Genomic DNA, 72,089 nt, shown 5'->3' on the forward strand with positions numbered 1-72,089 from the left:
CCCGAGGACAACAGTGCCCTTTTATAGGTGTGGGGGAGAAGCTACCAACGGTTAGGAAAGAAACTCCATTTATAACGGCCATGATTGACGATTTGCTATGCGTGGGGTCCATGCGCTCCTGGAGATGGATTGCTGCTGCCCTGGCCCACTAGAAAAGCATATTTTTAGCCCTAGTGGGGCCCATCTCGCGATCATGGTTGAATGGGTTAACGAGGAAGAAAACCCGACCGCCCATGGTAGATCCTTATACAAGGTACTTTCGCATGATTTGGTTCGTTTGAGCGGACCGGATGGGGCCGCTGATCACTGCAGGGCCCACTTTTTGGACCTCTAACGTGAGTTTCAAAATATCTCACGAGATATTCCGATTCCCATCACTTTCTCATGAGATGGAGCACTTCTCTCAATTATTTCATACTGCCCTAAGGTGAGGGGGTAGGATTGCCCCACGTGGCCCAGGGAACTGTTGGGACCATGCCAACACCTATTTTCCAGAAGGGAAAGACTCCTTTTTACTTTTCTTGGTGCAGTTGTTGCTTGGCCATTTTCGGAAATGGGAGAGTGTGGCTCTCAGCTAGAAGATGGATGACTGGGATAACTCAATCAGACCGATCGTGGACTGCCCATACGGCCACAGGTTAGCCCACCATTCTGGATCCCAGCCGCACATGAACTCTTGATCGGCTCCATCCCAAAATCGTCGTTCCTTTACATGGGCTTGAAAGCATATAGGGTTTTGATCAGACGGGCCCCACGAATCTGATGAACAGATCGGATCATCTAGATAGTGGCCGCGGTGGGCCACTTTAAGGTCTGTCGTCCGTCCGTTTTCAAACAGAGTTTTGGCGGGAGAAATCCGATTTTTTATGGAAGGCCCGGTCAAAGCCAGTTTGACTTGCCTGGCTCGTCCAGTCCAGGGGGTGCACACGCACTTTGCGTGGGGTCCACTATGATGTTTGTGATAAATTCGCTCCGTCCAATGGTCTTGGGATCCCCACTTAGGGGTCCTGGCCCAGTTTGGGGCGGGACTGAGGCCCAAATGGGTCATATCACACATCCCAGGCCTCTTTACGGTCAATACAACTCGATCCAACGGCTGGATTGATTTGATGCTTGATTTCAACGGTCAATTATGAATTTGAGGGGCAGTGAATGCTCGGTTGGTTGTTCATTAGCCTTCGAAGGTCGATCATTAATGTGTTGTCCCAATACCCTTCGTCTAGATGATTCACACACTGCTTAACTTGAGGAGTTCAATCAAGCTTACCCTGATGGCCGTTGTAAGCTTCGACTCAACTCCCAAGGCCTCTGATGGATGGCTTCTCACGTTGTAATCAATGGTAACTTAAATGATTAAGTGTTCTACCGGTGATGATTAAACGATGGATTACTAGATTGGGGGTTGTGGGTTGTAGTTTTAGATCTGGGTGTTTAATCATGGATTCTTGTCAATCTAATGGCTAGGTTGCAGTCAAATCTTATCGTCAACGGTGCTCGACATCAGTAGTCCATTTTAAAATAAATTTGTTCAAGGTCTGATGTCGACAACGGATGGTTTGATTTGTCTAATTTGATAACCCACGATCAAATGGCATGGTCTATGGATGAAAATTACTCCAAATAATCAACTACATGTTAGAATAAAGGTGAGCGTTCTATTTAGTTAGATTTATGTTTATATTAATCTACTTCTTCATGGCAACACCCGAGTACTGAAAAGTACAGGGCGTTACACGCATTCCCAAGGTCCTGGTTATCTTAATACTCCGCTCTGATACCAATTTATAACGCTCCAAAAATCGGTACCCGAGTACAAAAACTCCGGTCCCGAGTTCCCAGGTGTGAATCAAACAAAAATGCACATGTGATCTCATTCAGATTCACATTCCTTTCACACACAAGCAATCAGAGTAGCACAATTCAAATTAGCGAATCCAAGGTGAGATAGAGATAACAAAAATAAATAAATAAATGGCTAATAGTAAAAGTACAATTAAAATATAGTGTCCGCTCAAATGGAGATTATACAAGCCACAATATACATACCAAAAATGATTAAAGTGTAAAATTTGATTTGGTCCAATCCTCTAAAACATAACATCGGTAGTACAAGCCAGTCTAAGCCTACCCGTCTGATATCTAAATTAAAACATGTATATGTTGTAGCCAGAAGGTTTCAGAGACAAATGCTCAGAACATCTGGTCTGCAAACTCGATAATTAGTTTATTTATTGGTTGAAACAAGCATCACGACAGTGGTACCTAAAGTTTCATGAATTTGTTTCCTCGTATGGTTTCATTGATAACACTGCAAATAAGTATATATATGTGAAAGTCAGTGGAAGTAAGTTTATTATTTGTCTTGTATGTTGACAACATTTTATTAGCCATTAGTGATATTGGACAATTACGTGAGATTAAGAAATTTGTCTCTCAAAACTTTGCTATGAAAGATCTTGGTGAAGCATCATTTGTCATCAGCATTCATATTAGCCGGGACAAATCACGTGAACTGCTTGGCCTATCACAGAATGCCTATATTGATAGGGTTCTCAAAAGAGTTAACATGCAAGGTTGCGCTCATAGCCAAGTACCTATTATAAAAGGTAACAGGTTTGTCCAATTTCAATGTCCTAAGAATGACCTAGAAAAGGATAAGATGAAAAATATTTTGCATGCGTTAGTAGTAGGAAACATCATGTATGCTCAGGTCTGTACACGTCCGAATATTGCTTTCGTGGTTAGAATATTGGGAAAGTACATTGGCAATCCATGTATGAACCATTGGATAATTGTTAAGAAAATGTTGCACTACTTGCAAAGGACAAATGACTTCACACTCACGTATAGGAGATCTGACCATTTGGAGTTTGTTGGATATACAGATACAAATTTTGTGGGCTGTCTTGACAGGAATAAGTCCACCTTTGGGCTACGTATTTATTATGGTTGGTGGAATCGTATATTTGAAAATCGTAAAACAGTCGATTATAGCATCTTCTACCATAGAAGCAGAGTATGTAGCTTGTCATGAAGCCACGAGTCAGGCGATTTGGCTTCAGAGTTTTTTCTCTAGTTTACGTGTTGCGCAAATAATTCAGAAACCATTGAAAATTTATTGTGATAGTTCAGCTACAGTTAACTTCTCCAAGAATAATAAGTGTTCCTCGATGTCAAAGCGTATTAACATTAAGTACCTTCTTGGGAATGAGAGAGTTTAGAACCATCAAGTGTCCATAAAATTGATCGGCACAAGGCAAATGATAGCAGATCCTCTCACTAAAGCTTTTCCTATCACGCTCTTTAAGCGTAGGTCATGTAAAAAGAATCGATCTGGATGATGATCAAATGCTAGTTAAATCAAGTAAATCTGAATTAATAAGTTGGCAAAATCATAGAAAATAATTTACCACCACCCAAATTCATATTATCATCTAACCAATGGTAGCAACTGCTTATTTTGAGGGTCCCACTTTCTTGGTGAGGCAACCATGTCAATAGACACCATACATGCACTCTTGGGTCCGCCATTAATGTTGGGGAATGTCCTCCCTGGACGCCACTGCATACTGACAATGTCAATAGCGAGGTGGTTATTGACAATGCTCTCGGCCCATCATAATGTATGTGTCCTATCCATGGCTTCCATCCATTTTTACAAATCATTATATAGCATGAGCCCAAAAAAGAGGCAGATCCAAATCTCATATAGTCAACACCACATGAAAGAGTAAAGCTGTACACGAGCAGACTTAGCTCGGTAACTCGCTCAACTCGACTCGACTAGGATCGAAACTCTGTTCGAACCGAGTCGAGCCATTTTTTGGGAGCTTGGAACGTTTCGAGTCGAGTCCGAACTGGACCAAGCTCGACTCAGTATTGATCTCGACTCGACTCAGCTCGGACTCGACTCCGATTGAGTTTTAAGTGAGTATATAAGAGTTTTATTAAAAAAAACTCTCATTCGTCCGACCCTACCCATTTTGCCCAACCCAGCAACCCTAACTCATTTCACCTAAATCACCCAACCCTAACCCATTTCTCCCTCCCTTTTGTCCAAATCAGTCGTCTGTTCACCCAATACTCTCGCCGTTCTCCACCGCCCAGGCGAAATTCCTTCTTCTAGCGTATGTTCGGACGATCTCCTCTCCCAAAGTGAGTCATCTCCTCCACTCTCTCCATTTTTTCTATCAAGTAGTGTCCGTCTGAGTAGCGGAATACATCCAAACTCGACTCGAAAACTCAGCTCGAACTCGGCTCAAGCTTGGCTCGAACTGGACCGAACTGTTGGCCGAGCCGAGCACGAGCTGTTGTTCCAAGCTTAAAAGCCGAGCACGAGCTACTGTTCCAAGCTTGAAGGTCGAGCCGAGCCGAGCACGAGCTGAGACTCAAGTTGTCCGAGTCGAGCACGAGCTGGGCAAAGCTTAGCTCGACTCGACTCGTGTACACCTCTATGAAAGAGTGGTGATTGAACACTCACCATTAACAACTTAGGAACAACAAAAGTTTTGGATTAAGCTGGCATTTGTGTTTTCTCTTCACCGAGACGTGCATGACCTAATCAATAGGTTGAATGACAAATACACATTACAATGAGGCCTAGGAAGCTTTTAATAGTGGGCATTCAATTGCCACTGCTTTCTTGCAGTGTGATCGACTCAAGATTTGGGTTTCTCTCATTTTGGGGCTAATGCTCTATAATGATTTGGACAAATAGATGGACAGCTTGGATAGAACACATATATATCATGCTGGGCCCACATAGCACTCCGTCTGTCTTCCCTGATGGCATCACCATCCACTTAGGTTGAGCCTCAAGTCCAATGGGCTGGGCATTGAAATCGTCTTCAGGACTAAGTAATAACAATGGGGAGAAATAAACCACACCATGACTTGCCCTGGCATCAATGGAAATCGGCCAAGAAGGGGCCCTCTAGGGCCCACCGTGATTTATGGATTTTATCCACTATTCATCCATTTTTCCAAATCATTTTAGGGCATGAGCACAAAAATGAGACAGATCCAAGCCTCAAGTGTACAACCCACAGAAAGCAGCGATGACAACAACACCCACCATTGAAACTTTCCAACGGGCCACCGTGATGTTTATTTGCCATCCAACCTGTTCATAAGGTTACATAGACCTAGATGAAGGGAAAACACAAATGTCAGCTTGATCCAAAACTTTTGTGGCCCCTAATAACTTTTAATGGTGAGTGTTCAATCAGCTACTATGGTCCACTTGAGCCTTGGATCTGCCTCATTTTTCTCGCTCATACCCTAAAATGATATGTAAAAATGGATGAACAGCATGGATAAAATCCATACATCACAGTGGGCTCCACAAAGGCCTTCCGGAACACATTCCACTTCCCCATTTATGACATGTTTTACTAATGAGAACCAGTTCCCACACGCCAGTGACTCAGCGGATCAACATTCATCATCATCTCATCCGCATCCATCTCCTAACTCATTTGGGCTTAAGCCAAGTCGGGCAGATCAATTTCGAGAGGCTCTGGTACGAATTAGGTGAGTCCAGGGTAACCGTGGTGCCCACCTTTTAAGTATGTGTTCCATCAGTTTTTCCAGCTCGTTTTAAGGAATGGTCTTAACCAAATAAAAAATAAAAAATAAAAAAGAGTGAGAGAAGGATATCCAAATCTCAGGTGGACCACACCACAGGAAACAGTGGTCATTGAACACCCACCATTTTAAAATTCCTAGGGCCCACTGATATTTATTTGCCACCCAACCTGTTGATAAGGTGCCAGACCAGGATGAAGGGAAAACACAAATAACAGCTTGATCGAATACTTGTGCAGCCCCAAGAAGTTTTTAACGGTGGCATTCAATCCCCAATGTATGGTCCACCTGAGATTTGGATCCTCTGCTCTTTTTTTTCGACCATACCCTAAAATGAGCTAGACAAACTGACGAACTGCATGGATATACAACACATACATTAAGGTGGGCCCCACTGTCGGGACTCATTCAACTGTGACTCCCGACAGACCAATGAATCGTTTTGCTTACCAAACCATGGTTTGTTGACGAAACTAGTCATATCATCTGGTGTGTACTGGTATCATCCATGAAAGATACAGATCTGTCAGTCTCTGAAACAACCCGCCCCAAATGGCAATACAACCCTTTATTGATGGTGACCATCGCAGTGCACCAAAGGTCCAAAACCTATTTGTAAATCATGTTCGCAGCCACTTGCGCAATCTGAAAAAACCTGGGTAGGCTTTTCAAGTCGTAAGCAGGTAAAAACAGGGAAAGACAAACTGAAATACCGGGTACTTCGATAGCCTGGCAGGGTGTGATAGATGATATGCCATCACCTGCCACCTCCAAATTGCATATTCACAAATACAACCCAAATTAAGCTGTCCAACTTTCAGGTAGAAGTTTAGATGCATCATGACCCAAAAAACCTATCAGATTGGTTGATATTTATTAGATTGTCGAAGATAGAAAATATCAAGTGGTCCCATTTCAAGAAACGAGTGCCCACAAAACAAGCTGAGCATTATTCAGCGAATCTGATCTCAGGACTTTTGACCTAGTGAATATTGAGTTCCAGAATTTAGTTGGTTTACTTTGAGTTAATATATGCCTAGTATCCAATTTAAGAGAGGCTGCGTATTAATCATCAGCCGCAGCCTGAGTGTAAAATAACTCTACAGGTGTCCTATGAAGTGACATGCACTGCACGTACAGGTGAATTTTTAGGATGGGCCAGAGCTGCGCCATGATTTTTTGGCCTATGACCCCATTCACATGGTCCTATCAACTTTCTCAGTCCACTTCACATTTTGGCATGCCCACCCACAAGGTGGGCCATCAAATCAGAGGCCCTGATCACCATACACAAGTGCCACATGAACAGTAGATATGTCATCCACAAATCGTGGGACAGGAATGGCAACATTCTTCGGAGGTGCCATGGAAGATTTTGATTGTTGATAATGAAATCAAACTCTCATTGATACTTAAAACTAAAACCCCATTATCTCAATGCTGGACTTGTACACCAATACAACACAAGGGCTAAAATGAAAAGGGGGGGGGAACACAGTAACTCCGATCACATGCATCTAAGAAGGAAAACGCAACAGAAAAGAAACTCACATAGAAAGGCGAGGACTTCTCCTTGCTAGTTTGTAAGCTCCATGATGGCAGAAACGATGTCGCCATCCGCCGCCCTAAGCGCCTTGACAGCCTTGGACCTGGAAACTCCAGCCTGTGTCGTCACTAATTCGATGTCCTTTGGCTCCACACCAGTCTCATCAACATCCTCATCATCCTGAGCCATGGCTGACGATTCGGGCTTGTTGGAGATCACATGGGTCAGATCAGGAGCCTTGAACTGCTCGGCAGCCTGTGTCTGCAGTTGTGAGCTCAAGTCCTCAATCTTCGCCTCCCCAAAAATGACATAGGTGTCTGAAGTTGGGCTCTTGAAAACATCTGGTTTCGATATCACGAACAATATCTGAATGGAGAAATCAATTAGTACACTACAAGCAATGAAATTTTGTATTTGTATCTCCCCATGCACACCAGTCCCGCGCAGAGATCCATGCTATTCATTCACACTGCACACAAAGTTGCAGGTTCAGTCATCAAGTGGACCACGTGTGTTCATCAAACATCAACCACAGGATAAAAGGTTGAGTAGCCACCTTTTCCATATGCAGGACTCAGACCAGTATGATTGACGCCACAACAGACACATGGTGGTGCACATCCTGAATCTTTCATGCAGAATGTGGGAGAGTTGGATTCAGAATCAGACTCCCACTAGCCGTTATCACTCTCCTAGAGTGGTTTGGATGCAAGGAAACCAAAATCTGTTGGAATTTTAATTCCATGATTTTTTTGTTCATGGAATGAGAATTCCAAGAAAAAATATTTGTGGTGTGGATGACACTAGAAAAAAAAAATCCATGGATTTGTAGAGTCACAGATAACAACTCCAAAGACTGTGATTTGTAACTACGGAGTCACGGGTAACAACTCACAAATCCTGAGGAACTTATGATGAATAATGGTTGCAAACTGTGCACACATGCACAGGATCCATGCGATGGATGGTGTAAGAGTCATCCACAACATGCGCCAATGCAATGATATAGCCCAATGTTGTCAAAATCGTTAGCATATCACAAATCGTAAAAGGTGTTGAATTGTATTGAATCGGAAATTGTATCATAAATTGTAAGATTTTCCTAAACATACAACATATGAAAAAATATAAATCATAAAAAAAATTAGAACTCATCAATCATCCATTTCCCATCACTATGTACCAAAAGATTAATACATATCATGATATTACCAATTGAGAAAATGTATATGGTATAAATATCACGAAAGTAAATGATTCTTCTCTTTTTCCTTTGTTTTCGTTTTTTGTATTTCAAAAAAAATACCTTAAAAAAATTCAGGAATCCTTTAATAATTTTATTCTTTTATACCATTCTCAACAAGATTCAAACTCCGGATGTTAAAGGAGGCTAGCTGTCTGAAGAAGAGTTTTCCACCAGAGCAAAGTATATTTCAGACTACGGTTCTCGTTTAATGGAAGAATAAATAGTGGCGATAGCGGTCCTGAGCAATTTAGCTCAAAGAGGGTGATCGCAATTCAAACTTTTTCAATGGGATAGCCAATGCCAAGGCGCATGCCAACTCTATTGCCTCTTTGATGGTTGACGGTGAAAGGGTGTCTGATAAGGATCACATTTGTGATTCCATCGTCACCTTTTGCTCAAGACTGCTTTTGGACGAGGGTACAAATCAGTCAAACATTGATGATCTTAATTTCAATTGGTCATCTCATGAGGAAACCGACTCTCTCGAACAGCCTATCCCCTTATGGGAAATCAAGTCTGCCGTTTGGGACCTTGTTTGGGACAAAGCTCCTGGACCAAATAGGTTCCCTTCAAATTTCTTTCAATCATTCTAGAATCCGGTTAGGTCAGATCTGCTTGATTTTGTGACGACCTTTATTCAGTCCAGTTGCCTTCTAGTAGAGAGATGAGCAGTACCTTCATTGCCCTCATTCCCAAACTCGAAGCTGCAGTGAATCTTAAAAGATTTTCGTCCAATTAGTTTGATAGGCAGTCCCAACAAGATCCTCACCAAGATTTTGAGTCAACAACTGAGATCTGTTCTTCCGAACCTCATATCACCATTTCAAAGCGCCTTCATGTTTGGTAGAGAGATTGTGGACGGCACACCAATTGCACATGAATGCTTGGTCTCTTAACGTAGATTAAGTCGTCCGGGGATGCCATGCAAAATCAATCTAGAAAAAGCTTATGACCATATCGACTGGTCCTTTTTAGACTGTATGATGACTAGGATGGGTTTCGGGGTCAAACGGAGAGCATGAATTTAGTCATGTGTCTTGTCTTGAAAAAGCTTATGACCATGATAGCTGGTCCTTTTTAGACTATATGTTGACCAGGATGGGTTTTGGGGTGAAATGGAAGGCGTGGATTCACTCTTGCATCTCATATGCGAGATTTTCAATCCTCGTTAATGGGTCTCCTTTCAGCTTCTTTAAAGCTGCTCAAGGCTTCGACAAGGCAACCCTCTCTGTTCTTGTCTGTCCTCGTGTCAGAAGCCCTCAATTGAATGCTCTCCAAAGGCCACAAGGTTGGCCTGTTCAAGGATATTAAGGTAAAAATTTACCCCCAACCCATTTGCCATCTCCAGTTTGTTGATGATACGCTAGTCTTTTATGAGGTAGAGGAGTCTATGGTTGAATTCTTGTGCATGATTATTTGTTGGTTTGAGGTGGTTTCAAGTTATAAAGGTCAACCTGCCTAAGAGTGAATTCTTGAGAATTAACCTCACAGTGGAGGAGACCTCCTGCTTGTCAAAATTGTATGGGTGTGGTGTAGGAACTCTTCCAACATCATACCTCGATCTCCCCATCTGTGTGGGAAAACTTGCCCTCTACCTTCGGGATAAAATCTTGGAACGTATGGAGAGGAAACTCTCCTCCTATAAAAGCAAAGTTCATTCACTGGGTGGCAGGATAACGTTAATTAAGGATTCTCTCCAACCTTCCCATTTATTATGTCTCCTTCCCATTGCCCTGAATCTGTCATCCTCCGAATCGATAAACATTGTAATGAGTTCCTTTGGCAGGAAGGATATCCTCACAGAAAATTGGAAAAAGTCTGTACTCCCTACTTGGATGGGGGAGCAAGCATCAAGAGATTGGAATTGGTTAACGAGGCAATGTTGGGGAAATGAGTCTGGAAGTGTAACAAAGAGGATCCAAAACATTGGAGATCGATCATTGGCTAAATATGGTGTAGATTCCAACGGCAGATGGACCAAATCCTCCTCTCTTTACCGCTCCTCCTCAGTCTGGAAAGGAATTGCTAGAGTTGCTCCTAAAGTCCTTACAGTTTAAGAGTTGTTTTGGGTAATGGGGAAGCAGTGAGATTCTGGGCTGACAATTGGCACGGGGATTCTTCCCTCATTTTGGACTTCCCTTCTTTGGCTGCTATTAGCCGTGACATCAATGTATCAGTGGCATATTGTTATTTGGGTGAGGGTGCGAATGAGGTTTGGATCCCACCATTTAGAAGAAATGTAATAGGCTGAAATAAAAGAGTTTTGACTACTCTCCTGTCTCAATTTCAGGATTATGCTCCTTCCCCCAGGATAGAGGATACTCTGATTTGGGGCTTAGCTAGTTCGGAAACATTTTTGGTGTGGTCTTTCTACAAGACTCTTATTTCTAACTCTCTCCCAGCTAGTTGAAATCCCTCTAGAGCAGTCTAGTTCTGTGGTGCCCCCCAAAAGTTGCAGCCTTCACTTGGTTGGTTGAAAAGAACCGCATCCTCACGGTGGGCAATCCCTGAAAAAGAGGAATGCCTATAACCAACATCTATCATCTATGCCTTCAAGGAGACAAATTGATGGATCACCTCTTCCTCCACTGCTCCTTTACCTGGGACATTTGGTCAGGGTTGCTGGTTCGTGCAGGCGTCCACTGGGTGATGCCCTCATCTATAAATGGTCTCTTTGACTCTTGGCAAGCAGATTATGGAGGTTCATTTGGAAGGAAGTCTTGAAGAATTGTCTCCTTGCGGTTCTTTGGGTTATTTGTACTGAGAGGAACAACCATTAATATTTGTATGGCTAGGAACCTCCAAGCTAGGAGATTCGAATGGATCATTAGATCATTAGGCATGGTGTGTGTGGGTCCCATAAGGGCTCCATGGATGATTATCAGAAGATTTAGATCATTCATGGTGGCCCATGGTAAATCTCACAAGCAATAATGGGGTAAAGAACTGGATTTTACCGAAGTGGAACATTCCTCAAATCGACACCTTCCATACCATAATTGCTAATAAGCAATGTTATCGAGATCATGGGTCACTTTCGTATGTGCTATGAGGAAAGGGTATGCAGTATGCTGCCTCCAACAATGGGCGTCACTCCAATTCATACCAATTACATTGCATATGAAATATAGTTTTGTATATTGCAGTTTACATATAAAATGATGAATGTTATTATTATAGACCTTGCATGCTTAGTGTTATATTATAGACCATGCATGCTTAGTGTTATATTATAACCAGATAACTAAAAGCATAGATCTCTCGATTGTAAACAGAAATTTGGACTAACTTAATCAATACTATGAATAAAAAACCATAATTTCAAGTCACTAAAATTAACGATTTGGATCACAAATGACCCTAATCCAGAATGCTCTATCTAGGACAAAAAACAAAGGGTGTTTCATATTTTAGGTAACATTGCCCAGAAGTTGCTCAGCATGAGGATGAGTGAAGCACAGTACTCCACGATGCTATCATGGCCCACTTGGGGCTGGAAGGGGCCAGGGGGTGTTCGGAAGGAGGGAGAAAGGAAGAGAGCTAGGGTTTGTGAAGAAGAGAAAAAATGGATCAGCATGAGGATGAGGGAAGCACAGTACTCCACGATGCTATCATGGCCCACTTGGGGCTGGAAGGGGCCAGGGGGTGTTCGGAAGGAGGGAGAAAGGAAGAGAGCTAGGGTTTGTGAAGAAGAGAAAAAATGGATCAGCATGAGGATGAGTGAAGCACAGTACTCCACGATGCTATCATGGCCCACTTGGGGCTGGAAGGGGCCAGGGGGTGTTCGGAAGAAGGGAGAAAGGAAGAGACCTAGGGTTTGAGAAGAAGAGAAAAAATGGAGTGTGGATCCTGGGGTTTAAAAAAATGCAAATTAAAAGTCTTTCTTGAAGGGAATGGAAATTAATTCAATTGAAAGGAGCCACGTTTCATGAAAATTCCAAGATTCTACAAGAAGCCCTAAAAGATGAAGATTTCCATCCCTTGAGGGCCTGCTTGATAGATGTGTGAAAACGAGTTTATCTCATTTTAGTTCGTCATAGTTATTATTAGAGATCATGATCTCTAAAACGTAATTCCATTTAGTTCATCATAATTATGTATTAGAGATCATGATCTCCTAGATACGATTATGATTAACTAAAATGAGATGAACCGATTAGAGATCCAAACCAACTTTCCATATAAAGCAAAAATTTTAGTACTTTCCATGCATCCAAATGAAACACTTGTGGAACTCAGTTGCAGAGGGGAGAACTTACATTCTTGCTCTTTTTTACAGTAACACGGCTGACACCAGGGATGGGTTTCATTCCAAGTTTTAGCATAGCTTTGCGACTCTTTTTCTCGCTTCTACTTTGTTTTGACCTACCATTTGCATCACCATCTTGTTGCCCTGCAAGCATGGAAATGGAAACACCAATGCAAAATCCCAAGTCAGCGCAATGAATGGAAGCATAAAGTGTTCAACTACCATTTTTTCCTCAAATTCCAAATTATTCACTTAAAGTACAGGTACCCCTGTAAGCTTAAAGTGGTACCGGGCAGATGTAGGGCCACATGGTATGTATGATATCCAACCCATCCATCAGAGATCCACGCAGGAACTGAAAATCAAGTGATTCAAGTCCATCCAAAACTCTGGAGGGCCACAGCAGAAGGAACAAGGTGGTAGAGGACGACCACCCTTGATTCTCACTGGGGCCCAATGCAATTGCAGCACAGCCTATTTTTGTCCTCATAGGTCTGGACAATATAGTTTCCAATAAACATCACGGTGGGCCCGCAATGCTAACCAAGGATAGGCATCCCCTCTCAACATGTCCCCAGTTCTGTGGCCAACTTCCAGTTTGAGGCCTTTGGGCTGACGTTTGGGCCGTGTGGGGCCACACTTGTTCTTGGCACCACCCTATCTATTAGTACCATGCCCACAACTGAAGTGCACCATACTATAAAGTATGTATGTAATGAATCATTAAAAGCCATATAAAAAGAGTGCTAGAACAATGTGAGGGACCCACCAAGTCAGATTTGGTTTATGGGGAGGGGGGTTCCAAAACACAAGTTACAAAATCACATTTAAAGAGCAATCAGATAGGAAACACCTCTATTTTCCCAGCTGGTCAATCAGAGTCCTAATTGATAAAACAAGAGAGAAAAAGGGTCCAACACTATCTAAGTCAGTTACTTATCAAGCACCGCTAATCTCCTTACACAAGGCACGCATGTGTGATATCTAGAAGATTTGTTATTTGGTCCATAGCTTAGATTGGGGTACCAAAAAATCACACCATTCAAATAATTCTAGCGCTTGACTGATGGATTTTGGGGATTACAATTGGGGTTTTAGGAAATGGTCTAACACGCGGTGAAAATTCACTAACAAAAGTCTTCCAATTTGCAGCTAACATCATTAACTAGTGCAATTTGGCATATGGCCCATCCATAAAAACGCCCGACTAATGAAAGACCTGGATTGCATGTGTGGTTGGGTGCTTACAACTTTCATTAGTGTACGGAGTACTGTAAAATGCTTTATCTGAAGGATTTTACAGTGCATTCCTGCTTCTAGTTTGTAGAAGTGGGGGCCTTGTTAGTTCGGTGACCCAAACCATAGTATCAATGGTTGGGATGACTGAATACTGGTTTGAAACCAAACAATGGTTGGGATTTTTATTTTTTTTTCAGCGTTGACAGAAGGTCAACCTTCTTCATCATCTTTGTCATCATCGTCGTCATCGTCGTCATCGTCATCTTCATCTTCAACAACAGGCTCATCAGGCTGCAAAACAGAAGTCATTGAAGATGTTACTAAAACATCGAATTAAGCACCCTAAGAAACCCTTGCAAAGGCAATAACTCTGAGAAAAATGGTGTTATTTATGCAGGTTTATATAGGAAACATGAAGAAAATCAAGATACTAATATTAGTTATTACCAATACATGAAGTACACATTGTTAGTGAGGGTGGACCATATGGATAAAGAATCATATGAACGAAAATTCACACTAGAAGAGTGACACCTAGTCATGAGAGTAGATAGGACTTAGGATGCTACACTCGCACACACTCTACGCTGCAAGATCTGTGTCATTTATCAGATATCAATGTACAGCACATGTATGTGCCCTCAGTACAACACAAGGCTAGACCAATCAACAGATGGGTCATGCATCTGTGAAAAAAGCAGACAACTAATAAATGCCCACCAAACTTCAGGCACAATACCTCATACCTCATTAAACAGGCAAAGATGTGGACAACAATTTTAAAAGATAATGACGAGCACAAAAGAAATTATTTATACTATGGATAAGATAGTGGTATTTTGTATTTAAATTGTAAAAGATAGAGACACTCAAAAGGCAGACACCAAGAAGCACAGCAGCTCGTCACAAAGATTAGACAGTACACTACATCTTGATCGGCTAGGATATCAAACCATTGGAAGAACATACGTATTGTGTCAATATGGCACTGAGATTACCTCCAAATAGTAATTTATGTGGATAGAATGCACCGAATATGATGAGTACTTCCTCCCAAAAAAAAGTAAACCTCCAATCAATCACTCATTCTAACCAAGATTTACCTTGAAAATTAATTCATATTCATGTCTATAAATACAACACCTAAGGGCCTGTTTGGATGCCTGTAAGTTCTTTTAAGTTGTGACTTACCTGTAAGTCACTTACAGGTGAAAGTTACTTATAGGTAACCTGTTTAGATGTAAGTTGTAAGTCACTTACACGTAAGTTAGTTTTTCTGTTTGGATAACCTGTAAGTTACTTACAGGTAGAAAGCTGTATATTCACATCGAGCAGAGCTTAGATTGGAAATCGTTCTAAAATGTTATAATCATATATATATATATATATATATATATATATATATATATATATATATATATATATATATATAAAAAAAATGAGATCAAATATGTTATTTTGTTAAGCCCATCAAGATGAATATTTGAGATAATTATTAAGCTAAACCAATCATCAAGTGGGCCATAAAAGTGGGCCCACGAATTCAAAATATCTATAATATGGAGTAATAAGTAATAACTCAATTTGTCATCCAACATGTTCATAAGATCACAAACACCTGGATGAAGGGGAAAAAAAAATCATCTTGATCCATAACTTCTGTGGCCCCCCAAAATATTTCAACGGTATACACTCAATTCACACTATTTCCTATGTTGTAGTCTACTTGATCTTTGGATATAACTAATTTTTAAGATCAGGATTTTAAATTTAAGTATTAAAATGGATGGACAGTGTGGATCAAATACATATATCATGGTGGATCCCACAGAGTTTGCGCATTACTCTGCACGCGATACCTTCCAGCATAATACTCAGCCGTGCACCAGTTGGCAAGAGTTCCTTTGAGAACTTTTTGAGAACTCATCATACGTGATTTGAGTCCAAAATCTGAAGAGTCCACGTGATGCAGAACCCCATGAAACCCCCATTACCCAACTTTTACTTTGATCTAAAATATTGGTGGGCCATGACAAAAGAAAACATTTTCCTACCTTCATTTGCATCTCTCTTTTCTATGACCCACCAGAGTATTAAATCAGGGCGCAAATTGGTCCCTGACGGTTTCATGGGATGCTGCATCACATGGTCCGTTCGGATTAGAGGCCCATCACTTATACGCACGGGTGCATGTGCATATATGTGACTATTTGATGCCAACGTGCCTTATAGAGTAACGTCAAACCACTCCCGTTTTCAATGGAGAAAAAAAAAGGGGGGGGTAGATGAAATCCTACCGTTTTAGGAGGAGAAGAGACAGAAGGCGGTAACTGCAACGAGAGATTGCAGAGATGGAGAGAGATTGGTGGGTTGGTGCGTTTCTCCCTCTTCGCCTCTTTTTAAAAATCTGACCGTTGAGCCTGTAAGTGACTTACAGGGAAGTGACTTCCCACCCCCATCCCCCTGCAGTTTTGGTAGATTTGCCTGTAAGTGACTTACAGGTTGTAAGTTACTTACAGGTGATTTTTCTCACCCAAACACCACCTATAAGTGACTTTCCTGTAAGTCACTTCCCACTTACCCAACTTACAGGCATCCAAACAGGCCCTAACAAACCCTAAATTTTGATAGAAGTTAGCAAACCTTAGAAATTAAATGGATAAAGCCATAAGGGTCATGATACGATGAGGGGCCACTCATGTGGGGGGGAAGGAACACTTGTCAGAAATCCAAGCAGATGGCATGTGTCAGAGATTCAGGCCATTCATCAGGTTGGGTACAGTCACAACATGCCATTGAACAAACATAATCTTAGTCAAGGCAGGTCAAGCTGGTATGAGAACAACGCAAGGTTAGAAAAAAAAAAAAACATGTCCAATTCTCTCACTCAAAAAAACAAAAAAAAAAAGGTCCAATAGTCCAAATTCAATACATGTGAGGTAATAAGTCTACTAGCTTATCTTTGTTATATGGCGCGCTCGCAGTGCGCAATGCATATGAATGGCCCAGGTCTCTGAACATATTCCATCCACCCCATCACATTAGGGGGGGCGGATTAGGTGCGAACCTTACCACGGGGCCCACCTTGATGTATGTATTCTATATACACAGCGTCGGCCAAAATTGAAGAAAATCGGAATTTCAGATGGACCATGCCTAGGAAACGATGATGATTGACCATTAATGGGTCACATAAGCGGATTAGGTGCGAACCTTACCACGGGGGGGAAAGTGATCTCTAGTTCAAGACTAGAGGACTATTGAGCTTGCTCACAGTCTTGCATTCGTGATCTCTAGCATTTGGCAAGAGGATTGTTGGGTCTTTTCTGGCAATCTCTTTCTTTCCTTATTAATCCATTTGCTTCCCCATTCGAGTTTGCATTGCATTTTTTTCTCTACGGTGGCCATTAATTGGTGGGGCCAACCATATCAAATCAAGGGTGACACATGAATGCATGGTGGACTACCCACAGTCAAAACAAAAAGATTTAGATACTGTTTAAATCTAAACATAAATGATGGGTGCGCCATTTAATGACCTGCTCCAACGGCAACACATACAGTAGACAGATGCCACAGGCGCACGTTAGCGAAACCCTAAGAAGAAGTAAGGAAACCTAGCGAGATCTACAGATTCTACTAGAGAGAGAGAAATTTAAGAAAAAAAAAATTTTAATAAAAAAATGAAATGAAATCAAGAGAGGAGAAATCATACGTCAATCTTTGTCTGCTCGAGATGAGCGGCGAGGAGCTCTTCTTGCGTCTGAGCAGTCATGGCGAGCTTCTGATTTTACCCTCTTAAGAGACCCCAAAACCCTAAAAATCCCAAAATGCGAGCTGCTAGGGGCTTGTTTCGGGCAAGGCAGAGGCTTTTATAGCTTGGGTTGTTGCGTTGATATTACGAAAATGACCCTGACGTTTTCCTAAAACAACCAAAATGTCCTTTCCACGTGCTGACGTCGCACTCGTGTGATATCTGCCCAATGCGTGAACTAGCATCCATTGCGAAGAAGACGGCCCAGGAATCGGACCGTCCACTGATCATGTGGGCCACTGGTATACAAAAAGAACGGTTCGATGAAACTTTCTAGTGGTTCAGATTTAATGTATACGTGTGGCCCACTTGATTAATGTACGGACCTGATCTGTCTCCGGTCGTCTTCACCATTAGGGCACATCATGTCTAAAGCTGGCACGTGTGCAACAACATTTTAATTAAACGTGTGGGCGGCTGATGTCCAACCACTGGATTGGCTTGGTTTTTTTGTGTGGGGCCATCTGATGGTGGCAGTGATCTCATGAACGGCTTAGATGTGTTGCATGCTTGGGACGTTTGCGTGTACTCTTGAGGTGTGCCCTGAAGGCTTCTGTTAGACGGTCGCTTATTTTACTTCGTTAACTTCTGTTTAGGGGCTACAGATTCAATGGTTAAGATCATCCGGTCAGTTTGGACATTGGAATCATGGTTTTTAGACTCATTTGAATGAGCAGCCACTAGATTGGGCATCGAGTCGAGTTGGACCGAGTTAGGGTTGACATGACTTGATCCAATTTTGAAATAAGCCTATCTTGAACTCGACCCGACTTGGTACCGAGTTCAGCATGCCTGAACCATTCCGAGTTCAGGTCGGACTTGAACTAATCTAGACCGAGTTTGACCCAGTCACACGCACCAAGTCACACCGAGTCAGCACCAAGCCGGGTTGGGTGCAACGGGTATTCACGGGCTGAAATTACAACTCAAAACCTAAATTCACTTGCCAAAATGGCCGTATTTACATAAGCTACATGGCATCTCATATCAGAAACCTCAAATCTAAGTTTTTTTAAATATATATGTGTAAGTCGAGTTTCAAATCAAGTCAAATCAATACCAAGTTGGATTTCAAGTCGAGTTGAATCAAGTTACCAGGTGACTTGAACTCAACCCAGTTTGAGTTCAAATTAGACGAAGTCAACTCAATTCGGATCAACTCACCCACTTGGTTCAGATCTGAGCAAGTCAGACGAGTCAAGTTTACCAAGTTGAGTAGTCCTGTGCACAGCTCTAATTGCAACTTAGATGGGTCAACTCAGACTTAGTGGACCTGATCTGGTTTGACACCACGAGTCACCCCAAGTCAATCCGACTTGGGTTAATCAGGACTCGACACAGGGCTCCATGAGTTGATCTAAGTTGAAGAGTTGTTTAACCATGGTTTCATTACCAGTTTGTGAATACGGTCCAAGTCAGTCGAGTCAATCAGATGGGCACTTGAAATTTGTACAACATATTTAGGTTCTTAATTGCAGTGAGTAATGCCCATTAATAAATCCGTGGAATATTATGGACCACTACATAGGAGCCTGCTCCGAACAATTTTTATTTTCAAATATCATAATTATTAATAATTGATATTTTATTATTTCAATTAAATGCCTCTTAATATTTCTTTTTATAAAGTGTTATATAACATATGGTTTAAATTTAAAATTTTCGAGTGTTAACTAAATAATGAAGGAATATTATGATCTGGACCTTGGTCCCAACCAATCTGCAGGGAATGGACCATGCCTCTAAAATCTCTAAGGTGAAAGGATCCTATCCACCAGCCTTTGGGCTTCTTCTAGATGAATGTGAACCATTGATGTTATCTTACTTCTTAATCATCTATTTTCTGCTGAAAATTTGAAAGGTTTGGATCATCCTTTCAAGGAGATATTTGGGGGCATGGTCCTTCCATAGGGGTGCCCACTAAGCCAACGGTGTGGATCATTGAACAATGAATCTTACGTGTGCAAACTGAAGAGCCGAGTTTAGCGTGGATGTCCTCGGTTTGACGATTCAATAATTCCTTACAATAAAAATCTGTTTGGATGGCCGACTAGAAGCATACAGGCTTCCACGCATATAGGACCGAAATCGTCCACCGCTAGAGTTGTACTTGGCCCAGCTTGAACTTGGCTTGGCTTGGTCCGCAAGCCTGACTGGCCAGTTTGACTCTGCATGCATGGTCACCAACTCAGGCCAGTTCACCACAAAAGCCCATTGTAGAACCGTGTACCACTCCCAGGAAGTGGATAGACTAGATTTCTGTGGCATCCCATCAACAAGGTGGGGCTCGCTTGATGTAATGTGTCCAATGGCATTCATAAAACAGTGGACCCCACAGACTCGAATGCGTAGGGTAGCAAGTTTTGGATCATGACGAGACAGCCCCACCAGATCAAGTCGCTATCATCGCTGATGTTTGTCAGGTATATGATGAGAGTATAGAAGCTAATAAACCACTGAAGACGAAAACCAGAGTTAGTACAGCTGCCAGGATAATTTACCAACTGAATGTGAACTGCTCTTGTATTTTCTTTCTCAATCTACCTATTCATAACAAGGGGTTTCTGTTACATCAGCCATCGGACAAAAAAACAGGTGATCCAATACCAACTTTTGATGAAAATACCATGTTTTTATAGCTAGTCATCAAAACAACTCTACTTAGGATGCCCTTCAAAAAAAACAGAACACTACTCCATTTAGAATCAAAATGTTTATATGATTTGATGGAAATTAGAGCAGCGATGAGATCATTTCTGCAACATAAAACATGAGGGTATTTGAACTCACCACTGTTGCAGGTCACTCTGTAGAATAAAAAAAGAAAAAGATAAGAGAAAATGAGAATGTAGTAACACAAGGAAATGAGATCACGATGTTCTGCTGCCTGCCCTGCCCCGGTTCCAGCCCTCATCATTGCCACTCTCCTGCCGTGAGGGACCTGCTCTTTTAGAAGCATCCCAACTAGAATTACCACCAGTGCCGCTGCCACCATCCCCACCCCCCCATCTGTCTCCACCACTGCTGTTGCCACCACTCCAACCACCGCCGCCACCCCTGCCACTGCCCCAACCGCTGCCTCCTCCGCTGCTACCACCATTGCCCCAATTGCTGCCACCATCATTTCCACCATTGCCCCAGTTGTCGCCGTCACCACTACCGCTATTGCCCCAACCACCAGGAAAAGCCTCTCTACCAGGTGAATTCTGGACTTTGGCACCAGGGAAGCTGCTCAGCTCATTGTCGTCTTCCTTTGCACCTGAGCCCCATTTGGAAGAAGAACCATAACCAGAATCATGTCCCTCGCTGCCACTGTGGTGGTTTCCTCTTCCATGGTGGTATGACCCACGCCCCCGGCCACGCCCATATGGTCTAGGCAGCCCGCTCGGGTGTCCGCCGCGACCACCGCTATTCCTGTAATCATTTCTACCTGCATTCAATAAAAATGGAGGACAAATTTTCAGCACTCCAACCTAACTCAAATTGGAAATCCCCCAAATCCCCCACAGGAAGAGAGAGAGAGAGAGAGAGAGAGAGAGAGAGAGAGAGAGAGAGAGAGAGAGAAAAAAACATAACAAGCCCTTTGTAGCCAAGGGGGGAGAGACGGACAGTGAGGGAGTTAGAAAGCATCTATTTGCTTGCTCACCTGTTCTTGAACCTGGTGTAGAAGATCGGTCCCTGTCCGAACCTCTCCAACCACCATCACTGCTATTGGCTGTGGAACCGCCCCAACCACTGCCTACAGATCCCCCGCCAGAGGAACCCCCAGTCGTAGGGCTTTTCATTGGCACCATCGCAGCCACTGATCGGATTGATGGCATTGATTCGTGCTGCAGATCATCAATATGCTTCTGGAAATACGCCACAAGCCGGTCAATGCTTTCAAACATCCGCTTCCGGAACTTTAAGCCCTTAGGATACAGACCAATATACTCGTGATGTGGATTTGTGCTCCGTATATATGACAGAATAATGGTTCCTGGATGCTCATGAGAAATTCCAAAACAGTAAACTATCCTCATCGGATACTCTGACTTCTCCATCCTTAAAAGATCATCGACTTCCACTTTCGTGCCCTTCTTGAATTTGCGGTATTGAAGCATGGCCTTCAGGTTGGTTACGAGCGGATCAACATATCGATCCACGACCTGTTGAGGGTTAAGGAGGTTGACAGACAAAAAAGAAGAACAAAATCATGATTAACCCAGTAATGGAACTATTTACACATAAAAGCAATGGGAATTAAGCATGTATTTCTTTTATGCATGCATTAATCAGCATGAACCTCACCAATAAATCCACACTACAAACAAGGCAACTAAGATGATCAAGCATTCTCCTATGCTTCAACAGTCCAGGTATTGTTGTATAGTTGGAAACTCATAAAATTGTTGAACAAATACAATGTAATTGTTGTATAGTTGAAACTCATAAAACATTGAACAAATACACTGAAAGTGAAGAAGATTCCTGTTTTTTTTTTTTTTTTTTTTTTAAAGGATAAACTTTATTAAAAAGGTGCAACGGCAGCCAAAAAAAAAAAACAACAACAACAACAACAGAAAAACAGCAGAGAAGCAGAACAGAAAACTAAAATTACAACAGAACAGATCTTTGGTCAAGGATCCCACTTCTTAAGCAGCAATCCCACTCCTCAAGCAGCAAAGAGACTTGAGCGAAAACACGATGAAAGGGGAGACTGAGACCTCTGAAACAGCGGTCATTCCATTCCTTCCATATGCTCCAAAATACTGCCAACATAGTCTGCTGCCATTTCTTGATATCCTTCACCGAAGGGCAACCCCCAATCCAAGAAGTCATCGACTCTCTGATGGTCCCAGGCATTACCCAGACGACCTTGAACATAGAAAGAATAATCCCATATTCCTTTTGTAAAACAGCAGTGTAAGAAAATATGGTCCACTGATTCCGCTGCTTGCATACAAAGAGAGCAAACATTTGGTAAGATCATACCTCTTTACGAAGGTTGTCCAGGGCGAGAATTTTACCCCTTCCCACAAGCCAATACAAAGCTACAACCTTGAGTGGAGCCTGAATACGCCAAATAGGTGCTAAGAAACTGAACTCGGATCCTTGATCAACTGGATCAATCACCTTCAAAATTGAACAAACTGAGAAGCAGCCTGATTTGTCCACATGCCAATATGGAGCATCTCTCTCATCAGGGGAAGGATGCACACCCTCCAGAAGAGAAAGCAGTCTGAGCAACTCTTCAGCTTCTGCGTCATTAAGATTGCACCAACATAGAGGAGTCCATGAACCCCCCTAATCCACGACCAAGAAGCAATCTGACACAGACACACCCTGATGTGGGCTCAGAGCAGCAAACAGGGGGATATGGGAGCTGAGGCTAGAGTCCCCCAGCCAAATATCGTCCCAGAAGCAAATGTTGTCCCCCAGCCAAATATCGTCCCAGAAGCAAATGTTGTCCCCTCTGCCTAAAGAGAATCCAATCTGAGGGAATATTTTACTAGCCATTCTTGAAATCGACTTCCAACAGTAGGTGGCCCTATACATTGACGAGTTGATGGTCCATCTTCCTAGATTTGAGACACTATATTTGCTGGATATGGCTTCACGCCATAAGCTTTTTGCTTCCACCATGAATCTCCATGCCCATTTGCCTAACAGAGCATTATTAAACTGCTCTAAATCTTTGATGCCAGCGCCCCGCCCCCCCCCCCCCCCCTCTTCAACTGGTTTGCAAACCTCTCCCCAAAAGATGAGGTGGAACTTGAAATTCAGATTCCCTCCTTGCCAAAGAAAGTTCCTCCACAATCTGTCCATCCTAGCCAGAACAGATTTGGAGCAACGAAAAAGGGAAATGAGTGGGTGGGTTAGAAAGAGAGGATTTGATCGAGGTGATCCTAGCTTCTAACAATAACAACTTGCCTTTCCACGGATCCACTATTCTATTCATTCTTTCTAACATCCTATCCCATAAGGCGAGAGGGGGTTTACCTAGACACAGCGGGAGACCCCGGTATGCTGTGGGGAACGAAGCAGCACGGCAGTTCATCACCTTAGTCAGATGAGCTACCGTCCTGTTGCACCAACAATACGGCAATTTTACAAAAATGGACCAGAACAGAGTTTCAAATGCCAAGCCTGAATCCTGGACCGAGTGCCAGAGCATACACACATGTTGTGAAGTTATCTAAAATATCAAGTTTCCCATATGGTTGACATATCATTCCATCATTAGGTCTCAGTATCCAGTCGCCCATATGGTTGACACATCATTCCATCATCCATGCAAATTTTACTCTTCTTTCATGATCTTTTATACATCGTTAACTATCAATATATCATCTTTATCATCATCTGGCTCCCTAGTTACTTTGGGTTGTCTGTGTGATCTATCTAGGATCATAATATGCTTCTTAAACTAGCTAATGCATCATTCCTAAATAATTATAGAGCTCCAAAGAGTTTAAGAAACAAAGCGAAACTTTGAATTAAGCTCCTTACAAAACAATGATATCTGTAGCGTTCAAGGGATCTTCATTGACGAACAACTCAGAGTTGGAAGCTCAAAAGGCAAGGATGATTGAGATCATCTAAAAGAAACGGTGGATCAGGGAAGCCATGGGGCATGTCGGAAGATCTATAGGGCTATCTTTTGGCGACCATCCGGATGATTTCGTGGCTCTATTCCAATGCATTGAATCGCGTGGTAGACCTCTCTCTGGGAGATCCCCTCTAAGACAACCTCTCAACAAGTCAGGTGGAATCAGTGCGTCCAAGAACCTCCACCTAAGCTCGTCACCGGTCAAAGAGGCAAAGGCAGGCAGAACATTCAGTAGGTCGCAGGGAAAATCAGTCTCTTAATGATAGTTCTCTCATGGAACGTCAGAGGGCTGGGATCCAGGAAGAAGCGGATCCTTCTAGGAAATACCATCGAAAGAAGCAAGGCAAAAGTCATTTGTATCCAAGAAACAAAGACCCCGATCTTCTCCGACAAGCTGTTGAGCTCCACCTGGAAGCCAAAAGATGCGAGATGAGTGACCCTCAATGCCTCAGGTTCAGCTGGAGGTGTTCTAATTGCTTGGAAATCGTCCAAATGGTCTCTGCTGGACAGTCGCATTGGAAAATTTTCGGTTTCCATTCATCTCAAAGAGGTTAGTTCTGATTTTTCATGTCTCATCTCTTCAATTTATGGTCCTAGTAGAGAAGATAGAACGGATGCTTTCTGGCAGGACCTAAATGCAGCCAGACAGATTTTCAATGGGCCTTGGTGTATCGAGGGCAACTTCAATATTACTCGTTGGGCGGACGAAAGATCACACAGGAGGCTTGCTTCAGCCGCTATGAAGAAGTTCTCTGCGTGGATTGAAGATTAGGCCCTTGTGGACCTGCCGCTGCTGGGGGCCAAGTTCACCTGGTCTAACAAGAGGAGCTGCCCTTCTTTAGCCAAACTGGACAGATTCTTGGTCTCTGCTGATTAGGTCGACTCTTTCCCCTCAGTTTCCCAATCCATCCTCCCCAGACCCATGTCCGATCACCATCCTCTTATCCTCTCAGTGGACGAGGAGAATTGGGGTCCCAAACCCTTTAGGTTTGACATGGCATGGTTGTTGATTGAAGGCTTTAAAGAGCAAATCCATCTCTGGTGGTCGGAGCTGAAAGTTGCACGATATGCTGGATTTGCTTTATGTCAGAAATTTAGACTTCTAAAGCTCAAAATCAAGGACTGGGTATCAATAGCGCTTTATTAGAGGGACGAGGACACCAGGAGTATTCTTGCAGAAATTCAAGCCATTGATTCTGCCACTGAAGTAAATCAGACGAACATCGATCAAAGGTCAAAACGATTCCAGCTCGCTCACACCTATTCTCAAAGAATCCTCGAAAAAGAACTGTTTTGGAGACAGAAATCAAGATGTAAATGACTAGAAGAAGGGGATAAGAACACTCGATATTTTCACGCTATTGCTTCGGCCCGAGCAAGAATGAACAGAATCTCCTCTCTCATTGTCGATGGGGTCCACGGAGAGGACAAACTGGAAATCGAGAAGGCCTCAGTCTCTTATTTCAGTAACCTTTATCGTAATGAAGATTGGGTGAGGCCGAGGCTTGATAATCTACTGTTCAATCAAATCTCAGTAGAGGAAGCCTCTTCCCTCGAAGCAACATTCTCAATTGAGGAAGTCAGAGCAGCGCTTGCATCCCTGGAAGGAGACAAGGCCCCTGGTCCTGATGGCTTCCCAATCAGTTTCTTCCACTCTTTCTGGGATATCCTAGAGGGAGACATCATGGCTTTCCTCTCAAAATTTCACGCCAGAGGACGCTTATCCAAAGATTTAGGGGCCTCTTTCATAGCTTTAATTCCAAAACGGCCTGGAGCTAACTTAGTGACCGACTTCAGGCCTAATAGTCTTCTTGGCAGCCCCTACAAGATTCTGACAAAAGTCCTTGTCACCCGTCTCAAAACAGTTATGGGTTCAATCATCTTCGACAATCAAAACGCTTTCATCCCGGGCAGACAAATTACTGACAACACCCTCATCGCTCTTGAATGCCACGATTCCTATCACAAGGCTGGTACGAAGGGTCTCATTTGCAAGCTCGACATTGAAAAAGCCTACGATCATGTAGACTGGGGTTTTCTCTCCTACATGTTGGGTCGCATGGGCTTTGGGGACAAATGGATAGCCTGGATGAGTGAATGCGTCCGATCAGCAATCTTCTCCATTCTTCTAAACGGTTCTCCAAAGTGTTTTTTCAGGGGATCAAGAGGCCTCTGCTAGGGAGATCCTCTTTCCCCCTTTCTTTTTCTCATCGTTGGAGAGGCGCTCTCCAGAATGCTATTAAAGGGTCAGGAAGAAAAGTTGTTTCAAGGCTTCAAAGTGAAAGGGATGGACACCCCGATATCGCATATTCAATTTGCCGACAACAAGCTAATCTTCTGTCAAGTTGCAGAAGAACAAGTGAGCAATTTGAAAACCATCATCCACTACTACGAAGTTGTATCGGACCTCAAAATAAACCTAGCTAAATCCAAGATGTAAGGAGTCAAATCTTTTAGTTGAGGCAGTGCAACTCTTTGCAGACAATTTCGACTGCCCGATAGGTAACCTGCCAACTACCTTCGTGGGTCTTCCCTTTTGCGTTGGGTCCCCCCCTCTCCATCTGTGGGACAGAATCATCGATAGATTTGACCTCTATCTAGATAGATGGAAATGGCTTTATCTATCGCTCAGCGGTCGGTTAACTTTAATCAAATCAGCAATGTCAAACCTCCCCATTTACTATCTAGATAGATGTCTCTTTTTAAATGCCTAGCTGCCATTTTATCTATCCTTGATAAAATCAAAAGAGATTTTTTGTGGCACAGGAAGGAGGATAGGAAGTTTCATCTCGTTAAATGGAAAGAAGTGTGTAAACAACATCAGTTTGGCGGTGCAGGGATCAGAAACCTCCACCTTATGAACAGAGGTTTGCTTGGTAAATGGACGTGGAGACTGGGCTCAGACAGTGGCAGTTTGTGGATGAGAATTGTTAAAAGTATGATACTTCCTCGGGTGAGTGGTGGACAAAAGATACTCCCCGGAAAAAAAATATCAGCCATGTGGAAAGGCATCCTCGCCTCAAAGAAGCTGGTGGTGGAAGGGACAAGTATATCAATCGGAAAAGGGAATAAAGCTCGCTTCTGGGAAGATAAATGGGCAGGAGATTCTCTCCTCAAAGAGGATTTCCCCAATCTTTACCATCTAGCCCCAAATCGGTCCATCATGGTGGCCGACTGTATCACTTCAGTGGGGGAGATCAGGCCTGGAATATCGTTTGTAGGAGAAACCTGAATGACTGGGAGATTGAGGAGTTCACGTCCCTGCATCGTCGGCTACACAGCTATAAGCTAGATAAATCCCATGAGGATTCCCTAGTTTGGAGGAAAGACCAATCAGCCCCTTTTTCCGTCAAATCTTTATACGAGTGCATCGCCAGCAACTCACTTGTGTTGCCCCAAAATCCGCTTCAGAAAATGTGGAAAATCAAGGTTCCTCCAAAGATTTCAGTGTTCGGATGGTTGGTGGCTAAACAGAAAGTGCTGACCGTGGATAACTTGAGAAAAAGGGGAATGATTCTCCCTAACATTTGTCTCTACTGCATGAAGGATGAAGAATCAGTGAATCATCTGTTTATACACTACCCCTACAGCTATCAAGTATGGCACGCAGTTCTTAGATCCTTCAACATATCCTGGTGTGGCCCTGCTTCAACGGGGGATTTTTTCTTAGCTTGGCTTGGCTCCAATGTTGGATCTCAAGGTAACAAAATCTGGAAGTTATGTTTCTTGGCGGTCTGGTGGTCGGTTTGGGAGGAAAGAAACGGAAGATGTTTCGACAACACTTCTAATTCAGTGGATGTTGTTCTTCAGAGAGTTCAGCAGCACACAGCGGAATGGGCCCTGTATTTTCTTAATATCAAGGATTGTAATCTGTTTGCTTTGGGAGGATCCCTTTCTCGCTAACTCAGCGGGTCGATCCTCCCCCTTGTAATCCTTTCTTCTTTAATATATTTTCTGTTATCTCTATAAAATTAAATTTTAAAAAAAAAATAAAATTTAAAAGTGATATTTAGTTTAATAAATACACTATCTTTCAGATATCAAGTACATCAGCCTTCTTCTTCTTTTTTTGAAGGATGAATTTTTTAATATTAAAAAAAAATAAATAAATAAAAAATCAAGACAAGTTCCTTAGAGGGTTAGAAACCAGTCCAAAAGAAAAAAGCCATTGTCAGAAAATGCAACAAATTTTCTTGGACCAATTACAAAACTGAATAGGTATGCCTGTCAAAAGAAAAAATAAAATAAAAATGTAGTCTCATGCCTTGCCAATGGCAGCTCAAGTTGTTCTGAGGATGGTCAGTTTCAAAGAGCAATCCTAAGATAACAATTGCAAAAGATTGGATCTTTTTCAAATGCATCGGAGAAGAGTACCAACCTCATCAAGATCCTCAAACGTTTCATCGTCTATTTTTAATGTCTTCCCAAGACGAAGCAAGCTTGTGATGTCCTTGTGATCTTTTCCACCCTCAACTATGTCTTTGTGAGCATAAACTCCATCATATATTTTCAGAGTTAGAGTCAAATACGATGGCCCTCTGGAACTTGGACGAATAATGCTTTCACCAGCATCCTTGTCAGAAAGGAACTGCTCAGCACATTTAGACAGTAAGAAACATGCTTCAGGGCAGCAACAAGGAACTTGATTTGTTTTTTATTACTCCTCTTTGAAGGTAAATCAGCAAGGAACTGCTACCCATACTTCAAAATAATAATAAATTAATTAATTAATGGTGGATTCTATCAGTACTAAAAATGTACCTGCACTGCTTCATCAGTGGTCCAATTTTTAAAATTGCGATGAGCAATCATCCTTGGCTTGAAATGCTTCTTCGCAAGCTCCTTCTCCTTGCGAGCAGTATCTTGGTCACTCTGTGAATTGCCCCTTGGTTCACGATAGAACGATTCCAATTCCTGGATCTTCCTTAACCGTTTAATAATTAGATCATCTCCTCTACAGGTTAGAATCACCTGCAATCTATTCTTTTGGACTCCTTTAATCTTGCAGGTAAGTATGCTGCCTTCACTTATGCTGTCCATTGGATCGACATTCCCATCTTCCGAAAGTTCATCCCTCAAAATCACACCCGTCAAGCCAGAGTCAAGCCCACAAGTTGCACGTTGAGGTGTAACCCTGCGAACCATCACCTGAACAGTTCTTCCTTCTTCAAGGGTTTCCTCAGTTTCACCAGAAAGCATATAGAACTCCTCGTCCTGACTAGGTTCAGTGTAAGGAGTACGCCAGTCTTGAAATCCATGCAACAACTCCATCTTTATGTCCATTAGTGTCTCTCTTTTTCTCGTCCCTAGCCGCTCCTCAACACTGTTAGCATATTCGCCGATATCAAGAACTTTCAGCAGCCTTGGGTTACGCATGACATGGTCGATTGCCATCTCCTGAGCATCATCATCCATCTCATTTGGATCCTCTTGAACATCTTCATCATAGACAACCTTGGCCATATTCTTTGCAAGGTCATATGACTCTGGATGAATTCTCGTATCATCCAACAAGTCCATAAAATGACTGCTTGCATTTGCCAGCCCAGTCCGACGGACACGCAAAAAGCCGACTGCATTAATGAACACCTTCTTCTTAAGAACTCCATTCATTGGAATCTCTTTTCGACTGAAAACGACCCCAGCTCTTACCAGCGCTTTCTGTAAAGCAGATGCCTTTCGAGGTCCAAGCCCCGAAACAAATTGTAAAGGAGAAAACAGCCATTCATGGCTTGCAGCCAAATTAATGTCAACACCTACTTGGTTGGTGGCATCTATCATTACATGTTCAACCACCCCATACTTCTCATCAGGGGTAAGGAAGTGCTCTAAAGTATTAAGCTTCCATGACAATATCTCTCTCCCTGGCCCACATAGTGTAGCAATCATGGCCAAAGGATTTTGAAGATAACGACCAAGAGCCACAGCACGCTTCACAATGCCTGCATCCATAATTGAACATAATTCAGGATAAAAGGTCATCAAACATTCAGTAATCAGCAAAAGACTATTGTGGTTACCTGGTTTCGCAGTTAGCTGATCTGAAGAAATCTGTGAATTCTCATAAAGACGAGGCAGGGATTCATCTCCATAAGCAACACTTACTGCATCGATCTCTTGACCTACTTCTCTAGGATGCTCCTCGACTATTTTAAAAATGACCTGGGTGGGAAAAAAAATTAACAGGGAATACAAGTTATAGCTTGTACAGATACTTTGGAAAGGCAGGTCAGTATCTAACTTAAGCAAAGTACCCTTTTACATCTAAAAACAATTAAATAAAGAACAGCATCAACTCCATTTATATGTTCATAGATGCAGGCTATGCACCTTTATCAATTTCTTTATGAAGAATAAACGAAGAACATCCATCAACACTTGTAAAATACCTCTGTTGGCAAGATTTCCCAACATTTAGCCACAAATACTGCATCACAATAACTAATAAAATACAACCAACAATATGGTGCAAAGAACCATTACTGCAAAAACTTTTTTTTGAAGACACGGGGTGTCCCCACCCCCTTTTGAGGCGAGACTATTCCCTGCGGATACACACAATCACCCACAACCACATGTAACGGGTAACGCCGAGGAGGGGAGTCAAACCCACACCTGTAGGGAGCAAACCCACCATGATGGTCGCTCGCCCAAACTTTATTGGGTACCGAAAAAACTATTTGTTGAACAAACAAATAATACAGGAGCAGGCAACTTAGTAGGGTGCCTATAAAAAGCAATTATGTCAGAATATGATTGCCCAAGTTTAATTCACATGAGAAGCAAAAAGACAGAATAGCGGAGAGAGCAAGTCAATGAGGTAAGTTTGTGCAACTGTTTCTCCAAATCATGGTTCCAAATAAAGATAAAAGCCTTTCATATAATATATGTTAGAACTTGTCTTTAATGATTTTAGACGTGTGCGGATGCACACAGACAGATCGAGCGCATGTGCGCACATTAGTAATAAAGCCAAGTCAGTCATCATCATCACTTTAGATAAATTCAGCAGAAATCAGGATTTTGGAATGCATACCTCATAGATGTCATCCTTCAGACGTTTACAATTCAAATTCACTGCTCCCAAAATGACAACATGAGGCTGGTGGTCTGTCATAAACTTCAATAGACGTTGTTGGTCATTTTTCTTGCGCTGCTGCTCGTTAGCACTTGGAGAGCGAAGACTGAGGGACCCCGTATACAACACATCCAGCATTTCTCCAGATGAATCCAACATCACAAAAGTAGTTGCTGGCTTTCCAGGGCCCCAACAACAGGCCATGACCCTTGGTGCAGCATCATCCTCAGAGCCAGCATCAGTGTCCTTCCGCTGATATGGCGCAACAGATACTCTATTCCACAACTGTTTCCCATATTCCATAAGCAGCCAGTTCTTGGCTCTTGCAGTCAAGAGGGATCGGGCTTCCTTTTCCATTGAAGGAAGAAGAAAACTAAAGAAAGCATCCTTCAATATCAACTTCCGCTGCTCGTTCCAAAGCTGAGCAGACTTACTAACTCCATCACTGATGTAATAATCATTTGAATCACTTATTAACTTAGTTTGAACATTTTCCGGCAATTTTATGGTAACCTGAAGGAGTTTCTCTTCTTCCGCTTTTTGGATAAGAAGCCACTGTGCATCTTTGAATCGATAGAATGGCTTCTCATCCAACCACTTGACAGTTGCGAACTGATGAAAATAATCTATTGCAGTTTTCCCATCAGGTGTAGGACTAGTTGAGACCACAGCTTTCTCCATGAATATACTGCGAACATGTTTCCTGACAGATGGCTCACAGCTGATCTCTACTGCCGCCTGGAGCATGCAAAAAAATAAAAGAAGAAGAAGAAGAAGACGATGAAAATGAAAATGCTAAAAATGCCAAGCACAAGATGCTGTAAATTCCACACGGATATTGAAACTTAAAATTCAGGGCAACAATAAAGTAGAATTCATACCATGTGCCTAGCACCTTTGAGCACATCTTGAGGAGTCTCAAACATCGCGCAAGTAAAGTTCGCAGCTATTTCATCAGGAGTTTCCTTGGCATCTTCCAATTCATCCACCCGCTGGAATCAAGTGACGTGGGGCATGGTTACACTTTATGTTCAAAGCCAATGCAAGGTTATGATAAGAATACACATACCATCTTTTCCAGGTTTAGGAGCAACCCAAATTGTTCTGAACTAAACCCAAACTTGTTTGCTACCTCCCATAGACCAGCCTTGCTGCAAATACTATACAGAGATTTTCGTTTTGGCCTCTTAAACTGCCCTTCTTCCACTTCCACTTCACCTGGAGGGAAATGCAAATTAAATTTTGCATCAACATCATCAACCTCTCTTTCGGATTCGGCAACCTTAAGAGACTCAAGAATAGAGTTGAAAAGCTGCTGATTCAATGCAAGCCTCGTCTCATCGTCAATCCTTCGAGCTTCTTCCTGAAAGCGCTTATTGTAGTACAACTGAAGAGCATTCTTCCGCTTTTGAAGCAGCAACCACTTTTTATCAAGGTTCTGGACAGCCCAAAGTTTCTGGAAAAGGAAAGAAGTAGCAGTTATCTCTTCAGCACTCCATGAGCTCATAATGCAATAGTCACATTCTATGCATGAGCAAGAGAATTACCTTGTGCCACTTCAGCTTAGGCGTTCTCTCAGCTCTATCTTCACCATCTGCCAAATCTTGCTCAGGGTCTTTCAGTAGGCTAAGGCAGAGCTCCTTCCGATAAGTAGCAATAAAAGGAATCTACAATAATGGATTCAAATTTGCCAATATCACTCTCAAACCATATGTTAATGTCAAGAATCTTCCGCAATGTAAAACAATGAAGCCTTACATCAAACTTCTGGACATGTAGCATCCCTAATACATTTCCAATGTCTTCCTTGTTAATTTCATCCACAAGAAGCATGTTGCCAAAAAATGGGGAACTATCAGAGACAGTAAGCTGGTTATATATCCAGGTGCTCTCTTCTTCTATGCTTGTGTCATCTGTCGGAACAGGGCCAGTAACTTCTTCAGATAACTGCACAAAAAATGGGGGGGAAGCATGTTGCAGTTAAGATTTATTTATTTTTTTGAATTGGTGTGAGGTATTCATTGAGAAGCCTAAAGACAACTTGCATATGAACTGTCAAAACATCTCAGGAAGTAAAGAGGATATGGCAAGTAACATATAATGTGACCTGGATCCTCTCAGGCACATCAATTTCTCGTATCCGATCATCCTTTTCAGTCATATACTTCTCCGCAAGAATAGAGGGTTCAAATTCATCCTCAAGCCTCTTTTCCCTCCACTCTCCAGAATCATCATAACTGCCACCTTTCTGAAGACCTCGCTTGCGAAGCAATAGGAGTTCATCAACATCCCCAAATATGTCATGAGCTTCCTGCAATGCAGACGAGGACACGCCAGGTGCTTGCCTTGACTTCTTTTTACTTGGTTTCTTCCTCCTAGGAAGCAAGATTACCAGTTAGAAAAAAGCCACAAGAAATCAGAAATAACCAACAAATACACATCCCTCATTAATATACCTCAGAGGAGCGCCATTGTCATCAACTTCTTCTTCATCCACAATAAAATCTGCCATCTCATCATCTTCACCAATATCCCCATCCTCTTCTTCTGGCTGTTCCTCCTCTTCGGCAATATCCTCAAGTGCTGCCCCTGAAAACATTGAGATGGATTCTGTCATTCAATAAAATATGGGGAAAAGACAAGGAACAAAATCAGAGAGATGGTGTCCAAGAGAACCTTCATCATCACCAAATAAGCTGTGCTTAAGTTTTTCCTCATCAGTCCGGGCACTGTGACCACTTCTATCAATTTCTTCTCCATCGGAAAATCCAGATCCTTCTTCTCGCTCAGTATCCCTCCCAGCTTTTTTCAAACGTTTAAACTTCTTGCTCCCCTACTCATATTAAGAAGACAAGATTATGAGATGAATAGAGAACTCCATCTATTCTCTGGCAATTAGCTCAAAAGCCAAATCAGAGGACCAAACAAGTACAAAAAATAGCTCAATAACTCACAGGTTTGGGCCGGTGAAACCCGGTAATATTGTTGTCCTGAAGCAACACATAGTCATCTTCGTCCAGGAGATAGTTCTTCTCGGATTCTCTGAAGTACACAAAAATCAAGTATTATATGATTCATTCATATATCATTATTATATAGATATATATATATATATATATATATATATCTATATATATATATATATATATATATATATATATATATCAGTGATTAATCATATGAGAAATGGAGAACAGATGAAAAATATAAATCCCACCTCTTCCTCCTCTTTTTCTTCTTATGTTTCTCCTCTTCATCACTTCCCCTGTCATCTTCTTCCTCTTGTTCTTCTTCTTCTTCATCCACATCATCCACTATAAACCCATCCTTCTCATACTCATCCTGGCCCTCTTCTACTCACCAAAGCAACCCGATATAAGACAAAATAACATGAGTATTGAGATCAAAGAAAAAATAACATACAATTATCAGAAACAAAACAACGACATTGCCGGTGCCCCTCATCAAAACCAAGAAAAAAGCATATCAGCATCCAAAACAGATGAAATGAATGGAACACTGCACATTAGCAGCAAATGTCAAGTTTGCTGATGCACACAATTCTGTACATGTGAAGCCTATGGTTGGGTGATCTGGAGCATTGACCTAATGGGCCCAATGGCAGCCAGCAGACGCCACAAGTATCACTAATGTAGGGGCATTTTCACACTGGGCTCGAGTGGGGTCGCCTGTTGGATGCAAGGGCACACTAGGGGTGGGTGACCCATGCGATTTGGGGCCCACGGGGGAGGTCTCGTGTTAGATGCAGGGGCACACTCGGGGTGGGTGACCCATGCGATTTGGGGCCCACGGGGTGGGTGATTAATGCGCATTTCACACCGGGCTCGAGTGGGGTAGCCCATGGGATGCGGGGACACACTCGGGGTGGGCGGCTTATGTGATTTGGGGCCCATGAAGGGGGGTCGGCCGAGGTCCTAAACCCATGAGATATGGGGCCTGGGCTATGAGATTGTTGAGGGTCAAATATTGCATATCAGACCCCAGTCATTGCCAGGATTTACAAACATAGTATTGTTTAACGGCCTGATTTAATTATATTTGTGATGCAGGGCGTATTCACGAGCTTGGACTGGAAAAGGGTACTAAAAGCATGGATTTAACAGTCTAAAGTCACCAAGGCAAGAGCCATACTCTAACAGTTCGAGCTTTTAGAGCAAGTGGTTGATTGTCCTGCATCAATCACAGCAACAGGAAGATTCCAACCTTCAAACATTTGGCCTTTCCCTGTTGAATGAAGATTGAGGACCACGCCTGTACTTTTCTCAATCATCTTCTTAAAAGACTACTGAGCAAAAGGGTCAACATCTCCCAATCTAGGAGACTTTCTGGGGCGAAAACGCTGGCGTAACTCAAGTAGGTACAGAGAGGCATCACTTTATTTAACGTGGGAGAAATGATTTCATGTGAACAGTGTTTTAAATATCGACGATATCAGCCAATATATCCGATATCCCACGATATATCTTGTATCCCACCTGTGCGATATGAAACACACAAGTAGTGACGATATCCCACCTATTCGATCCAGCGAGCATTTTCGATCCATTTTTTTGTCGTAAATCACGTTAAGTCAGTGTCCAATGGTTACAAATCTATGATTCTTCATGTTTTCCATGAAAAATCATGAATTTGGAACTTCGATTTCGAGATTTGGGGGAGATGGGTCAAGTTGCAGAAAATTGAGAAAATTCAAAATTTCTCAATTTGTCGCAAATTAGTTGCAATCTTTATATCCAAACACAAAATTAAACATGTATGTAACCTGATCTAGCGATTCTTCTTTTTCTTTTGAATGTATTACTTGTGTTTCCATGCATGTCTTCTTACGTTTATAAATTATATGAATATACTTTGAATTTACTTGCATTAGTTCAGTTGGAAAGCGCATATATTAGGACCCCATACAAAGGAAACCCTATTATGTGCACTTTCTTTTTGTAATCTTTTGATTTATAAGTGTGTATTGATGTCTTTTTCAACAATCCCTGAAGTTTCATTGAAAAAATCGACCATTTTCCCAATATTCCCATGTTTCCCAACAACAACGATACAATTATACATTACACAATACAACTGATATGTATCCGTATCCGAAGGATGCGATCCATTATGCGATGACGATATTTAAAACATTGCATGTGAATAACATATTAAACCCATTCATCAGGCACACTACACCACCTCTTGTTTGGCCTTGATCCCAAAAGCAGGCTGATTCAGCACTCAGCGCGAACATGAGGTAGCTTACCTGATGGATGGGGTGGATTGCATGAAAATTCCACCCACGTGGCTTTCAGTTTGCGAAAGTAACCTCCACATGAGGTTAGTTAGTCGGTCCTTTCTGGGGCCTACCACATCCACGATAATGCAAGGGCATTTTCACACCGAGCTCAAGTGGGGTCGCCTGTGGGATGCAGGAGCACACTCGGGGTGGGCGAGGCGCACAGGGGAGATCTTGTGTTCGAAACTCCTCACCGGGGGTGATTAATACGCATTTCACACCGGGCTCGAGTGGGGTAGCATGTGGGATGCAAGGACACACTTGGGGTGGGCGGCCCGTGTGAGGCGGTACTTATGTGATTTGGGACCCACGAGGGGGGTTCGACCAAGTTCCTAACCCATGAGATGTGGGGCCTAGGCTATGAGATAAAGGGATTGATTCACCATGCTCTAACAGTTCGAGCTTTTAGAGCATGTGGTTAATTGTCCTGCATCAAATTGGTATCAAAGCGGAAGGTCTCGTGTTCGAGACTCCTCATCGGGGGTGATTAATGCAGGGGCATTTTCACATCAGGCTCGAGTGGGATCGCCTGTGGGATGCAGGGGCACACTCGGGGTGGGTGGGGCCCACAGAGAAGGTCTCGTGTTCAAGACTCCTCACCGGGGGCGATTAATGCACATTTCACACCAGGCTCGAATGGGGTAGCCTGTGGGATGCGGGGACACACTCGGAGTGGGCGGCCCATGTGAGGCGGTACCCATGTGATTTGGGGCCCACGAGGGGAGTTCGGCCAAGGTCCTAACCCATGAGATGTGGAGCTTGGGCTATGAGATAATGGGATTGATTCGCCATGCTCTAACAGTTCGAGCTTTTAGAGCAAGTAGTTAATTGTCTTGCATCGCACAATGGGGTCCATCAAATCAACAGGCTAGCTATCGTGATTCCCCATCTATGGAATCAAGTATAGCTTGCTAGCATGCAGGAACCTATGCTAAATCATCTCCAAACAAAATACATATTGGTTAGTTCAAATAATAATCAAATTTGGGTTGATCCCTGGCTTGGCAATCAGCCCCTGATCTCTCTTTTTCAGGAGCTTGCCTCCCTAAGCCTGGATATTGACATCCCTGTGGCTTCTTGCTCTCTTTAAATGGTGAAGAAAATGTCAGGTTTTCTCCTTTTACGAGAAAGTTGCGTGATTACGAAATCGAAGCCTTAATATCTCTCATCTCATTCACAAGGCCACTCCATGCCCCAGAATCAGCAAGACTATTTACTGGAAGTTATCAATGTCTAGGTCATTCTCAGTGCACACGTCTTGCAAAGATTTAGCACAGTCTAGACCCCTGGACCACCACTGCCCTATATGTGAGTCCTTCAGCTCTTCTGGGATTGGGCGCCTTGATTGGGTTGTTTCTCAGGGGTTTCCCAGCCAAGGGGCTGGTTGTTATTGTACTCTTAGTAGGTTAGGTTTTCTGTAGTTTTTTTCCTAGGTTTGTTTGGTTTCTGTTTTCATTTTGTTTTGTTTTGTTTTTGCTTTTTTTGCTTCTGTTTTCCTGTTTCTGTTTTGCTTCTCTCTCTTTCTTTTTTCCGGCAATGGCCTAATAAAGTATCATCTTTCAAAAAATAATAATATTAATCAAAAGGTTAGTCATGGCCTCTGGGTTGTGCACCCATTTGGCTATTTGCTTCTCTGCTATGTTGCACTGAAATTTGACAAAATGGCACGAAGGTCCATCATCCAGAGTCTTCACTGGGAGGATTCAATGTGGGATTGGCCATAGCAGTACACCCACACTGGTAGTAAGATCTCGACCTTCTAATCAGTAACCTAAACTAAACAGTGGGAAGAAAAATATGGCAATGTAGGCATTGAATGGGTAAAGGTCTACAAAATGGAAGTGAAAGGTCATCCAATCCCAAGCACCTGGATACATAAGTCACAATAGGACAGTCCCCAATCATATAATCTTAACAATCTAACAGTGACCAAAAAATTGAATGGTAGAAAAGACTAGAAACACCAGCAGTGTAGAGGAAAAGGTCCACCAACTGGAAGTAAAGGTCATCCAATCCATGCAATTCACAGATGGTAGTCCACAGAGTACTTAGACCACCAATGAACAATATGGATCATAGTCCATGTGCAATATCTCAACTTCGAGTGTAACGCATTAGATAGGGTAGCCTGAGCTCTGCACACAAGTTAGAATTTGGGAATAGAAAAACCACAACCGTTCTTCAAAATCCGAGCAAGTAATGACATTGGAATTCAATCACAAAAATAGAACACAAATTTGAAGAAGAAAAGGAGAGAAACTATTCCCTAAATTTTCTAGTTTTACCCTAGAAACCCTAGCCATGATCAAGAAGCCCCTAAAAATCAACCAAATCAAAACCCTAACCTTCTTTTTCACCACCATCATTTCTTTCTTCGACAGCTTTGGTATCTTCAACTCACTCTCTTCTTCCTCCACCTTGATCTCATTCTCATCTGGAAATAGAAAAAACAAATCAAAGAGAATGAAGAAAATTCAACCGAAACAAGAGAAATTTTGAAGAGAACTCGATCATTACCTTCATCGTCTGAGAGCATAGCTCTTCCGCCCATGTCGAGAACTGGAAATTGGCATAAACCCTAACCCTAGAGGCGAAAAGATTGCAGCTTTTGCGCCAATGAGAAACCCTAACACTATAATTCCATGGTAGAGAGAGAGAGGATTTGCAAAGAGCGAATGGGAAAATATATATGGGTGAGAGAAAGAGAGGCGGTTTGGGAGTGAAGGGAGGAAATGAATGGCGTTTTTTCTCCTTACTGCAGCTCGATGCCTTCGATCTCACGTCGACACAGAGCGGGGGCTAACGTGTGCTAGGAGGGTAAGCAATTTAACCGGAACCAAACCGAGTAAACTCCCGGTAAGTACTTACTCGGGTTACTTTCACAAATTGAGAGCTGCATGGGTATAACCTTCATTAGATCCAATCTGTCCATCAAGTACGCTGCCTCAGTTTAACCATTTGACCAAAATTCAAGGAAATTAAAATTTTAGGCATGCTACACCATAGAGAAGAGTTGGGATGAAATGCCTACCATTAGTTCTTTGTGGGACCCACCTTGATGTTTATATGCCATCTAATCCATTCATTTGAAGTCTCCTTGGAGTAGAAGCATTATACAAAAATTTTATAACTATAAAACCCTGACAGGCTTCTCACATGAATTTAGAGGTTTTAGGTATATATTGTTGCGGTGGTCCAAGGAAGTATAAATCATCGTGATGTTTTGGGATCGAGGCCCAACGAGGTGTGATTACTTAATAGACGGTGTGGATTTTAAGCATGTTAGATCGCGGATTCCCCGCAAAATAGTTATCTAGCGCCAAGGATCCAAGTGCCATAGTTATATAGCGCCAAGGACCCAGGTGCTTTCCGAACGCGAATTCCCCACGATATAGGGGTTTAAATGGGCAGGGCTCGGGCTTAAAAATCAAAAATTTGAATAGGCCCAGCCCAATATCTCAGCCCAAAACAATTCAAAATCCGGGTCGAAACCAATCCAAGTCAACCCGTTAACAGCCCTACGGTAAAAGGCTTTCGCTAGAGCTGTACACGAGTCGAGCTTGGCATAGCTCGGCCAGCAACCAACTTAGCTCAAACTTAGCTCGATTCGGTCAGCAACTCGGGCCAGCTTGAGGCGAGTTCGGCAGAGGTTGGGTATTGGCAAAGCTGAGTCGAGTTGTCTACAGCTCTAGCGAAAGCCTTTTACTATAAAGTTGTTAATGGGCCAGCCATGATAGATTTCGGCTCAGATTTTGAACTATTTCGGGCAAAGCTGTTAGGCTGGGCCTATTCAAATTTCTGATTTTCGGGCCCGAGCCCGGACCATTTAAACCCCTATTTCGCAAGGAATCCGCATTCGAAAAGCACCTAGGTCCTTGGCGCTAGATAACTATGGTGGTAACTTTCACCTTCATGGGAAAACGATCTAACATCCGTAAAATCCACGCCGTTCATTAAGTAATCACACCTCGTTGGGCTTTGATTCCAAAAAATCACAATGATTCAATACTTCCGTGGACCACCACAACAATATATATACCTAAAACCTCTAAATTCATGTAGGATGCCCATTAGGGTTTATAGTAATAAATTTTTTATATAATGCTTTTACTCCAAGGAGGTACTTCAGATGAATGGATTAGATGGCATATAAACATCAAGGTAGGTCCCATATAGAAACGGTAGGTGTTTCATCCCAACTCTTCTCCATGGTGTAGCGTACTGCATACCTAAGTTTTTAATTAGGATGAATTTTAGTTTTAATGGTTAAAGTGAGGCAGCATAGCTGATGGACAGATTAGATCTAATGAAGGTTACACCCACGTGGCTCTCGATTTGCGAAAGTAAGTTTACTCAGCGCGGCTCTTATCCAATCACAGTTTGGTTCCAGTTAAATTGTTTACCCTCCCGGCGCACGTTAGCCCTCACTTTGTATCGATGTGAGATCTAAGGCACCAAGCAGTAGTAAAGAGAAAACGCAATTCATATCCTCTCTTCACTCCCAAACCACCTCTCTTTCTCTCACCCATATATATATTTTCCCATTTTCTTCACAAATCTCCTCTCTGCTCTAGAATTAGTGTTAGAGTTTCTCACTGCTACAAAAACTACAATCTTTTCGCCTCTAAAGTTGGGGCATGTTTGATTTTTCAGCTCAACTATAATTACCATGTAAATGGGTAATAATTATTTACCTTGGTAATTACCACATCTTTCCCAATGCAAATGTGACAACTTACTTTTTTAACACTTAAATTGAGAAATTTACAAAATCAATGTGGGGCCCATCGTGATGTGTGTGACATATCCACACCACTCAGTTGTTACGCCCGCTGAATTTAGGACACGAGCAAAAAAATGAGGCAAATCCAAAGCTCAAGTGGACCACAGCATGAGAAATAGTGGGAATCGAACGCCTACCATTACAAACTTCTTGGGGCCCTTAAAAGTTTTGTATCAAGCTGATATTTGTGACTTATTTACCAACTCATGCCCATTATGTTCTCATAAAATAGATGGACGGTGCAGATATATCATATACATTATGGTGGGGTCCACATATTTAAGCCAACACTTTTGTATTGATTTTCGAGGTAGAATTTCTCTCGCATTTTCATACTTAGTGAAAAAGTAATAATGACTTATTTACCAAGATTTACAGGTATCATGGAAAATCAAACAGACCCTTCGGGTTTCTACCGGTTTCCAGTTCTCGACATGGGCGGAGGATCTCTGCTCTCAGACGATGAAGGTAATGATTGAGTTTTCTTCGAAATTTCTCTTGTTTCATTTGAATTTTCTTCATTCTCTTTGATTTTATTTTTTTTCTATTCGCATATGAGAATGAGATCGAAATGGAGGAATAGGGGAGTGAAGACACCAAAGCCGTCGAAGACAGAGATGATGGTGATTAAGAAAATAAAGATGAAGAAGAAGGTTAGGGTTTTGATTTCGTTGATTTTTGGGTAATTTTTTAGGGCTTCTTGATCATGGCTAAGGTTTCTAGGGTAAAACTAAGGATTTTATGGAATAGTTTTTTTTCACCTTTTCTTCTTCAATTTTGCTTTCTATTTTTTATTGAATTTCGATGTCATTACTCCCTCGAATTTTTTAGGGCTTCTTGATCATGGTTAGGGTTTCTAGGGTAAAACTAGGGATTTTATGGAATAGTTTTTTCTCTCCTTTTCTTCTTCAATTTTGCTTTCTATTTTTTTATTGAATTCCAATGTCATTACTCCCTCGGATTTAAAGAGCAATCAGATAGGAAACACCTCTATTTTCCTAGCTGGGCAATCAGTCCTATTTGATAAATAAGAGAGAGAAGAGAACAAGGTCAAACGGTATCTAAGTCAATTACTTATCAAGCAGCACTAATCTCCTTACACAAGGCACGCATGTGTGATATCCAGAAGATTTGTTTTTTGGTCCATAGCTTAGATTGAGGTACTAAAAAATCACACCATTCAGATAATTCTAAAGCTTGACTGACGGATTTTAGGGATTACATTTGGGGTTTTGGGAAATGGTCTAAAACACAGTGAAAATTCACTAACAAAAGTCTTCCAATTTGCAACTAACATCATTAACTAGTGCAATTTGGTGTATGGCCCATCCATGAAAGGGCCCAACTAATGAAAGATCTGGATTGCATGTGTGGTTGGGTGCTTATACTTTCATTAGCGTATGGAGTACTGTAAAATGCTTTATCTGAAGGATTTTACAGTGCATTCCTGCTTTCAGTTTGTAGAAGTGGGGGCCTTATTAGTTCGGTGACCCAAACCACAGTATCAATGGCTGGGATGGCTGAATGATGGTTTGGATCACTAACAATGGTTGGGTTTTTTTTTGGGCATTGACAGAAGGTCAACCTTCTTCATCATCTTTGTCATCATTGTCGTCGTCGTCATCGTCATCAGCTTCATCTTCAACAACAGGCTCATCAGGCTGCAAAACAGAAGTCATTGAAAATGTTAGTAAAACATCAAATTAAGCACCCTAAGAAACCCCTGCAAAGGCAATAACACTGAGAAAAATGGTTTTATTTATGCAGGTTTATATAGGAAACATGAAGAAAATCAAGATATTAATATTAGTTATTACCAATACGTGAAGTACACATTGTTAGTGAGGGTGGGCCATAAGGATAAAGAATCATATGAACGAAAATTCACACTAGAAGAGAGACACCTAGTCAGGAAAGTAGATAGGACTTAGGATGCTACACTTGCACACACTCTACACTGTGCAAGATATGTGTCATTTATCAGATATCGATGTACAGCACATTTATGTGCCCTCGGTACAACACAAGGCTAGACCAATCAACAGATGGGTCATGGGTCTATGAAAAAGCAGACAACTAATAAACACCCACCAAACTTCAGGCACAACAATAGCATTAATAAATTTTAAAAGGCACACCTCATATCTCATTAAACAGACAAAGATGTGGACACAATTTTAAAAGATAATGATGAGCATAAAAGAAATTATTTATACTATGGATAAGATAGTAATATTTTGTATTTAGATTGTAAAAGATAGAGACACTGTAAAGGCAGACACGAAGAAGAACAGCAGCTCGTCACAAAGATTAGACAATAGACTACATCTCGATCAGGTGGGATATCAAACCATTGGAAGAAAATACATATTGTGTCAATATGGCACTGAGATTTAACCATTTACCTCAAAATAGTAATTTTTGTGGATAAAATGTACCGAATCTAATAAGTACTTCCACCCAAAAAAATGTAAACCTCCAATCAATCATCATTCTAACCAAGATTTACCTTGAAAATTAATTCATATTCATGTCTATAAATACAAAACCTAACAAACCCTAAATTTTGATGGAAGCTAGCAAACCTTAGAAATTAAATGGAAAAAGCTATAAGAAGGGTCATGATATGATGAGGGGCCACTCATGTGGGGGGGAAGGAACACTTGTCAGAAATCCTGGCAGATGGCATCTGTCAGAGATTCAGGCCATTCATCAGGTTGGGTATAGTCACAACATGCCATTGAACAAACATAATCTTAGTCAAGGCAAGTCAAGCTGGTATGAGAACAATGCAAGGTTAGAAAAAAGAAGTCCGATTCTCTCAAAAAAATAAAAAAATAATAAAAATAATAAAAAAGTCCAATAGTCCAAATTCAATACATGTGAGGTAACAAGTCTACTAGCTTATCTTTGTTATACGGCACGCTCGCAGTGCGCAATGCATATGAATGGCCCAAGTCCCTGAACATATGCCATCCACCCCATCACATTAGGGGGAACGGATTAGGTGCGAAGTGCGAACATTACCATGGGGCCCACCTTGATGCATGTATTCTATATCCACACTGTCGGCCAAAAATGAGGAAGATCGGAATTTCAAATGGACCATACCTAGGAAACAGTGATGATTGGCCCAGGTCTTTGAACATATGCCATCCACCCCATCACATTACGGGGAGTGGATTAGGTGTGAACATTACCGTGGCGCCCACCTTGATGTATGTATTCTATATCCACACCGTTGGCCAAAAATGAGGAAGATCAGAATTTCAGATGGATCATAACTGGGAAACAGTGATGATTGAACATTAATGGGTCACCTAAGTTTTGGATCGAGCTCATATTTGTTTTTTCCCTTCATCCGGTATTATGCGACCTTATCAATAGGTTGGATGGCAAATAAACATTATGGTGGGCCCCAATCAGTTTTTAATGGTAGGGCATTCAATTACCATTGTTTCCTGTAGTATGGGTGATGCAATGTCCCGCATCCCACACGTGCACGCTCTGCACGTGTGTACAAGAAAAGGACCACCTTCCTTTTTTAACCATCCTCACTTTCCTTTTTCTTCTTTTTTTTCAATTAGGAAATCTGCTCTTTCTTTCATATCTTTAGTTTTAGGCAGGGAATAACTTTAAATATTTTCTTATCTAAGTATCTTATCATTTTAGGCATTTTCTTTATTATAGAATGCTTTGTTACTTGGGTGCTATACTATTTCATAGATTTTTAGATTTCATATCTTTTATTACATATTGTAAGGTTGATTATAAATAGGACTTTTGTCCTATGGAATAAGACAACTTGATCAATATTCTCTTTATGAAATTTCCTTCTTTTCTCTACGGTGACTACTGAAGGGACGGAAAATTATCTCTAGTTTTAGACTAGAGGACTGTTGAGCTTGCTCACAGTCTTGCATTTGTGATCTCTAGCATCCGGCTAGAGGATTGTTGGATCTTTTCCACAATCTCTTTATTTTCTTATTGATTTATTTGCTTTCCCTTTCAGGTTTGCATCAAATTGGTATCAGAGCAAGTTCTGCTCTTGGGAAAATTAGAAAGTAATTTTTTCCCCATCTCAATCTAACCTTTCATCATTCCCTTTCATCCATCCGTCATCTTTCTTTTTTCTTTCTTCTTTTTTTTCGTCCCATCTCAAAATCACCAAACCCTAACTCCACCAAAAAAAAAAAAAAAAAAACTCTTCCAACCCTACCACATCATAATCCCATCCCAACATATCAATTCCTTACCCTTCCTCTCTTTCCTTTAGAGAGAGAGAGAGAGAGAGAGAGAGAGAGAGAAGGATAAAATTTTATTTTATTTGCTTGCCAAAGCCCATTATCTTATGCGCCGCACTAGAAGAGGGACAATTTACAATCCTGAGATGGCCACACAACCTCAAGAAGAAACTGTCACAACCCTACAACAAGTGGTCGATTTGTTCACAAAACAGATGGATGACTTGGAGGCCCGTTCCATAGCCAAAATGAATGCTTTAGAAAGACGTATTATTATTCTCGAAAACACAAGCAAGAGAATCAATCCAGACTGCCAAACATCTATAGATGACCCTGATGGAGAATTGGAGTCCGGAAATATTGACTCAAGGCATCCTACTCAGAATGGTAATTTCCAAGACAAATAATATGAGCCTGGCTATGGAGTCCAACAACATCGCTATGCGCAACCAAGAGCCAAAGGGATGAACAACCTCCGATGGGATCATCCAATTTATGCCAAAGGAGGGAGGAATATTCACACTTCGGATCCTTGTTTTGGGCCTGTAGCTTTCCCCGTCCCCCCTTCGTCGGGTGGTGCTTGTGTGGGGGGTGTGCCACTAGAAATCGGGCTTGAAGCTCTCGCCTTACCAATGAGCCGACCGCTGATGGCTGTTGGTCACGACTACCACCAAAGAGCTCCAATGAGGATTTATATTTCACATGGAGTGTGCATCTTTATGTTGGGTGTTCTTCTGTCGTGCGACCCGGTCCAGATTACGATGGTAATTTGCATCCCAAAGTGTTCAATAACTGGCTAAAGTCAATGGAGCGATATTTTCGTTGGTACAAAATGGAAAAAGTTATCAAGTTGTGTTTCGCTACCTTGAAACTTAAAGGAACAGCTCAAGACTAGTGGTACGCCATCGAAGAAGATCTACAACAGTGTGGCCTTCCTCCCATAAGCAATTGGAAGGAAATGAAACCAAGAATGAAGCGAAGGTTCCTGTCGCTAGATTACAATATGACCTCTTTTTAAGAGCTCCTCATGCTTCAACAAGACAATCTGACCGTGGAGGAGTACACGCAGCATTATTATGACTTAGTCATTCAATGCCACTTAACAGAAACGGGAAACCAACAAGTGGCGGGTTATTGTAATAGGCTACAGTTCGAGATTCAAAGAGAGTTGGTAACTGTTTGGCTCAACAGCGTAGACGAGGCGTATCAAATGGCCCAAAAAGTACAGGACCAGAAGTTGATGATAAGGCGCGGTAATCTTCAAGGCGGGGGTTATGCATCTACTCGTTCCACTACTAGTGGCTCCACTTCGCGCCCACAACCATTCGTGCCCCACATTAACTTACCTCGTTATTATAAAATCAGTCAAAGCTCCGCCCAACCTACTTCCAATCCTCTTCCCCGAAATGGTGATACCAAGGGAAAGTCTGTTACAATAATGCAAGGGAGGTCAACTAACAATTGCTTTAAGTGTGGTGGTCATGGACATTACATGACGAGTGTCCCTCTCGCAATCTCCAATTTTGTGAGATAAAAGACTTCATTGCAAACCAAGTGGAAGATAAACATGCAAATGATCCAGAAGATGATGAGAATGAACTTAAGGCCTCGATGGCCTAAATGAAAACAAGTTATCATTAGTGGCCAGAAGGATTTTGACAGCACCAAAGGAGGAGGCCCAAGAAGACTGGTTGCGAACGAATATTTTCCATACACGAGTATCGTGTGGAGGAAAGGTTGTCAAGGTCATTATTGACAGAGGCAGTAGCATGAATGTGGTCTCACAAAGCATGGTGAACAAGTTGAAACTGAAACCTCAAACGTATCCCGAGCCATACAAGATTGCGTGGGTGAATGACACATTCATCCCTGTGACTAGGAGGTGCTTAGTCAACTTCTCTCTAGGTCGTTATGAAGAATCGCTTTGGTGCGACATCATTCCAATGAAGGTCACACATATATTACTGGGGCGCCCATGGATATATGACAAGGATGTAACTCACAAGGGTCGCAAGAACACATACAACTTTACATACAAAAGAAAGCCCATTACTCTTAACCCTATGAAAGATGACGAACTTTAAGAGGCAAAGTCGGCTTCCACAGTGTTGAGCATGGCCCGATTCATGGAGGAGAGTCGTGAACGTGGAATCATGTACGCTCTGGCACGATGCAAGATCGATCCAGTTGATAATGTTGTTGTTCGACTACCCAAGATTTTGGACATTCTGTCCCAATTTCAGGATTTGATCCCTGATGAACTACCAAGTGAGCTTCCACCCATGCGCGACATTCAGCATGCTATTGATCTTGTACCTGGAGCGCCATTACCAAATCTTCTAGTATATCGAATGAACTTGTTGAGGGTCACCTTAGTTTTATGAACATGATAATGTTTAATGTTCTATTTTACTCATGTTTGTGTTGCAAGGTGAATTTAAGAGCTTGGATTGAAAATGGTGCTAAAAGCATGGATTTGATGCTCAAGAATCACCAAGGCAAGGGATGGATCTTAAAAAACCAAGATTGAAGAATTCACATGCCAAATATCCAAGAAAACTAAGTGAGGAATGAAAAGAATCAAAGATTTAAAGTGAAGAAAAGGAATCCTGAAATCATCCTGAAAAGGCATACTTTGAAACTCTGGGTCATTTTGTAAAATTGCGCAGAGTGAAGTCTATTTTGGGAAACTGTGCAGAGTAAAGTCTATTTTGAAAAACTACGCAAAATGAAGTCTATTTTAGCAAACTGCATAAATTTGAGGTGGTTTCTAGAGTTTTCCAACTAGGTGCGAAAGTTAGAGTTCCACAACTGTAAATAGGACACTCTAGGATGTTCTTAGGCATCTTCTAGGGTTTAAGGAATGGAACAAAATGGTGGAGAAGCCGTCGCCAAGAGTTTTCTTCTTTTTCCTTAGTTGTTTTCATACTTTCTTCTAGGGTTTTAGATCCAATCATGTCTATGGTTGGCTAAACCTCTTAGCTAGGACTAAGAGGTGAAGCTTGTAGCATGATGGGATGTTTCTATTGCTTTGATTCATGTTTATGTTGAACTCCATGGATTCTAATTTGATATTTAAGGAATACTTTCAATTTTTAATGGTTTATTGTGACTTAAATTACAGTAGATCTGCAATAGCTTTGAGTATCTTCTTTTCTTGATTTGAGATTGTGAAATTAGCAAGTCCCGTTATTCACCATCGTCTCTTGGGCATGGTAGGGTGATGGAATCCTTTCTAATCTTCACAATTCTCCTGCTTTGAGATTATGGGATTGGTAAATCCTGTTGTTTGCCATTGTCTCCTGAACATGGTTTGGTGATGGAATCCCTGCCAATTATCATAGTTCTCCTTCATTGAGAATTAGGTCAATGGAAGTTCAAATTTAGTTTTATTAATATATTTTCCAATTGGATAGGATAGGACTCCAATTCTAATTGTATTACTTGAATCAAGTAAGAGGGCTCCCTGATCACTACAAGTGGATCCTTAGCACCCTAATTCGCACCTTTAAATTCTTAGTTTTAATTTCTCTATTCACAATTACTCTTTCAAATACTTCAGAATTAGTTTCACATCTTCTTCTAGTTCTACTTCTAGTTAATTTAAAAAACGTACAAGTTTCAGTCCCTGTGGATTCGACCTCGGTCTTACCAAGATTATTACTACATCGCGACCCTACACTTGGGGTTGTGAACAGAACCCGACAGAACATGCAGAGCTTCATCAACAGGTGGAAGAATTATTAACAAAGGGGTTCATTCGTGATAGTCTCAATCCGTGGGTTGTGCCAGCGTTGTTGACACCAAAGAAGGATGGTAGTTGGCGAATGTGTTGACAGTCGCGCCATCATCAAGATAACAATAAATTACCGTTTTCCCATTCCGCGCTTAGATGATAAGCTGGACATGTTAGCAAATGCTACAATTTTTTTCTAAGATTGATTTGCGAAGCGGGTACCATCAAATAAGAATTCGTCCTAGCAATGAATGGAAAACTGCTTTCAAGACAAAGGATGGATTGTATGAATGGCTAGTTATGCCATTCGACTTGACGAACGCACCTAGCACATTCATGCGGGTGATGACGCAAATTATACTTCGATAACATCCTCATTTATAGCCGTTCACAAGGAGATCATCTGGACCATCTTTGCCAAGTGATGAGAGTACTGCGCCGTGAGAAACTCTACATCAATTTGAAGAAGTGTACCTTCACGAGTTCTAGCGTGGTCTTTCTCGGGTTCGTCGTTTCAGCAGAGAGCGTAAAGGTTGATTTAGAAAAGAAAAGGGCTATTGTTGAATGGTCTACTCCCGTAAACATTCATGAGGTTCGTAGTTTTCATGGGCTTGCGACATTTTATCAAAGGTTTATTCGGAACTTTAGTTCCATCATGGTGCCAATCACTGAATGAATGAGTGGACTAAAGCAGCAACAAAGGCATTTCAAAAAATCAAGCAGAAAATGACAGAGGCTTCAGTTCTTAGACTTCTTGATTTCGAAAAAGTGTTTGAAGTTGCCTGTGATGCATCGCACGTAGGCAAATGAGGTATTCTTAGCCAGGAAGGACATTCAGTGGCCTTTTTCAGTGAGAAGCTCAATACAGCACGAAAGAAGTATTTTACTTATGAATTACGATGTAGAGTTTTATGTTATTGTACAAGCTCTGAAGCATTGGCGTCATTACCTCATTCATCGAGAGTTTGTGCTCTATTCTAATCACGAGGCATTATGTTACTTGAATTCTCAGAAGAAGTTGAGTGTTCAGCTTGCTAAGTAGAGTGCTTATCTTCAAGAGTTCACCTTCAACCTCAAACATCGCACCGGTATTAAAAATAAGGTAGCAGACGCCCTCAACCGAAAGTGGCACCTTTTGTCTACCTTATCAGTTTCCATTGTTAGATTTAAAGAACTTAAACAGGGCTATGCCACGGATGATGATTTTGGAAAGGTATTTTCAACACTCATTTCCGGTGCAAGCGCCGATTACCCAAGGTATAGCTTGCACGATGGGTACTTATTCTTTGACATGAGGTTGTGTCTTCTAAAGAGTTCCTTACGAGAGCTTGTTATACGAGAGCTTCATTCAAGGGGCCTAGCTGGTCACTTTGGTATGGATAAAACGACAGCTCTGGTTGAAGATCGTTTTTACTGGCCAAGTTTAAAGAAAGCGTTGGGATTGTTATTCGTCAATGTCAAGTGTGTCAGCTTGGTAAAGGTAGCAAGCAGAATACTGGTCTTTATATGACATTACCCGTGCCAGATGCTCCATGGGAAGACATCAGTATGGATTTCATCTTAGGACTGCGTAAGACTCAACGTAGCTATGACTCTATTTATATTGTGGTTGACAGGTTTTCAAAGATGGCTCATTTTATCCCTTGTAAGAAGACATCGGATGCCATGTACATCGCCAATGTTTTCTTTAAAGAGTTGGTACATCTACATGGTGTTCCCAAAACCATTGTATCTGATCGTGACATCAAGTTTATGAGCTACTTCTGGCGCACCTTATGGTCTAAGATGGGAACTAAGTTGAAATTCTCAAGTGTGTATCATCCGCAAACAGATGGGCAAACTGAAGTCATAAACCGTAGCCTTGGGAATCTACTTCGATGTCTGGTTGGTGATCATATAAGCTCATGAGACATCGTGTTACCACAAGTTGAGTTCGCTTATAATAGTTCTATGAACTGCACTACGAGACTCTCTCCTTTCGAAATTGCGACCAGAATGCAACCGCGACAACCTATCAATTTAGTTTCGCTTCCTAGTGTGACTCGACTGAGCCAGGACACCGAAGCTTTTGCACAGCATGTTAAGGAGATACATGAAGAAGTTAGGCGAAAGATCACCCTTAGTAATGAAAATTACAAGGGATATGTAGATGTTCGACGACGTTTTGCACAATTCCAAGGAGATAGAGTCATGGTGCGACTTAAACCTGAGCGGTTTCCAACAGGCTCTTATACAAAGCTCCGCTCTAGAAAGGCAGGTCCTTACCAGATTTTGAAGAAGCTAGGTGATAATGCATACCTAATCAAGCTGCCACCTGAAATGAAGATCAGCCCCATTTTTAATGTGGAAGACCTTACAATTTATCTTGGACATCATACAAATGAGAGCATGGAAGAACAGGCTATCCAAATACCTAAGGTACCACGCCAGCTCGAAGAAATCATTGAGGACGTGTTGGATGATCAAATAGTTTCCACACGCCAAGGGAGGTATCAAAAGTTTTGTGTCAAATGAAAGGGTCGACTAAGATCCGACAGCACATGGATTTCAACAGAGGATTTCAGGCACATCAACCCAGAACTCTATGAGTAGTACATTGCCATTAATTTGATGGAGCCGAGTTTTTTCAAGCCACGGGGAATTGATGCAATTGTCCCGCATCCCACACGTGCACGCTCTGCACGTGTGTACAAGAAAAGGACCACCTTCCTTTTTTGACCATCCTCACTTTCCTTCTTCTTCTTTTTGATTAGGAAATCTGCTCTTTCTTTCATATCTTTAGTTTTAGACAGGGAATAACTTTCAATATTTTCTTATCTAAGTATCTTATTATTTTAGGCATTTTCTTTATTATAGAATGCTTTGTTACTTAGGTGCTTTCCTATTTCATAGATTTTTAGATTTCATATCTTTTATTACATATTGTAAGGTTGTTTATAAATAGGACTTCTATCCTATGGAATAAGACAACTTGATCAATATTCTCTTTATGAAATTTCCTTCTTTTCTCTACGGTGGTTGTTGAAGGGAGGGAAAGTGATCTCTAGTTCTAGACTAGAGGACTATGAGCAAGCTCAACAGTCTTGCATTTGTGATCTCTAGCATCCGGTTAGAGGATTGTTAGATCTTTTCCACCATCTCTTTATTTTTTATTGATTTATTTGCTTTCCCATGCGGGTTTGCATCAATGGTCCACTTGAGATTTGGATCGTCTTCATTTTTGTGTGCATGCCCTAAAATGATCTGGCAAAACAGATGGACAGCGTGGATATAGAATAAATACATCAAGGCGGGCCCCATGGTAATGGCACAACCATCTTGGGTGAAGCCGGAGCCGCACCTAATCCGCTCCCCAAATTAGGGCCTCTCATTATATTACTGCCCAAATGCATAAATGACCTTCTTCAGCCTGGCCCATGAGCCGGAATTTAAAACGTTACAAGAAGGATTGAGAATTTTCACATCTTCATTTTCCGAATAAATGATTACTTAAGGCAATATCAATGATTTGATAAAATGTGCCTTAGCAGAGGAGTCCAAAGCAAAGAAAAGTTCTTTTATTATGAAACAATATTTAGAAGAAGCTTTTTTTTTTTTACAAAATCAATACGTCTTCTCTGCTTGTGGAGGGACAGTTCCATGATTTGGCGATTTCACTACAGAGGGTGAATCAAGAAACCCTACTCGTTTTCTTGCTGATCTAGTCTTACTTGTACATGGCCATGAATAACGGCTTCGAAGTGCGACTCGCCAAGGGATAAAAACCAGCATGGCGTTGCCCAAGTTGTCCTGACTCAGTCAGTAGAGATGTAAGGCTTCGTCACAGAAACTCATTTATTATCTACCAACACTGAGTCAACTCGGTGCCAGTCACTATCAAAAACAATTTTCGTTGTGTCACAGAAATCCAATTAGTTGGATGATCCAATGCGCCCTACCATGACCCCCCCTCAAAACAAGTGGTCAAAAACAAAAGGCCAATGGCATTTTTTCTCTACTGTGGCCATTAATTGGTGGGGCCAACCAGATCAAATCAATGGGAACACATGAATGAATGGTGGAGATCCCCAGGGACTACAAATTTGAGTAGCCTTGGGGACTACCTACAGTCAAAACAAAAAGATACTGTTTAAATCTTAACATAAACGATGGGTGCGCCATTGAATGACCTGCCCCGACGGAAACACATACAGTACACAGATGCCACAGGCGCACGTTAGCGAAACCCTGAAAAGAAGTACGGAAACCTAGAGAGATCTACAGATTCTACGAGAGAGAGAGAGATTCAAGAAAAAAAATAGAAAAATGAAATGAAATCAAGAAAGGAGAAATCTTACATCCATCTCTGTCTGTTCGAGATCATCCTCGAGGAGCTCTTCTCGCGTCTGAGTCATGGCGAGCTTCTGGTTTCACCTTCTCTGGGGCCAAATCCCTAAAAAATACCAAAATGCGCGGGGAAAAGCAGAGGGTTTTATATCTTGGGATGTTGCGTTGATATTACGAAAATGACCCTGATATTTTCTTTAAACAACCAAAATGCCCTTACACGTGCCGACGTCGCAGTCGTGTGTGATATCTGTCCACTACATGAATCAGCGTCCATTGCGAAGAAGACGGCCCGGGAATCGGACCGGTCCACTGATCAGGTGGGCCACTGGTATATAAAAGAGGACGCGATTGCGTCCTGCCCCGCCCGTCTCCAGCCACGAACGGGCAGTTCTGTTGGTGGGCCCACCGTGATGTATCTGTTTATCCCCGCCGTTTGTCCTTTCTCCCGGATGATTTTTAAGGTATTTCAAAAAAATAAGGCAGATTCAACGATCAAGTTGACCACACCAAATAATAAGCTTGTGTTGCACTAAAGGCCCACATCATTAAATGCAAGTTGCATTAAATGCAAGAGTAATCTGTGGTGTGGTCCACTCGATCGTTGGATCAGCCTCATATTTTTCAACATATAGAAGGTATGAACGGCGTGGATAAACAGATACATCACGGTGGGCCCACCCACATAACTTCCCGTTCGTGGCTGGAGAAGGACGGGGCAGGACGTAATCCGCGTCGACAAAAAGAACGGTTTGATGATACTTGCAAGTGGTTAATATTTAATGTATACGTGTGGCCCGCTTGATTAGTGTACGGACGTCTAACGTTGGCACGTGTGCAACAACTATTGGCATTTAATTACACGTATGGGGCGCCTGACGTCAAACCACTGGATTGGCTTGGTTTTTTGGAAGTGGCTTGGCTGGTGTACCGCGCACCAGCTATATAGCTGATGTATTGACGTCAGCAAGTTCTATGGGTTCCATCATGAGGTATGTGTTATATCCAAACCGTTCATCCATTTGGAGAGCCTTTCTCAATGATTGAGCCAAAAAATAAGACATATCTAAAGATCAAGTGAACCACACTGAAAACAACAGTGGGGGATTGAACGTCTGCCACTGAAACCCTTTTAGGGGCACCAAAGTTTCGGATCAATATGAATTTGTTTTTCCTATTCATCCATGTATTTGTGACCAGATTGGATGGAAAATAAACATTATGGTGGGCCAAATGTTTTTACTCTGGCTGCTATTTTTCGTGTGGTCTACTTGAGCTTTGGATATGATTTATTTTTTGTCTAATAGTGGATGGACGGTATGGATATAATAAATGCATCATCGTGGGCATGATGTGTCAAATGATCAACTGGACACATGGTGCATTATAAGATGATACTAACAATGGAACTGGGTGCTACCGAATGGACGGTCAAAATTATCACCAGTCGAAGTTCTATTGGAAGTGGATGGATAACATCGATTTGTTAGTGTTTATTTTTCCGTATGTGCTCCATTCATCAGGACCCTTACTTTTGGATGGTCTATATTGCCACACATGCGCTCTGTGACTGAAGAAGTTCCACTTCACCCAGCGTACTTTTTCTTGAGCCTGTTTTGCTGGGGCGCGGATTGGATACTGACGAGGTCAGTAGCCAAGTGTGGACCCCACCATGATGCATGTGTTGTATCCTTACCGTCCAACCATTTGTAGAAATAGTTTTATGGCATTACAAAGAGAATGAAATAGATCTAAATTTCAAGTGGACCCACCACGAAAATGTGGGAGTCGTCACACCTACCACCTACCGTAAAAACATTTATAGGGCCTACAGTAATGTATTTTTGAGATCCATCCTATTTATAAATTAACATAGAGATAGATGAAGTAAAAACAAACATATCAGCTTAATCGGATACTACTGTGGCCCTAAGAAGTTTTAAACAGTGGATGTCATTGTCCTCACTATTTTCTATGGTGGGGTCCACTTGAAATTTAGATCTATCTCATTCTCTTTGTAATGCCATCAAACTATCTCTACAAATAGTTGAACGGTATGGATACAACACATGCATCATGGTGAGGCTCATAGAGCTTGGTGACGTCACTACAGTAGCAATTTGGCCACTGACCTTGTCAATATCCAAACCGCGCCCGTTTTGGCGATCTGATGGCTGATAAATTAATGCACCATGACGATGGGCTTTTTTTACTTCTTTTATGAGTGGATGATCTTCACTGACCAATCTCACTAGTTTTGCTTGTTGATTGCATACCATTAATTTTTCTCTATCATTTGTTTCATGGCTGCCAATCTAACTAATTATTATTTTATGTTTGCCTTTGGTATACCCAATATATGGTCAAGTAACATATTTTGCAGCCAAATTTTTTAGATGATTATGATTTGAATGGTCTATTTTCTAATTGCTAAATAAATAATCAAAGATTGAGAATCACTCTTTATTGGTGGTCACCAATTTATGAATTTGAATGTGTGCCATTGAAAGTCTTCTTTTAAATATTCTCCATCCCAGTAGTGTCTCAGGGCAGTTGTAATAATAACATTGAAAAAAAAAAATTTGGATGATATTATTGAACCATTTCAACAGGTGGACCAATAGGTTGATAGACTCTAGACTTTCTAGTAACATTCATCGTGCACGTAGCATTGATATAAGTGAGTTGGAAAAACATGACTTAGCTTTGGAATTGCATAATTGCAACAAATTTAACTAAGACCCTGTGAGTATGAAAGTTAAATAGGTGCCCATAAAATCTTCAAACTTGTGATAATGATTGCAAATTAAAATTTTAATTGATTATCATGAAACATGTGAGTTTGGTAATTACTAATTTTTCAAATTTTCTAATTAGTTCAAATTTTTCGCATCTACATTTATTTTAAAATATATTATTTGATTTTGATCCAAAATAAAAATGGTTGAATTATTATTTAATTCATATTTATTTATTTATTTATTTATTTTTGTAAATTTTAAGCATCATTTTCTAACTTTTACTTCCAATGTTTATTTGTATATCAGGATTCGAAATAATTAAGAGATTGGAAGAAACTACAATATATTTTGAACATGAGAATAAAATATGCAAGTTAATTAAGTCCTATATAATTTTAAAATTTCTTTAGAACAGTTGTATAAAAAAATTGATTAAAATTTACTAACTAATTATTGTGATTAGTGAAACTGATAATTAGTTATATAGCAAACTTATAAATAATGCTTATGTTATTATATGCCTGTATGTAGACAACATGTTAAATTTTTATACAAATTTGAAAATTGTAATTAAAATCAAGTCTTTTATATAATCTAATTTTGAAATGAAAAATTTAAAGAGTCAAATGCAGTATTATTACATTTTCGTAATTTCACTATGTTGAGAAGATATGAAAAAGTATAACTACTTTGCTATGCTCCCGCCAATATTGCTTTACATACTCATTTGAAATTACTTAAAAATGAGAGAAATATCACATCCTAACTTGAATACTATAGTGTTATAAGTTACCTTATGTACTTAATGAATTATACTAGACGCGATATAGCGTATGCCATTGATAAATTGAATAAATTTGCTAGTAATCAACAATAAGATCACCGGGATAACATATCTGAAGTATTTATACTATGAATAAGATAATAATATTTTGTATTTAGATTGTAAATGATAGAGATACTCTAAAGGCAAACACCAAGAAGCGCAGCAGCCCATCACAAAAATTAAACAATACACTACATCTTGATCAGGTGGGATATCAAACCATAGGAAGGAAATACACACTGTGTCAATATGGCACTAAGATTTAAACCATTTACCTTAAAATAATAATTTTTATGGATAAAATGTACCGAATATGTTAAGTACTTCCACCCAAAAAGCTATAAACCTCTCATCAATCGCTCATTCTAACTAAGATTTACCTTGAAAACTAACCTATATTCATGTCTGTAATATACAACACCTAACAAACCCTAAATTTTGATGAAAGCTAGCAAACCTTATAAATTAAATGGAAAAAGGTATAAGAAGGGTCATGATACAATGAGGGGCCACTCATGTGGGGAGAAGGAACACTTGTCAGAAATCCAGACAAATGGCATGTGTCAGAGATTCAGGACATTCATCAAGTTGGGTACAATCACAACTTGCCACTGAACAAACATAATCTTAGACAAGACAAGTCAAGCTAGAATGAGAACGATGCAAGGTTAGAAAAAAGAAGTCAAATTCTCTCTTTTAAAAAAATTCTAATAGTCCAAATTCAAAACATATAGAATCCAGTACGTTGAGACCATTGGTCCAGGACAGACTAAGTCGTACAAAAAACCAGGTCGCTTTAATTACTATTTATATATAGTCCCGTAAAATTCAAGGGTATGGGTTGTTTCCTAGCTTTTTCTCTTTGCTATGCCCCACTTATGGTTTGGATATTTTTAAATATTAGGACTTAAGTTTTTCTTGAGACGACACATCTAATGGATGGGTTGGATGGTGCGAAGACATCATGTGGGCTCCACATCTGCCAGTACCATAGTAAAGATATGATGTCTGCGTTCATTGCTAAACACAACTTTATTACTTCGATATTTACATTCAAGTACTGTAACGCCCGTGAAAATTTCAAATTTAATAATAAACTAATAAAAAAATTTATATTATCTTATATATATCTTACCATATCTTATCTCTATCTTTTCTCTATTTTATCTTATCTTATCTCTATCTTATCATTATTTTACATCTATCCTTAATATTTCTTTATTGTATATACCCTTAACCCTCTTCGTATCTGTAACTCTCAATTCCTCAAATAATTTTCCTTTTACGAAGGTGTCATAAGAGTTCCATTCCAACTTAGATATTTGTGTCGTAAGAGGAGTTCCACTACAACTTAGATGTTGACAAAAAAGGCACCCTGCGACAACTGAGAAAGAGAGAAGAAGAGAAAATTTTAGAGGGCTTAAATCTGGTAAGTTATTGTCTATTATCTCATTACTTTTTTTGTACATTTAATATAATTTTGACTCGATATATGTAATGAACAGTGTGGATTGGCCACATGTTCATTGCATTGATCTGTGAGTATATCTGATGTAAAGATGATGAAAGTGTAAAATTCTATACAAAATTTCTAATTGTGATTGGAGTGCATCTGGTCGAATCAGATTAGATTTGTACGGATCATACGATCTCTAAGGCCAAAATATACAAAGGCCCTAACTCTCATATCAATCTGATCATTGGATAAGCCATGTTAGCTAGATATAGAAGTGTTTAATAATGACAGCTTAGATTTCTGAGCAAGTGTTGGTATCACTTGGCGTAGAAGGTTGAAATTGGCCATCGATGTATGTGTGGTTGGATCTACACCATTCATCTAATTTGTAAAGACAAAATATACCAAGACCTCAGAAATCTTTATGATCTAATCATTCAGTGGGTCATCCCTATCAAATATTTCTCATTCAATTCCAGAATCTTAAAAAGAAAAGAAAAGAGAAAAAATCTAAATTTTTATAATTGAAATTTTAATTATTTTACCATTTAGGGTTTGGCCACTAGGATGTCAATCAAAGGTGGGCCCCACCGTGTTATATAATTGGATGAATAATAATATCGATGATATAATTGATAGGATCTCTAAATTTAAATCAATCTAATTACCTTGTGGATTCTACACTACCAGGCTTAGGTAAGTAACCCAACGTGTCTATTAATTCATTAGAATTAACATAAATTATTTATGATTGTTTAATTGATCATTGCTATACTGATTTGAGTGTTTTGTTGTAATATTATATGATACGGTAAATTATATATTAATCCTTGCATGAATTATAATACTTATACGTTGAATTTACTTATCAAGACAAGTAGCTATGACATTTATGAAAATGATACATTTATACATCATCCATCATTTGTTGTATTTACATAATGTATGATCAATCTTAGGGGCTCTTTCTAAAAGAAATGTCAATCTTGGTATAACATTACTAAATGCGGGCTATGCCCAAACTTACCGAAAGGTGGAAGCCTACCCAACGGGTGGATGCGTGTTGATGACCTCCAACTCAAATAGATGGACGATCATCCCATCTGATACATTTATACATCATTACATTCATATCATTATACATACTTTGTTTCTATTATATTTTAATTTCAATAAACATGAACCATGCTGGGTATTTCACTAAGCTTCACCAGCTTACATTTTTTATTGATGGAAAAACTATACAAATAAGTAATTAGCTAATAAGTTGGCACAGGAACAAGAAGTTGTGACTGAACTGGTGTACGACACACGTGAGACGTGGTCGTATCTGTCAGGAGAGAAATTGACCGCATTTGGACCGTTTCTAATTAAGTAATAAGAAATTTTTTTATTATGATGATCTGATTTATATATAATGAATGGTGATATTAGTTGTGGGATTTTTAAGTATTTGATTGATTTTTTTATTGAATTGTTCTATGTCTGTAGCAAGTATTCATTGGTAAGCTATATTGACTGGTGAATGATGTCTAATTTATACTAATTAAATGTTTATGTATGATAAGAATGAATGGATGTTAGTACTTAAATCATTTGTGTGAATGATTATGAATGGACCTAGTTGAAATGTAAAAATAAATATTACTTTTGACTCTTAATAATCATATAATGAAATAAAGTTAGTATACTTTGTGTATGAGTTACGACTCGAAACTCAGGTATGACTTATGAGGGTGCTCGAATTTTGAGGCGTGACAAGTACCTTTCAAAAAACAGTCGCTCTCAAGTACAATTGGTTGGACCTCAAATTTCAGTCCACCCAGTGGATTTTTTCTAAAATGTTAATTTATTGTGAAATCAAATCCTCCTATTAGGTTGGCCCCACCATGAGGACCACTTTGTGCAAAAAAAAAAAAAAAAAAGCTCTATCCAATTATTAGGTAAGCCACAATATAGAAAATAGTATATAACCATTGATTAATAGAAAAATACAATTGTGGTATACTGGGTCAGTGGATCAGATGATTTTTAAATGGATTGTTTCTCATGATGTGAATAACCTATTAGGAGGATTAGATGTCACAATAACTTAATATCTTGGATGCAATCTACTGGTTGGACTGCGGACTGTGGTCTAACCAGTTAGACTTGAGAGTGCTTTTTTTTTTTTCCTAAGCAAGCTTCCCTTTAAGATTAGGTATTACCCGCTTGTTCCAAGCTTAGTACAAGGTAGGGCTCCTACGGCTCCTATGTTGTTTATTTTCCATCCAACCTGTTCATCAGGTTATATGGACTTGGATTAAGGGAAAACACAAATATTAGCTTGATCCAAAGCTTTTGTGATCTGCAATAAATTTTCAACGGTAAGCATTTAATCTCCACTATGTGGTCCACTTGAGCCTTGTATCTGCCTTATTTTCTGGATCATAATCTAAAGTGATACAAAGAAAGTATGGATAGTATGGATAAAGTGCATACATCACAGCCCTTTAGAGCCCCAGAGCCGACAGTGCAAGCAAGGGGTACACGGTTCGGGTGGGCCCCATGACCACCAGTTACGTGACACATGTTAGAACATAACTCAAGTGTTCTAACATGAATTTTAATCTTCAAAATGTTTTCCCTTTTGGTGGCCTACCTGAAGACGGGTAGGTATATTTTCGGGCAACCTGAAGTGATTTTAGTATAATCATCACAGTGGGCCCATAAAAATCGACATCTATATCTATACCTATAAAATTACGGTGGGCCCTATAAAAATCATTGTATGTGGGCCATTCATCATTAGGCATGACTATTGATGTGGACTGCCCATTATGTATGGCCCACCTTGACATGGGCCATCCATCATGCAGGCCCACCATTAATTTTAATTGACCATCATACGGGGCCTACCATAAATGTCCACTACCCATCATGTGGAGCCCACCTTTGATGTGGAACATCTATCTTACAGGCCCACCTTTGAAGTGGGTCATCCATCGTACCATCATACGGTGCCCACTTGGGATGTGAGCCATTTATCATTAGAGGCTGGTCTTTGTTATGGACCATCTATTAAATGGCCCACATGAATATAGGTCATCTATCATGTGGGGTCCACTTTTGATGTAGATCATTCATTGTGTGGACCCCACCTTCAATGTGGACTATTCAACGTGGTAAGCCTCATTTGATACAATGATGATTTTGATAATGTAAAAAGTAGAAGGTAAAAAGTTCATAAGAAAGAAGCCGAAAAAAAAAAAAAAAGGTTTATAATGATCACGAAAATTACTTTTATAATTATGCTTACCACACTAATTTAAAAAATAATAATAATAAAATATAACTTATTAAAAAGTTCCTTATCAGTTGATATCCAAATGGGCCTTAAAGGAATAAAATACCATTTTACAAAACTACAGATATTATTCTGGTGATAACATGGGTTGTTGCATGCTAACATGGATGGATGGATAACTTCATGTGGATGAGATCCAACTCATCCATCAGGTTTGCCACCTGATGTTAGGACTTGATCCTAAATATCACACTGATTCAAAACTTAGTTTACATGTAAAACACCCAAGCTTGTTGGACGTCTTTGAGATCTAAATAAAGAATCTGCTTTGATACTATATTAAATTACCAGTATTGATATAAAAGCTCGGGCGGATAGAGAGTGGTGTATCAATGTATTGCAAGGGACTTTAAAAGAAACATGTACATGCATGTGCAAGATGCCATTGCTCGTAGATGTGGATGCAAATCTCCTGCAATAATTGTCGCAAGAGCTGTGCAAGTAAAAACGTTATGTAGAGCCCAATGTGATGTGTGTTTGACATTCAGTCCGTCGCTCATGTATCAACTTACGTCCATGTAAGCCCCATATCTAATGTTGATCCAAAACTCAAGTGAGTCACAGCACAAGAAAAAAAATGAGGATGAGGACACCACCATTGGAACCTTCTTGGGTCCTACCCAAATTATTTGAGTACCCTTATAATGGGTTGGATGGCATATAAAAATCATGCTAGGGTAGGAAGATTTCAATGGTGGGAGTCTCCATACCCAATGCCTCCTATGGTGTGGCACACTTCTAGATTGGCCCAATTTTTTTTATTCATGTTCTAACATAAGGTGGCGCAATAACGGACGGAGTGGATGTCACACAAATATTACAGTGGGCCTCATAGAGCTTTTTGTTGCACGGGCTCATTAATTGTAGGAAAGAAAAAGTCAGGAAGGAAAAGAACATATCGAAACTAGGGTTGTCAATAAAGTTGTACACGAACTGAGTTGGCTCGGTTAACTCGCTCGACTTGACTCGAAAAAGCTCAATTCGACTTGGTTCGAAATTGAGTTCGAGCCAAGTCGAGCTAATTTTTGGAGGTCGAAATTTTGTTAAAACTAGGGTTGTTAATGGGCTAGGCTCGAACCAAGCCCATTAATTGAGATTAGGCTTGGGCCAGAACTATAGTCCTAGAAGTTAGGTTCAAGCTAGGGGTGTACATCAAGTCGAGCTGAGGCCAGCTCGACTCGGCTCGACCACTAGCTGACCTCAGCTGGAACTCGTCTCGGCTCGGTCCTCGAGCCTGACTAGCTAGCTCGGCTCAATTTGGTCACCAGCTCGGGCCAGCTCGGGCCGAGTTCAAGCCAAGATTGAGTTGAGTTCGCCATTGAGGTATTTCCACAAACACCTGGACTGCACCTGTAATGCCCTGGATTTCGAGGGTCGAGCAAAGCCCAACTCCCGAGATCCAGCACATCACTTATGCAATATGGATGATAATGTTTAAATGTTGTCCATATTAATGTATTAAACATGAGTGAGATTATACTAAAACAACATATCATACTCCAGATATAATTAAATTAAGCAAGCAGAATACTGAAATATATGTATTGAAATAAGTAAGCGATTCACAGCCTCCAGAGTATGATGATGTAACAGGGTTTAATATATACAAGGTTTGTTTCAAAATATACAAAATATCAAAATGTAGGTGTCCAACTAATCCATGTGTCCCTATAATCCCGTCGAATCAGCATGAGGTCTACATAGACTCACCTGATAGTTGAACATAGGAGAATTCCTCCTCCTCATCTATGAAGTCCAAATCAGTCGCATAGACTCCATCATCACCTGCATCTACAACAGAGTCTGGTTGGTGTTTTAAAACACCGTCCCAGGGTGGGAGTGAGTGATTAACTCAGTGGTACTATAAGGCAAAGGTTAACATGTTACAAAGTCAATTAAGTAGTAATGATAAAGCAATACAACAATTATATTCTAAATACTCTTGTTAATGCAGGGATGGTATATAGTAATGATGCATTCCCTCGCACGAAGCTCCCTCACAAGCGACTCCGACAACCAAGTTCGCACGTGACAACCTTCCTAAAGTGCAACTTCCTCGCCAAAGCACATGCAATGCGATACATGGTCGTGTTAGCCGAGTACTTAATTAAGCTTATTCATACAACATATTTGGGAAGCTAAGGTACCTCCCTTTATATCATTAACCCAAACGAAGATCCATCTAGGGTCGTCAATCCTAGTTAACCACATACGATATGTAAGTTAGGGCATCACTCCTAATGACAAGTAGTGGATAAATAAATTTAAAAGTTTATACTCACGGTCACTACGGCGAGGCTAGTCACCTTAGCGTAGGCCGACAACTCGAACACGGTGTCCCATACCATCATATCTGGCTCACGAGTCTGGGTTGCTCACTGGTCACTACGGGCAGGCTCGTCACAACAGCGTAGGCCGATAGCTCGACCACGGTGTCTCATACCACCATGCCTGGCTCATGAGTCTTAGCGGATCATGGTACCATGGTTGAAACGGGTCTTTATATTAGTAAGTAGTACCTTAAATTCAAGCAGTGGTGTCCATACATGGTAAACACACAAAAGGCCAATCAGTTTGTTTGGTAAGTTCGATTGGTATGAGCACATGTTGATTTAATCGATATGGAATGAATTAGCACCCCTTGTGCCCTAACCACTGTCGACAATCGCCGTGCGAGACACGGATTCGTTGAGTTACCCAATGTGGCAAGACTAATTCAGCCACCTGTATAATGATTATTATCGATCGCCTGGACCACGTTGTAGCCACAATCTTACTCAAATGCAATAGGTAAACACATGTGATAATTATATCAGCATTTAACAAATAATCCAAATAAATCCTTCATTTGAACATTTCATCAAACACTTTGAACATGTCACCAAGCACTTGCATTTTATCGATATATAAATTGCGTAGCGACAAATATGATTACATGAAAGAAACTATACATATGATTAAGGTAATTGAAAATCCTATCTTAATACACTTAATAAATACAAATCATCAACATTTTCTCATTCAGACATTTTATCAAACACTTAAGTTACACTTCACCAAATACATAGACTAGATTAGTTACGACATATATTATGACAATTCCTTACACAAAGAGATCATCGTGCATATGACAAACATGTATCCTAAATTAACAGTCATGTCAAGCACAAATCACAATTTCATGTTCATTCAAACATTTCAACAAACACATGGGATGCATCTTGTATTCAACATAGTTCACACACGCATAATATATCGAATACGTCGTATCTAAAACAGTATGACAGCAATCAAGTCAGACATAAATCATTAGCTGACATTGAAAGCATTGAAAACCATAACCTAAATGTTTATAATCCGCGCCTTTTATCGAAATACTCGATTCGGAGTCGGTTCAAATACTACATTCCTGAATACAGAACAACGGGTACCTAAACCATGAAATAGGTTAGCTAATTTATTGATTACTCAATCTGAATTTCTAAATCAAGATTAGGGTTAGAATTTCTTACCCAAATCGTAACCGAACAGATCGGTTAGCTGGATAGAAAGGCGATTCAGTGCGTGTAGTTGTGGGGAGGAATTATAGCAACGATCCCCCAAACTTTCACTTCTCTCCTCACTCTTTTCTCTCTTCTCTCCTAAGGTTTGAAGCAAAATCGTATGGAATGGAAATGTGGTGGTTTAAGGGCTTTATATAGGCCCATAACTGATGTAAATGGCCCCAAGGCCATGACATACTTAGTTTATAACCTAAGGGTGCCTGTTTTTGACAAATAAGGCTCATAGGAAGGCCCATTACTCACCTATGTCACTGAATAAGTTCCTTGACAATGGATATATGCCAGGATGTGATTTCAGCGTGATTGGATAGGCTGATCAGCCGTGAAAGACCTGCGTCAGATCAACGGTCATGCTTGCTCGATCGGGGCCACAAGTATACAGATATGAGCAGAAAAATTTTCTTTTCCCCTAGGTGAAGTTTGTTTAGAAACTGACGGTCCAAAATCCTCAATTTCGCGCGTAAGCGAACGGCCTAATTCACTTAAGTTTAACTTCGTTTTCTATAGATATTTGCGTTTCTCATACTCTTTACTTAGGGCTCAAGTTGTACGTTTCTGGACATTATTTGGGTTCGATTACCGCAATGGTTATCAAGCCCAATAAGATGGTCATAACTCTATAGTTTCGCGATCATCGGACTTTCGACGTGCGGTCCAGGTCCGATACGGAGTTTCAATGTACTCCTGAGAGCGACAGGCTCGTGGGATTTCTCCCAGGTTTTTAAGTAGCGTTGAGTTAGCGATTTTGATGGTTTTGGGTCTTGCTATTTGTGTAAATGGTGGTTCAAGCTAAATTCACTAATTAATTTAGTTTAGTACTTAATTAATTTTCACCTAAATTTATACAGAATACAGTCCTCAGGGATTTCTGCCTGAGGTGGTACTCGGGCCTTTGTACGGATTTTTCCGAGATGTTACAACACCTTCAAAATCCCTCTGTATGTGAAACAGAAGCAATGGTTTTATATGTATTTTCTCAAACACCTTCTAAGCAACATAAACAATAAGAAAAACCAAGAAAAAAAGGGTATTTGTTTCATGTACATACCTTCCTTGCCACTAGCCACACTTTGTTGAGTCATTTTATCAAACACTTGGTGAGCAACATCAATGGCAAAGTAACAGAGTCATCGAACTAGTTCGATTCGAGCTGGATTCGATCCGAGTCGAGTCAAGCTAGGGCCTGCTCGAACTTGACTTGAACTCATTTTCAGCTCGACACGAGTCGAACTCAGCTTTGAACTGAGTCGAATCGAGCTTTTCCGAGTTGAGTCGAGTCGAGCTAACCAAGCTAGATCGGTTCGTGTACATCCCTACTTCAAGCCCTACCATGGCAGATATAAATGGACCCAGGTTAAAGATTGAGTTGGGCCTCAAATGAAAATAAGCATAGAATTGAAGGAAGCCAACTGGTAAGGTCAGGTCATTCAGCATTAGCTTGGGCCCATCCGGCCCTAACATGGACTAGAATTCAAGCCTAGGCCCAGCCCTTAGGCTGAACTTAGGGACCCAAGTCACGGGCCCTTTGGAGTCGGACCCCTACTAACGGGTGGGCCAACCAACATTAATATTAGCCATTGTTAAGTTGGACTAAAATCACACTGCCGATGACTTTTTAAAGTTAACAGTCGCTTAGATTGTTGTCCACATGGCATGTGTCTGCATGATCTGAACCGATCATCAGATAGACCCTTCTAAGATGGGTCATATCTGACGAAGGATTTTTGGAGAAAGAAGATGGATGGTTATAAAAGAATCAACAACTTTTACAATGGTCATCTAGTTTTTCATCAAAACAAAATCATTATTAGATTGAAGAATTAGGCATTTCAGATCAGTTGTTTTGGGATCATGGCCAATCTAACGCGGACCTACCTAATGGTCCGTTTGGATCACCTATATGTTTACAAGTGTTAGAAAAAATTATAAGTTGTTGTTCCTAAAAAGCCTGTTTGGATGCACAACTGAATTGAATTGTTATAGCTTTTTGTTTAAGGTGTGTTTGGTTGGACTAAAATTCATAAAATGTCATAAATTTTAGCCTAGATCAGACTGATTAATCATGAAATGTCATGAAATTTTGTTATATTGGGTGCAACCAAATGCATCCTCAATGAGGAAATAACCCTCAACTAGCAAGTGGGTCACTTTCAAGTTTAATAGAAAGTTTAGTCCATGAATATAAATGCTAAAAAATTAGGTACCATCAACCAGCCAATTAAAATCAAATTGAATGGGTGTCATGTGGCGGTTATGCCACACGCGGTGAGGATAAATGTCAAAGCCAAAAGGCTACTAGAGTTTAGGAAAAATAACTCTTTACAAAGCAAGAGTCCTGCAAAAACAAAACTCTCTGAAAGGAAAGAACCCAATCACGTCAAGACTCTAACAAAGCTCTCTACAAATATTGCACGACTACAATAGTAAAATGCTTACGAGATCTTTCCTATATACGTAAACTAATATAATTAGCTATACTTACGAGGAAAGTCAAGAAGATTTACATAACTAATTATCCAAATCTCTCACAATATAGAAATTATATTATAGCGATGACCCTTCGAAATCTATATAAGAATCGGCTGAAAAGAACTTGAGGCTCTTGCCAAAACACAATCTTAATACATAATTATGGACGTTGGATCTACAATAAGGCGATTGTGAGTCATTCTCATAGGTGTCTTTTGGTAGGCGTGTGTAAACTGATTGAAATATGGGGGTATTATACTCGACTAGAGTTGTCACTAGCCAGTTACTCCAATTCCATAGTCAGCTAGACCCTATAGAAATGTTATGAGGAATAATTCAAAGATTCTCTACTCCTTGATCTGTAACCGAAAACTCTAGTAAGGGTATGGACGTTGAATGTTGGGGGGACGAAATCGACTCCCTTTCCACAGGTGCCTCTATCGAGGGCTTTTTAGGTTGTAACGGAGAGTTTAAATTTGACTAGAGTTGCCACTAGCCAATTGGTTGTTCCTATAGTCGGCTAGACATTATAGAAATGCTAGGATATGAGATCAGGAGATTCTTAACCCTAAAGTGGTTATGCGATCTGTGATCAGAGATTCTTAGCAAGGGATAGGGGTTATAGAGAGGGAAGGTGTTAAGCATCAACTCTATCCGTACTAGCATACAGTTTCTACTTCACAGGATTTGACTATTCTTAAGAGTTAAGGATTAGTTCCCGTATGCCAATGTTGTATGGAATGCAATGCTCGACTAAATCAGTAAGATTTCTGATTGACAGGATCTGATTATATCGGCAAGCTGCAGAGCATACTTTCAAGCCGATTTTGTGCAAATGTGTATTGTATGAATGAGATGAGTATTGCTTAATGCAAATGCTTAAATTAGATGAGGCTTAATTGAAGATCGAATGGTTGGATGGACAATAGTGTTGTAAGGGTTGGGCTAAGAGGCTTGGATCGAGACCTAGATGGCTCAGGTGGCTTTGGATTTGGCTGGACTTAACTAAACGTAGGCTTGACTATTTCCTATAGCTATTTCCTCTCCTTAGTGGAGGGGTAGGCTAGGTGAAGGTTTAAGATGAGAGTGAAAAGGCTTGAAATGGGAGTAAATTTGTAGATTCTTGAAATGTGAAGGGAAGAGGGGGTATTTATAGCCCCCCCAACCTGGTTTTCTGGTAAATCTTGCAAAGCTTGAGACTAGAAAGGGTTTAGATGGCTGAGATTTGAGTACTTGTTTTGCTTGATCATTAAAGTGATTAGTTGTCCTGCACTTTCTGTGCCCTTACGGGAAACTCATTACGCCAACTTGGACTCAATTAAGGTATACAAATATCCATAACTAGGCATGTGCATGTGACCTTTTTTGCGCAGCGGAAGTCCGCTGGTTCTAATACTTAGGTTACAATTTATCTTTTCCACCATTTTTAACGTTTTCTTCAGATCTTCAAAGTTTCCTTCAATTGTGTGAGACTTGACAATCACATTAATTACGTATGCCCCCATCTCCTTGTTCATTATGTCATGGAATATGTCGGTCATTGCTCCCTGATATATAACTCCTACATTCTTCAGACCGAACAACATGACCTTGTAGAGGAACATTCCCCATGATGTGATAAATGAAGTCTTCTCATGGTCTTCTACGACCATTTTGATCTAATTATAACTGTATATATAATCCATCCATGAATGAGAAAATCTTATGTCCCGTGTCATTATCAACCAAAGTGTCGATGTGCGGTAGAGGAAAATCATCTTTAGGATTGGCTTTCTTGAGATCATGGAAATCAATGCACATTCGATTATTGTCGTCCTACTTTGGTACTGACATGATGTTAGTGAGTCATTTAGGGTAATTGGAGACTATTAAGAATCTCGCATTGTACCGCTTGATAAATTTCTCTCAAACTTTTAGGGTCCATTCTGGCTTTATTCTTTCCACCTTCTGTTTTACTGGCTTCACCTTTGGCTTAGTCAGCAAATGGTATATAACAAGCTCTTCCTCGAGCTCGGGCATGCTTTCATAGGAAAACGTGAAGTTGGACAGTCTCAAAGTTAGGAAGTCTATCATTTTTGCTTGAATTCTGGAGACAACAATTTCCCAATGCGCACTTCCCTAAGAACTTCGAGAGACCCTAAGTTTATAATTTCAAACTTGACTGCTACAACATTAACCTTAGTTTCAAACTTTTTGAGGAGACCTTCTAATTCAAAAGTTGTGTCATCTTCTTCTTCATCCAAAACTTCGTCAAGACCCATGAGTTCGAAATTCAACTCGATTTCGAAATCATAGAAATTGATCTTGAACTCACACGGCACAACAGACGAACTTAACACATTATTGCATACTAATTATGAAAGATTTTATGTTGTTTTGTAGTTTTGAAATGCTAGAATTTTTTATGTTTTTAGATTTATTTATTTATTTATTTATTTGTAGTTTTGGTTTCTAATGGACCCTTAGTAGGCTAATATTGCATACCATGACTGATCATGACCCGACTCAAGGTGTCAAATGCCATCTAAATTGACATTTTTTTACTGGTGCCCTTGGATGACTCACTGGCCAATTCAACTGTCAGGAGGATTGGAGTCCAATTAAGATCTTTGTAAAGGGTTAAGGCTACAAAGGGTTTGGATGGTTGAAATTTGAGATTGCCATGTGCAAGATCTCATGGGTTGGGCTGATGGCATAAGGTGTAACTTTAACTCAAAGGAGGGACATTAGAGTAACTTTAGCAGTCTACACATGCATGAGATTAGAAAAGAGGTCAGTTGCACACGAGTGAGTAGCTGACCAAAGCACGACCAGTGCCACGTTGCGAGCGGCACCCTGAGGGCTACTCTTCATTTGGTTTTGCTTAAGCTTCGTAAGGAGACTCATCCCATGCAGGTGGACATCTTTGGTCATTCGAAGCTACTTTGTTGTATCCTCTTATACAACAATTGGGCTTTGGCATCAATTTGGGCTAAAATAATTTGATGGACCTATCTTGACAAGGTGAGTTAGCTGGGTAGGCTACGTGGGCTGACCAGGTGAGTTGAACTCAACGAGTTGTCTCACGGGTTGAATTGATAGGCTAGGTTTTCCTAGAGTTTAGGCTTAGGGTTAGGTTCTTGATAAGTTTATGTAACTTAGTTGATTGGGTTTAGTGTTGATTCCTAGGGTTTTAAAGTTTATAGGGTTTAGGGTTTGGATTGGGTTTGAGGGTATGAATAAGGTTTGGATTAGGCTTGATAGTATGAATAAGGGTTTGTTCAATCTCAATCAGCACATCGACCTGAGGTGGGGTATGTACAAAGGGGTCACGGTTACAAAGAAGAAATGTATAGATGAATGATCTCAACTTCACAGGATTAACTAAACTAATAAGAATCAAAGTTAACTCTTGCAGGGTCCTTACTCTTGCTCCAGTGGTAGACTCTTAGGAGTTTCAACACCCGGTCAAGGGTTCGAGTACCCATGGGTGGTGAAATTCCACCAAGGGAGAGAGATAGAGTAGGAGGAAAGGAGTATAGCCCAGCCCAGCCCATCTTCCAGTCACCTGAGCAACTAAAAACTCTGATCTAAACTACTCAATCTGACCCTTGCAAAACAATTGTCCATTTTGATTAGCTTCATCCAAATCGCATTAAGCATTAGGCAATACCCATTCCCTTCTCAAACTCATTTGCAATTTATCTAACCCAAGCTACTATTTGGTGGCGATGGTGCATTAACACAACATTTTATACACTTACGCATTTATAGTATGCAAGAGTTAACTTTCTCTCCCTTGGTGTTGGGATATTGGTAATTCTCTAAGGGACCTAAGGGATTACTGAATTGATGGTTTTTCTGAGTCTTGGTTGCTTACTTGGAATGAAAGAGGAAGGGTTTATTTAGAGCCTCTTGGCCCGTTTTTGGTAATTCTTGGGAAAGTTGAGGGTAAAAAAAGTTCAATG

The 72,089-nt window shown here is 40.7% G+C and overlaps 2 protein-coding genes across 2 annotated transcripts; both read right to left on the reverse strand.

Annotated features, from left to right (window-relative positions):
* Nucleotides 1-6,959: 6,959 nt before the first annotated feature.
* Nucleotides 6,960-17,740, reverse strand: LOC131249193 (nascent polypeptide-associated complex subunit alpha-like protein 1). Its single transcript, XM_058249810.1, has 4 exons — nucleotides 17,582-17,740; nucleotides 14,082-14,157; nucleotides 12,638-12,771; nucleotides 6,960-7,498 (listed from the first exon to the last, which is right to left on the reverse strand). Exons 1-4 carry the CDS (start codon nucleotides 17,639-17,641, stop codon nucleotides 7,163-7,165), a joined length of 606 nt encoding a protein of 201 aa, XP_058105793.1. The 5' UTR covers nucleotides 17,642-17,740; the 3' UTR covers nucleotides 6,960-7,162.
* A 2,618-nt stretch (nucleotides 17,741-20,358) lies between these two features.
* On the reverse strand, nucleotides 20,359-53,882 carry LOC131249194 (transcription elongation factor SPT6 homolog). The gene is made up of 17 exons (XM_058249811.1): nucleotides 53,753-53,882; nucleotides 43,021-43,096; nucleotides 34,568-34,703; nucleotides 34,305-34,392; nucleotides 34,027-34,183; nucleotides 33,807-33,939; nucleotides 33,458-33,725; nucleotides 33,109-33,297; nucleotides 32,898-33,017; nucleotides 32,420-32,806; nucleotides 32,232-32,342; nucleotides 31,309-32,088; nucleotides 30,293-30,434; nucleotides 29,034-30,214; nucleotides 28,651-28,860; nucleotides 21,327-21,828; nucleotides 20,359-21,110 (listed from the first exon to the last, which is right to left on the reverse strand). Exons 1-17 carry the CDS (start codon nucleotides 53,807-53,809, stop codon nucleotides 20,551-20,553), a joined length of 5,097 nt encoding a protein of 1,698 aa, XP_058105794.1. The 5' UTR covers nucleotides 53,810-53,882; the 3' UTR covers nucleotides 20,359-20,550.
* Between the last annotated feature and the right edge of the window lie 18,207 nt (nucleotides 53,883-72,089).

Source organism: Magnolia sinica, chromosome 6 (genome assembly GCF_029962835.1).
Source record: "Magnolia sinica isolate HGM2019 chromosome 6, MsV1, whole genome shotgun sequence".
NCBI lineage: Eukaryota > Viridiplantae > Streptophyta > Magnoliopsida > Magnoliales > Magnoliaceae > Magnolia > Magnolia sinica.

What these genes read in the sequence shown, in the direction of transcription:
- LOC131249193 (XM_058249810.1), bottom strand. Translation starts at nt 17,641, where the DNA reads ATGACTGCTCAGACGCAAGAAGAGCTCCTCGCCGCTCATCTCGAGCAG. An exon ending in TGACAAAGATGATGAAGAAG is followed by an intron (nt 12,772 to 14,081) that starts GTTGACCTTCTG and finishes CCATGCTTGCAG; the next exon opens with GGCAACAAGATGGTGATGCA. An exon ending in CTGTAAAAAAGAGCAAGAAT is followed by an intron (nt 7,499 to 12,637) that starts GTAAGTTCTCCC and finishes TTCTCCATTCAG; the next exon opens with ATATTGTTCGTGATATCGAA.
- LOC131249194 (XM_058249811.1), bottom strand. Translation starts at nt 53,809, where the DNA reads ATGACTCAGACGCGAGAAGAGCTCCTCGAGGATGATCTCGAACAGACA. An exon ending in TACATGTCCAGAAGTTTGAT is followed by an intron (nt 33,018 to 33,108) that starts GTAAGGCTTCAT and finishes CCATTATTGTAG; the next exon opens with ATTCCTTTTATTGCTACTTA. An exon ending in TCAAAGGTGCTAGGCACATG is followed by an intron (nt 32,089 to 32,231) that starts GTATGAATTCTA and finishes TGCATGCTCCAG; the next exon opens with GCGGCAGTAGAGATCAGCTG.